The sequence below is a fragment of the Poromitra crassiceps genome (assembly GCF_964638095.1).
Source record: "Poromitra crassiceps genome assembly, chromosome: 6".
Classification (NCBI taxonomy): domain Eukaryota; kingdom Metazoa; phylum Chordata; class Actinopteri; order Beryciformes; family Melamphaidae; genus Poromitra; species Poromitra crassiceps.
In genome coordinates this window covers 49704503-49776591 of record NC_139627.1, presented here as the reverse complement: position 1 = coordinate 49776591, position 72089 = coordinate 49704503, and the positions used below count along the sequence as shown (strand labels likewise).

General features: G+C 44.7%; 2 protein-coding genes and 1 pseudogene across 3 annotated transcripts in view; 2 read left to right on the top strand and 1 right to left on the bottom strand.

The window, feature by feature from the left end:
* Positions 1 to 19435, top strand: part of clasp1a (cytoplasmic linker associated protein 1a) — a gene marked incomplete at both ends in the record, with an annotated part of 181901 nt that extends 162466 nt beyond the window's left edge. The window contains 10 exons of the mRNA XM_083639560.1: positions 3 to 152; positions 878 to 984; positions 2121 to 2246; positions 5391 to 5535; positions 7760 to 7991; positions 11504 to 11697; positions 13089 to 13217; positions 15184 to 15390; positions 17520 to 17636; positions 19349 to 19435. Of these exons, the coding sequence (XP_083495686.1) occupies positions 3 to 152; positions 878 to 984; positions 2121 to 2246; positions 5391 to 5535; positions 7760 to 7991; positions 11504 to 11697; positions 13089 to 13217; positions 15184 to 15390; positions 17520 to 17636; positions 19349 to 19435 (1494 nt within the window). The remainder of the gene's footprint in view (positions 1 to 2; positions 153 to 877; positions 985 to 2120; positions 2247 to 5390; positions 5536 to 7759; positions 7992 to 11503; positions 11698 to 13088; positions 13218 to 15183; positions 15391 to 17519; positions 17637 to 19348) is intronic.
* A 5437-nt stretch (positions 19436 to 24872) lies between these two features.
* tfcp2l1 (transcription factor CP2-like 1) lies at positions 24873 to 58428 on the top strand (the record flags this gene model as incomplete). Its single annotated transcript, XM_083639559.1, has 15 exons — positions 24873 to 24934; positions 27295 to 27443; positions 29476 to 29549; positions 39251 to 39356; positions 40817 to 40923; positions 42087 to 42239; positions 43581 to 43691; positions 45586 to 45686; positions 46630 to 46684; positions 46784 to 46877; positions 48526 to 48616; positions 52689 to 52771; positions 53611 to 53753; positions 58132 to 58183; positions 58391 to 58428. 15 exons carry the CDS (start codon positions 24873 to 24875, stop codon positions 58426 to 58428), a joined length of 1419 nt encoding a protein of 472 aa, XP_083495685.1.
* A 4386-nt stretch (positions 58429 to 62814) lies between these two features.
* On the bottom strand, positions 62815 to 64960 carry LOC310777957 (ceramide-1-phosphate transfer protein pseudogene; annotated as a pseudogene). Its single transcript has 2 exons — positions 64824 to 64960; positions 62815 to 63418 (listed from the first exon to the last, which is right to left on the bottom strand). The product of its transcript is annotated as a ceramide-1-phosphate transfer protein pseudogene (transcript).
* Between the last annotated feature and the right edge of the window lie 7129 nt (positions 64961 to 72089).

Here is a 72089-nt window from a genome sequence, read left to right as displayed (position 1 = left end):
AGGCCGCCCAGGTGGTGCTGATCTCCCTGTTTGAGCTCAACACCCCAGAGTTCACCATGCTGCTGGGAGCGCTGCCCAAGACTTTCCAGGACGGAGCCACCAAGCTGCTGCACAACCACCTCAAGAACTCCAGCAACACCAGCAGCAGTGTGGTGCGTAGTAGAGGGGAAACCCCCGTCGCCTTTCCAATGTTGCTTTTAATCAAATCACATTGACTGAGGAACCGATGACAACTGATGGAGCAGAGATGTGTTGTAGTTGCCCTGTCTTGCAATTTCCTCCACGTGTCCGTCCGCACAGACACAGTTTTTATCCCTATTTTTGAAAAATATAAAAAATAAAAACGAAAAAAAAAAAGAAGCCCAGGGGGTCAAAATAAATCTATAGCTGGCAAGCAAGTTTACATGTTGAAGAACACACTCAATATAACAAACAACAGTTTTAGGATCACTAAATACTTTTTCTAATACTAATTCTGCAAAATAAGCTTGTTCAGGGCAAGCACCAACTTTCGGTGGCATTTTTTTTCTGGATGTTGCTTTTAGGAGAACAAACTAAGCGTAACTTCTTCAACTATTTTCAGATTTCAATGTACAGTGTGACACATCAGTTGAAATTTTACAATCTGCACTTTCATAATCTGTGAAAACTGACAAACGATCGAGGCCTACTTGTTACGCAAAACACTAGTAGTCCCTGTCACATTTTGCCAACAGCGATGTGCAGGTTGTTTAGCATACAAGCTGATTGATTGATTGATTGATTGATTGATTGATTGATTTATTGATTTATTGCCTTGCTGAGAAGGTTAAAGGTCACCATTGAGTCATAGCTTGGAGCTTGGTAGCAAAAGCTAATAAATCTCCTTGCCTACCAGGGTTCTCCGAGCAACACCATTGGTCGGACGCCGCCCCGCCACACCCCCAGCAGGACCAGCCCCCTCACCTCTCCTACCAACTGCTCCCATGGAGGGCTGTCTCCGAGGTAACCATGCGTCTGTAGTGGCTGTCCTAATGCATGGCCGTGGTGGTCTAACCTTATAGTCACTGCTGCTGTCATGAGCGTCGATGAGTAGTCTAACTAACACGAGACCTGAACTATCTGTAAGTGACAGACTGGTTGGCTGGAGTACCGTTAGTGAGTGAGCTGCTCAGACCTCAGGGGGGAACTTGGCTGTCTGATGCTTCCTTTATCTAAGCCATTTTTCATAGGAAATCAACAGGTAAATGTAGTGTGCAAAACACACTTCACACGGTTAAAAATCTACTGGCTTGGACACGCAGAAAAAATCCTTTAGTGGCGTTAAACCATTGTTGTTTCTGCAGGCTCAAACTGCCGTTCAAAGTTGAAACATAAGGCTATTAATTCTAAGCCAATACAGGGAAAGACCACTCGAGGAGGAGGGTTTTTTCCTCTGCACTTCAGGTGCCTCTCTGATTGGGCCAGTTGATTGACTGAATTTGATGGTCCTGCGCGGGTTTTGACCTTTTGATGCACTGTTCTGTTATCACTGTTCCCTGAGTGAGCAGCTCATTCAGCCGACGCGCGGTGCAGTCCTCTTGTCTTCAAGCAGAAACCCTGAAACACAGATAATAAAGATATTGATATTATGTCGTGGTAATTGCTGTAGTTGAACCTGAAGTACATTTTGTATTGAAATCTCTCCCCACATTCATACAGGGGAGAAATCCATCTTAAGTCAAGCTAACTTATCAGATTCAGAGAAAGCTTTATTGGGCTGAATCAAGTAGCATTGTTGCCAAAATAATAGTACAGGGCAAAATAAGGTGCAATACAATACAGCAGAATATATATATACGTATATATACAATATATACCGGTATATAATACAAAAGTATATTTTTGACTCCATGGGATTCTGCTACATTCTGATGCTTTCCTCTAAGTTAACACTTTCCCCTAACCTCAGCGCTCAGACTACTTTCTTTTTCTCTTCTCTCCTTCTGCACACGTTTCTTTTTCTCTCTCTCCTCCTGTCTGTCTGTCTTGTCTGTTTGTGATCTCCTCGTGTTGTGGCTATCCCCCCTACGTCGCCCCGTCCTCTCACTGCTGTCTGTCTGTCGTTGCCACCCGCCCGCCCGGCCGCGCTGTGCCAACAGTCGGTTATGGGGTTGGGGTGTCGACGGGCTGTCAAAGCACCCCCCTGCCCCTCCTCCACCTCCTCCGCCTCACTCCACCCCTGCTGCCCCCACCCTAAGGGTCCTGCGCAGAGCGTACTCACCCAGGTAATGAAGGGGGGCTGGGACACACAGGAGATGATGCCCTCAAGGAAGCCACACCTTGACCCTTGACCCTTGACCCTTATCCCAATTGTCTTTTCCCAAAACGGCCGAGATCGCCTTGAAGTTTTGTAGTGCGTCGATCTCTCTGGATGCAGACAGTATGCGTGGATCTCTCTGGATGCAGACAGACAGTATGCGTGGATCTCTCTGGATGCAGACAGTATGCGTCGATCTCTCTGGATGCAGACAGTATGCGTCGATCTCTCTGGATGCAGACAGTATTCGTGGATCTCTCTGGATGCAGACAGACAGTATGCGTGGATCTCTCTGGATGCAGACAGACAGTTTGCGTGGATCTCTCTGGATGCAGACAGACAGTATGCGGGGATCTCTCTGGATGCAGACAGACAGTATGCGTGGATCTCTCTGGATGCAGACAGACAGTATGCGTGGATCTCTCTGGATGCAGACAGACAGTATGCGTGGATCTCTCTGGATGCAGACAGACAGTATGCGTGGATCTCTCTGGATGCAAACAGACAGTATGCGTCGATCTCTCTGGATGCAGACAGTATGCGTCGATCTCTCTGGATGCAGACAGACAGTATGCGTGGATCTCTCTGGATGCAGACAGACAGTATGCGTGGATCTCTCTGGATGCAGACAGACAGTATGCGTGGATCTCTCTGGATGCAGACAGTATGCGTCGATCTCTCTGGATGCAGACAGACAGTATGCGTGGATCTCTCTGGATGCAGACAGACAGTATGCGTCGATCTCTCTGGATGCAGACAGACAGTATGCGTCGATCTCTCTGGATGCAGACAGACAGTATGCGTCGATCTCTCTGGATGCAGACAGACAGTATGCGTGGATCTCTCTGGATGCAGACAGACACTATGCGTCGATCTCTCTGGATGCAGACAGACAGTATGCGTCGATCTCTCTGGATGCAGACAGTATGCGTCGATCTCTCTGGGTGCAGACAGTATGCGTTGATCTCTCTGGATGCAGACAGACAGTATGCGTGGATCTCTCTGGATGCAGACAGACAGTATGCGTGGATCTCTCTGGATGCAGACAGACAGTATGCGTGGATCTCTGGATGCAGACAGACAGTATGCGTGGATCTCTCTGGATGCAGACAGACAGTATGCGTGGATCTCTCTGGATGCAGACAGACAGTATGCGTGGATCTCTCTGGATGCAGACAGTATGCGTGGATCTCTCTGGATGCAGACAGACAGTATGCGTGGATCTCTCTGGATGCAGACAGACAGTATGCGTGGATCTCTGGATGCAGACAGACACTATGCGTCGATCTCTCTGGATGCAGACAGTATGCGTCGATCTCTCTGGATGCAGACAGTATGCATCGATCTCTCTGGATGCAGACAGACAGTATGCGTCGATCTCTCTGGATGCAGACAGACAGTATGCGTCGATCTCTCTGGATGCAGACAGTATGCGTCGATCTCTCTGGGTGCAGACAGTATGCGTTGATCTCGCTGGATGCAGACAGTATTGCTCCTTCATCTCTGAACAATTTAAAACGTAGATTAGAGACGTGTCCAATGTGAGTAGTGCTGTGCTGTGTAGTGCTGTCTAGTGCTGTGCTGTGCATCACATCCATTAAGCAATAGCAGGGTTCCCACAGATTGTTGAAATCCTTGAAAGTTTGTGAGTTTGGGGGGATCAATGCCACAAGTCATTGAAAGTGCTTGAATTAAATTTTGTGCAAGAATAGGAACTGAAATTATTTTCATATATATATATATATATATATATATATATATATATATATATATATATATATATATATATACCGGTGTGTATGTATATATATATTTTTTTTTACGACACATTCAAGGCTCTCTCTTTAATTGTTGTCTGTGAGCTTCTGTAAAGCCTGCTAGTTTTTTTTGTTTTTTATCCCATTTTTATTCCCCATTAGTGCTAATTGTAATGTATTTATCCTGGTTGCTGCTCCACCCTCTGCCAATCTGGGGAGAGCCGAAACTCCATGCTTCCTCCGAGACATGGGCAGTTAGCCAGCCGCTTCTTTTCACCTGACAGGGGAAGCTTCACCGGTAGGACATACATGTAGCACGTGGGAGGATCACGCTATTCCAACGAGTTCCCCTCCCTCCGAACAGGCGCCCCTAACGACCAGAGGAGGCACCACTTCAGCAACCAGGATATTGCATGTTTTGGTGAAGGGGGTTCCTATATGAAGGAAACCCCCGGGAGGCACGGGGAGAACATGCAAACTGCACACAGAAAGGCCCTTTTGACGACCCCACCCGGGCGGTGGGCACTCGAGGACATGCGGACGGGCACGCATTCCTTCAGCGTTCACATCGTCCCAGGTGGGAATCGAACCCAGGACCTTCGAGCTGTGAGGTGACAGCGCTTACCACTGCACCACCGTACCCCCCTGCTGGTTCTTATTAAAAAAAAATATCAGTGTTGTAACAGTAATTAACCTTGATCTATCTCTCAAACGATGCCTGAATTGGGCCTGGAAAGTCCTTGAATGTGATGTTTATGAAGATGTGAGAACACTGCAATAGGAGTTGGCTTAAACTTCACCTCATCCTAAAACCCCTTTGCTTTCTAAAAGCTGATCAGAAGCAATAGAGAGCCAAAGTGAACATCACTTCGTGCTTCAGCACTGTACCAGATATTTTCATCCGCCATTTATTTTCCCATAGACATTTCGTAAAATGCTTATAAAAATAGTTTTACTTCGTCAAACCAAACGGTTCAGATATATTTAGAAAGATGAGAGACCACATAACATTTCACTTGGACCAAACCTTTAAAAAAACAAAAACACTGAAACTTTTCTTTTTTCTTTTACATTTTTGTCCGAGTGAAATCTTATGTGGTCTCTCCTGTGTGCTGTTTCTAAATATATCTGAACCGTTTGGTTTGACCAAGTAAAACAATTTTTCTAAGCATTTTGCGAAATGCCTATGGAAAAATAAATGGCGGATGAAAATCTCTGGTTCAGTGCTGAAGCAGGAAGTGACGTTCACTTTGGCTCTCTAATACATGCTTGTGCATTTTCTCTCTTCTTCGGATGTGCATTTTTCAACGCTGTGTGTTGTTGTGTTTGTGTGCATCTGTGTGTCTGTCTGGCAGCATGATGGAGTACGACACGGAGAACATGAACTCAGAAGAGATCTACAGCTCGCTGCGCGGTGTCACCGAGGCCATCCAGAGCTTCAGCTACCGCAGCCAGGAGGACCTCAACGAGCCAATCAGACAGGGCAAGAGGGACGATGCGGTGAGTCATGGTCTTAACGCTGAGTTCACACAGACAACCTACGCCTTGCCTTGCCTCAACCCACGCCTACGCCGAGCTGGGCATGAACCTGTTACACGCTTTTGCGATCACACCGCACGCCTTTTGCACGCCGAACCTGGAGCCGAGTCACAAGCGCCTCTCCTCTCTCCCGACTGTATTTTTTCATGTGTTGTCCAGAATTGTCATGGGTAGCCTCTAGGTAAAAGAAATCGGATATATTTAATGTTCTATTGATGCTGGATATGTATAACCAGGTCTGACTATAGTCGGACATTTTAGAGAGGTGATCTTGCAAGAATATGTGCTGGCACAACAACATTGTCCATCTTGCTTCGGTCGCTATTCTCTCTCATGAAGATTTGTTTGCAGACAGGGAGAAAGCCCCACGTGATAGCCACCCGTCAATCTCTCTCTCTCTCTCTCTGTTCAACACGGTTGTAGTAACTCCATTTTATTTTGAAATTCAGTTGACTTTGCCATTTCCCACGGATATTGTCGCCTTTTTCTTTCATGGCTTGACAGAAGAAGCCTGCCGGCACGCGCCTTGTCGGCTTCAAAATAGAACTCACGCCTAAACGATAAAATCTGCAAGGCACAGGCAAGGCGTGGGTACACGCAGGGTTCACGCTCAGGCGCCCTGTGTACACAGCCTCGTTGACTAAAACGGACGCCTATTAAAAAGCGTGGGTAAAGGCAAGGCATAGGCAAGGCTTGGGTCGTCGGTGTGAACCCAGCCTTAGGTCCGCCAGTGTTCTCTAGCGTAACACGATAACGACCGTTCTGTAGTCAAGCCACAGTGATACCGCTTTCAGACAGACACGGTTCTGGTTCTGGCTCTGGCTCCGTTCTGGAGTCTCAGAACCTTGGTGCTTTCTGGTGAACCAGCCCCGTGTTCACACCAGTTTAAGCGGAACCAAAGTGAGAGGGCATTATTCGGTAGTCCTTCTCCAGTTTTTTAAGTTTATCAATTATTTGGTCTGGCGTTCGATTGAACCCAGCCTTGGCCATCTCTTCCGCAAGTTCGGCAGACGACTTGCTCTTTCTTTCACTGCTTTCTAGCTTTTCTTGAGATTCGGTAGATGCCCACATCGCCACTAAACATTTGGTTTCCTCAGGAGACCACTGCAAATTATTTTTCTCTATGTTGTCACTGCCTTCTTCTCCTTCCTGCTCGTTTTCACAGCCTAGACTGAGACACGCCCACTGATGATGCCACGGTTCCCAAGGAAAACCAACTATTTTTCGGTTCCACTGAGAACCAACTTTTCAGGTTCCGAACCAATTATTTTTTCGGTCTGAACGCGCCGGCCAGTTCAGATTTGGGTTCGGGGACCGGAACCGGCACGGAGCCCTGCCGGTGTGAAAGCCCTATGAGAGGCGTCTAGGGTTGGGAACCGAAACTTGAGAACCGAGTCCAAAATGGCGAGTGCCAGGTACCCGTTGAAAAAAAAGTGACAGGGATTTTTTCTTTCAATTGAGGTTCTGCTTATACAGTAGGTTCCTGCATCCACTGCAGCCGTACACACACACCTCAGTGTGTGAAAACAAAGCCACCCTGCTCTGGCTTCTTGATCTCTAAACACTTCTATTGTCTCAGTGGCTGTGTCCACTGGGAACGTGTTTTTCACATCACAATGCTTTTGGAAATAATGTCCAGAGCGCTTCCAACGTGCACACACACCACAGCGCACGGAGTGTTTTTTCTTTTGTTTTGGTTTGTCTTGTTTTTTCCCCTGCAGTCGCGTGCAGTACAGTTCAGGACACAGCGGTCATACTACGTACGGGTAGCCAGCTGGTTTTGTCTGTTTGATGTTGTTGATTGTTCGCACTGTAAACATGAAAGCCAGATTATTGGCAATTCTGGTAGCAGCGGAGGTTGAAGATCCCCCTGCTAGGAGGAGGAGTGTCATTGACGAGCGGCACGCTTTTCCACCGCCAAGAGCGCTTAAACGCCAGGTGTGCTCCTTGAAAGAGCAGCGCTCCTAGCGCCTCCTTACCATAGAGAATGAATTGCAGAAAGGCGCTTGCTTCTTAAATACACGTGTCCTGTCCACACTAAGACATGCATTACTGAAATCGAATAGAAGAGCAGATCTACTGTAGGTTGAGTTGGACTAGAAGGACGCATACTAACTTAGAAAATATAAGTAGGCTGTCCTGTCTCACACACCCCCCATCCCTCCCCTACCTTGTTCTCCCCCAGGCTGGGAGAGAAGGAGTAGCCTCGTCCCCTGGCTCCGTGGACACGGTGGAAGGGGGTCGCACCGCCCTGGATAACAAGACCTCGCTGCTCAACACCCCGTCGCCGCGCTCCTTCTCTGGGCCGCGGGGGCGCGAGTTCGCCCCCTACGGCTACGGAGAGACCATCAGCACCTACGACAAGAGCGCGCTGAAGGAGGCCGTGTTTGACGACGACGTGGAGCAGTTCCGAGACTGTGAGTCCAGGAGAAAACAAACTGGTGAACATATGGATGGTGTTGTATGGTGCCCACTGTTTTGTGATGATCAGCACATTACTTTGTGAGCCGTATGTAAGTCACACTTTACTTTGGCGTACACACATTTGACCCCTCCCATTCATATATGGGATGCGTATATATTCAAATGTAATGAAACACTTACACTGAAACCATTACAGCTACACTACTGAAAGCCCTCATGTACAATATTGAGACATTCTCCTAAACGCCACTTCAAAAGGGCAGGGTAAACACAGGTGCAAGCAAAACCTTAATGAGGGTTTCCAACTTCCATGATTGGAAGCTGGAAAAACTCATTAAAGTTTTGCTTGCACCTGTGTTTACCCTGCCTTCTCGACACAAAATGGCAGCTGTGAAAAAGGCCTAGTGCAGTCACGCTCACATTCACACCTATGGAGTCTATCCACCTTATTTCTAGCTGCCATGATGCCTGATGGGTGCTTCTTCCGCTTCCGGTGTAATTTTTACACTGTTTTAACTTGACAAAAAAAAACATCTATGAGGATTTTACAGCAGAGCCATTCTGCTCTACAGCCGTGTCGTTCGGGTGCTGGGATAACGTAATGCATTGTGGGTAGTCGGCTACTGTGGCTAATGCTAGCGGCTAGCCTAATAGTTACTTTACATGGCAGTAAAACGCCACTGAATGACCAAATTGATTTAACTTTTAACCATTTCGAGTAACGCTGTTTCCATACGGACCCCCAGCGTTGGTTAGTTGTTTATAACGTGACTATATTTATAACTTTTCTAACGGACTCCAGTTTCCGGTTTATAATTCGGGTCTGCAGCCGAGTATAACAAAGGAAATGGCAAGCTGCAACAACAATAAGTCACGTTAAACCGGACCTTGTACCCACGATTATTTTTTACAGTGGGGCATTCAAAAATAAGGTGGATAGAATCTCCCGTCTTCCTGACTTGCGAACACGTAACCACCAAGGCGCCCCACTCATAAACAACAAAGTCTATCGTGAAGTTTGAATGACATCATGGCACCTCATATCTCCAGTGTTGCAAACTGGATTTCCATCAGGATTCAGGAGTGTAAATGCTATGTGAGACAAGTCACGTGGAAAGAAGTGGCGATGTGTCCGCTTACTCTACAGATCTGAAAGAGAATGGGCAACAAGGGCATGGCTCTGTACAGTCATCTTGACCTTTCCCTTATCATTCGGCCAACCCATCTGTTGACCACCATTGCCCCATTGTGTAGTGTCCTCATGTCACGTCGTTTTGACAACACATGAGAATAGACCCGGCAAGGAACAGTTGGCTTTTACAACTGTTATGGTTTAAATGGGTAAGAAACAAAGACGTTGCCTCAACCAAATTATGGCAACGATTCGTCCAACGGGCTTATTTGAGATGTCATTTGTTGAGTCACAGAGAAAGTCGAAACAAATGGATGTGCGGAGACACACGATTTAGGAATCTGAGCTAAGATGAAACATTATTACTTATAATTACAATTATACTTTTGAGTGTTTGATTCCACAGCTCTGTTGTTGTAAGGCACAAGCCAAGCCTGCGTGTGTCAGTTGTTGTCGTCCTCACATCCTTTGCTATGCACCCTCTACCCCCCCTGAACTCCCCTCTCTGTGTCCCTTCTCCATCCCCTCAACCCCCCTCTCCATCCCCTCAACCCCCCTCTCCATCCCCTCAACCCCCCTCTCCAGGCCGACGTCAGGAAAGTGGCGAAAACAAGATGGCGCCCCCCAAGGTCTTTGGTCCTGGTAAAGACGCCTCCCCTATCTGATTGATTGAGAGATTTAGCGACTGACTGTTCCCTCCAGTCACCCTTTGTCTGTTTGCATAATCTCACTCAACACTCTCCCAAATTCCATCTCAATTTTCCATTGTCTTCTACTGAACTCCACCTGAACCTGTCTTCTATTTAACTCCACCTGAACCTGTCTTCTACTAAACTCCACCTGAACCTGTCTTCTACTAAACTCCACCTGAACCTGTCTTCTCAGCCTGCTCATGTCCTGCTCCTACTGGAGTGCTAGCTAGCTGAATTGGTGCTTTTGCTAAGGGCTTTGGCATCTTCTTCTGTGAACTGAGTGTTTTTGGAGATTGTGTCAGTACATCTATTAGGTCTTCAGACGTCTAGTGTTTTATGGTATAATGTATAATTTGCTATTCTTGACCATTGAAAACCTAGATCACTGTAGCTCCAGAATACTATACACTGGCATTTACTTACTCACACTAACACAGGGGTGTCCAAACCTTTTTAAATGGGGGCCAGATTAGATAATGTGAAAATGCCGGGGGGCCATTTGCTTCTCGCATCGGTTAAAACAAAAATCGCATACAATTGTACTCTAATTTTGTTTACCATCTGAAAACATTAGTTCCACCGGTGCTGTTCCTACTTGGTGCTTGTAAACTGTGTGGTATGTCATCATTAGGGGAATGGAAAAAATGCAAATTGAACTTGCTTGATTAACCAATACTGTGTGGAGGGCCACATACAGTGTATTTTGAAGAGACACGCCGAGGGCCACTTGGAATTGGCCCCCGGGCCGGACTTTGGACATGTCTGCACTAACACATGTAGTGTACAGTAACTTGGCTCACAAGGGCTCAGCATTGAAGGGCACACACACACATTCTAGTAATGACTCCAGCACTGTGATTGTTATAGACCATAAATCTCATCAAGAGCATCATTTTAAATAGAATACTTAAAGGGACACTCCGCCCATTTTCAACCATCTTTGTATCATTAGAACATCAGTAGTATATCAGAAAACTGTAAACTGTTTTGAAGTCTGTCATTTAATTTGACAGTTATTGAGTGTTAAAGTGTGGACCAGTGACATCACTGGTCCACATTAACTCAAATTAATAACGCATTAACTCAAATCAACTCTCAATAACTGTCAAACTAGATGAATGATGAATAGTTTGACAGTTATTGAGAGTTGATTTGAGTTAATGAGTTATTAATTTGAGTTAGTGTGGACCAGTGATGTCACTGGTCCACACTTTAACACTCAATAACTGTCAAATTAAATGACAGACTTCAAAACCGTTTACAGTTTTCTGATATACTACTGATGTTCTAATGATACAAAGCTGGTTGAAAATGGGCGGAGTGTTCCTTTAAGTCCCAAAATGTCGTCCTGACTTGAAGCGCTTACTACATGTTTGGCTGGTTACTGTGCAGTTAATGCAGTATTTCTCATACTAACTCAATGTTTAACTTGACATAATGAACAAACGCACGGCAGTGTCCATCTTAACAAGTCATGTAGTCTCATATTCAGTCTTAAAATGTTATTGTTTTTCATGCCCCCACCCCCCAATGCTGTATAATGACTTCAGAAACTAGCTCAAAAATGTCTTTCTTTGAAAGTTGATTTGCATTGCTAACATTATGTTATGTTATGTTATGTTGATTGGAATATCCCATTAACCACACGGCCCTTTCTCCTCCTCCCCTGCGCCCCTGGTAGCGGTGGGTCAGGACCACTCGGACATGGTAGCCGACCTGCTGAAGGAACTGTCCAATCACAACGAGCGTGCCGAGGAGCGCAAGGGCGCGCTGGTGGAGCTGCTGAAGATCACGCGGGAAGACAGCGTGGCTGTGTGGGACGAACACTTCAAAACCGTCCTCCTCCTCCTCCTGGAGACCCTGGGCGATAAGGATGTACGCTGTCTTAGGGCTGCTGTGTGTGTGTGTTTCCGTGGGTGGGAGGGTGGCTGGTGATGAGCTACTGAGCTACACAGGCAATGGAACCCCGACATACGGAATGCACATTCAAACTAAATCTAGGTGCTGGACAGGACAGTCGCTAGACCCTTTTCACGGGGGCCATTTTGTGTCGAAAAGGCAGAATAAACACAGGTGCCAGCAAAACACTAATGAGAGGTTTCCAAATTCCAATCATGGAAGTTTGAAACCCTCATTAGTGTTTTGCTTGCACCGGTGTTTACCCTGCGTTTTCGACACAAAATGGCCCCCAGGAGAAGGGCCCATTATTTATTACAAGATAGAGTCACACTAGAGATTGCTCCACAGGGGCAATCTGGGAACCCAGAGTCTATTTCAGCTCGTAAATAGACTCTGGGACAGCCGTACCTTTTTCTTTAGGCTTCCTGTACTTCCGCCCGGGACGTCCACTTCCGCGCACCGGTGCCTTTTAAAAACATACATTGCGTCACTTTTATTTTGAATGCTAAAGATAAAAATTTGTATACTGTATATTCACTAGTGTTCGGGACAGGAACTCTTATATTCGGAGCGGCACTGCGCGGAGGCGGAAGTCCCGGGAAGAAGATTATAACACTGTACAGTTAAGCCTAAAAAAAAGGTACGACTGTCCCACAGTCTTATTTACGTGCCGAAATAGACTCTGGGTTCCCAGATTGCGTAAAGCTCTTCTTCAAGTTTTGTTTCAGTTCTTGTCTTCATGCCTCATGTTTTGATTGCACTTATATAGCACTTTTCCAGGCATCCAAAACACTTCACATATCGAGAGGGGGAGGGGCAACTCATCCAGCATTGAGTAACTAGACATAGAACTTTTCCAAGGGTGCACATTTTGTGATTTTCTGTCTTTTTCTCTCTCTCTCATTTTGATTTGTTTGTATTTTATGTGGACCACAGGAAGAGTCGCTGTTGCAATTTATAAACTTGGAATATAAGTTAATGTTATGTCAACTCTGGTAGTGGTAGTACCAGTAGCTCTAGCTACTCAGAAAATGGGTCAGGTTCAGCGAAGCACAGTGACGTTTGTGCAACGCGAGGCGGAGATTTCTCTGTGAATCATCACAGAGCATTCGATAACAGCAACCAAACGTCCAGGAGCTTGTCAATACTCGTGGGATCCGACCAATCAGGAACCAGTACCAAATAATACCGGTGCTCGTTACGCATCCCTAGCTATTAATAATATTATGCTGGGAGACTACGGGTGTGTATGGATATTTTGGATGGCTGCAAATATTCGAATAGCAGTGTTTGTACTGGGATGTATGCTCTTGAGTGTTGTATATTGTCTCCGTTGTAAATGGCTGCCTGTGCCTCTGTTTCCGCAGCATACGATCCGCGCGCTGGCTCTGCGCGTGCTGAAGGAGATCCTGAGGAATCAGCCTAGCCGCTTCAAAAACTACGCTGAGCTCACCATCATGAAAACCCTGGAGGCTCACAAAGACGCCCACAAGGAGGTACGCAGCTGCCACAGCAGTCAGCTCAGATCATAAACGGGAAAAGATGCTATTTATACACTGTGTGTTTTTAAAGAGTGGGGAATATAGATTCTTCAGATTGTAGATTCCAGTGTCTAGTTGTCAAGTGTATAGCTATTCTTCAATGTTAGAGTATCAAAGGGCTTCACTACAGCCACAGAAGAAGAAATGAAAACAACTCCCTCCTAACCTTAGACCCTCCTAACCTTAGACCGTCAACTGATGACATGGAGAAGCCTCGTTGGGAAAACAAGTGAAAGAAACCTTGAGTAGGGCTTCACAGAAAGGGAGGGTAGGGAGGAAGGTTCCTCCCACCAGCATGATCAGGCTCCTCCCACCAGGATGATCAGGCATGCAGTGGGTGCAGATAGTGGGCAAACACAGATTAAATGTCGATAACAAAAGGGAACATAAACAAAATAAACAGAATACACAGTGAGAACGCTTTGCTGAAATGTCCAGATCAACAATAATCAGAATGGAATTCAATCAGAATACCGTACATAGTAGTGAGAACGCTTTGCTGAAACCTCCAGATCAACAATAATCTGAATGGAATTCAATCAGAATACATAGTAGTGAGAATGCTTTGCTGAAACATCCAGATCAACAATAATCAGAATGGAATTCAATCAGAATACATAGTAGTGAGAACGCTTTGCTGAAACCTCCAGATCAACAATAATCTGAATGGAATTCAATCAGAATACATAGTAGTGAGAATACTTTGCTGAAACATCCAGATCAACAATAATCTGAATGGAATTCAATCAGAATACATAGTAGTGAGAACGCTTTGCTGAAACCTCCAGATCAACAATAATCTGAATGGAATTCAATCAGAATACATAGTAGTGAGAATGCTTTGCTGAAACATCCAGATCAACAATAATCTGAATGGAATTCAATCAGAATACATAGTAGTGAGAACGCTTTGCTGAAACGTCCAGATCAACAATAATCTGAATGGAATTCAATCAGAATACATAGTAGTGAGAATGCTTTGCTGAAACATCCAGATCAACAATAATCTGAATGGAATTCAATCAGAATACATAGTAGTGAGAACGCTTTGCTGAAACGTCCAGATCAACAATAATCTGAATGGAATTCAATCAGAATACATAGTAGTGAGAATGCTTTGCTGAAACGTCCAGATCAACAATAATCTGAATGGAATTCAATCAGAATACATAGTAGTGAGAATGCTTTGCTGAAACATCCAGATCAACAATAATCTGAATGGAATTCAATCAGAATACATAGTAGTGAGAACGCTTTGCTGAAACGTCCAGATCAACAATCATCTGAATGGAATTAAATCAGAATACATAGTAGTGAGAATGCTTTGCTGAAACATCCAGATCAACAATAATCTGAATGGAATTCAATCAGAATACATAGTAGTGAGAACGCTTTGCTGAAACGTCCAGATCAACAATCATCTGAATGGAATTCAAAAGGTAGAATGACTGCTCTTGCCTACACTCATCCAAACAAAGTAACATCAAGAAGTATAAGTCAGGCGCCCGGGTGGTGCAGCGGTACTGTAGATTCCCCTTCTACCAACACGTCACACGTTTGAGCCCCTGTGTTACGTCCGGCGCGGTCAGACTTCCATACAGGCACAATTGGCCGTGTCTGCGGGTGAGAAGCCGGATTAAGCGTATTTGTAGCGACCAGGACAGCGGCCATAGTTTGTTCCTCCCACGTGCTACAGTACGTCCTCCCAGTAAAAACCCCTCTCTGTCAGGTGAAACGAAACGGCATGCGACTTCACATGTATCGGAGGAAGCATTTGAGAGTTGAGGGGGGGGGGAGCAAGTCAGGCTGAAAAAGCCAAGAAGGATATCGGCCCAAAGCCAACAAAGAAGCTATTCCCCCTTCTTGTCTTATTACAGCACTGCACATTAGTCTCTTACTCTGACGTCGATGACTCCCTCAGGTGGTGCGTGCGGCCGAGGAGGCGGCCTCCACCCTGGCCGGCTCCATCCACCCGGAGCAGTGCATCAAGGTGCTCTGCCCCATCGTGCAGACGGCCGACTACCCCATCAACCTGGCTGCCATCAAGATGCAGACCAAAGTCATCGAGCGCATCGCCAAGGAGCCGCTGCTGCAGCTGCTGCCGGACATCATCCCAGGACTGCTGCAGGTTCGACACCGGGGCTTTCGCTTCAGTACATTCAGATTCATAGATGTATACGGTGTGTTTTGCCTGTGTTGGATTAAGGACATTGGATTGCACAGGGAAATCAGGACCACGAGAAGAGCAATAAATGAGTGGGGGGGTTATATATGCCAAATAACCGGAAATGTTGAAGAATCACATCTCTAGCAAATATTTGAACCACCATCCTTCAGTGGTGCTTGATTATTTATTTTATTTTATTTATTTATTTATTTATTTATTTATTTATTTATTTATTTATTTATTCATTCATTCATTCATTCATTCATTGGCTAGACATTTAACAGCGTCAACATTGGACAAATCTATTGAAACTAGCCAGATGATCAGCCAGTGTCGTGAGATAATAATTTGAATAAAAATAACAAAATAAGCTTTGATAGGTCTGGAAACGGAGCAAAATCACGTGACCGCTTTCCATTTTTGCAGTGTGGGTTTGTTTATTTCTGAATAATGTTCACAATGTACTGTACAATACTTGATTTCCACGAGGGGCATGAACGCCACTACAGTTCCCTCTGCTCCTCCTAATCCATACTGTGACTGATAGGACCTTGACAGAGCACGGGAGTCTGTGCAGAAACACCCTTGTCCGTATCAAAAAGGCATATTTGGACAGCATGTTCATATTTGGACAGGGGGGAACCCTTTGCCTTATTTGTACGTGGAAATGTTTGCATGCACTCTGCACCCTCTGCTCTCACCTCTGCCACTCTTTTAACTTAACATCATAATTCATTCTATTGATTTGGACCCCAAGATACTTGTTATGAGTATGAGTTCACCCTAGAAGACAGCATGTTTCTCACTGGAAATTATTCAGTGCTATCATAACAACTATGTTCTCTCTGGCCCTGTGTGTGTGTGTGTGTGTGTGTGTGTGTGTGTGTGTGTGTGTGTGTGCGTGTGCGTGTGCGTATGCGTGTGTGTGCGCGTGGGTGCGCGTGTGTGTCTGTGTGTGTGCGTGCGTGCGTGCGTGCATGTGCGTGCCTGCGTGCGTGCATGTAAGTGTGTGTGTGTAGAGGGGGGGAGGAATACACTTCATCCCTGCTGTTAAATCCCTTCAACGTCTTCACTACATTCCTGGTCGCTGCACACTAGCGCCTCCTCTGGTCGGTCGGGGCACCTGTTCGGGGCGGATGGGAACTGGTGGGAATAGCGTGATCCTCCCACGTGCTATGTCCAGCCGGTGAAGCTCCCCGCTGTCGGGTGAAAAGAAGCGGCTGGCAACTGCACATGTATCGGAGGAAGCATGTGTGTACGCCTTTCCCCAGATCAGCAGAGGGGGTGGCGCAGCAGGGAGAATTGGCCAAGTACAATTGGGGAGAAAATGGGGGGTGGGGAAAAAAATCTTCACTACATATATTTTATGAGACAGACATGGACTGCAACCTGACTTTTTGGTGGAGGCAGACAATCACAAGGTTTCGTCTGTTTGTTTGTTTGTTTGTGTGTTTGTTTTCCTTCTCTTGCTAGACACTTAACAGCCTCAACATTGGACACACAAATCCTTCACAAAATAGAATAAATGAGCCCCACACTGCAACAACCGACAAACTAAACTTGCTAAGTTAGTGCATCTTGTGTGCACACTTACAAAGCTTATTTTCGCATTCAGTTTTTGTGAACTAATCTTCTTGCTCTGGCAGGTCATTTTACCTGCACTGCATGAACGAGACCACAGCGCCCGCTGCTCCTCCTCCCAATCCATGACCGATACGACCTTGACAGAGCACGGGAGTCTGTGCAGAAACATCTGTCCGTATCAAAAAGGCATATTTGGACAGCATGTGCATATTTGGACAGCATGTGCATATTTGGACAGGGGGGAACACTTTGCCTTATTTGTACCTGGAAATGTTTCTGTGTACTCTGCCCCCTCTGCTCTCACCTCTGCCACACGTCCCACGTTCTTATTGACCCCCGGTGTGTGTGTGTGTGCGCGCGCGCGCGTGTGTGCGCGTGCGTGCGTGTGTGTGCGCGTGTGTGTGTGCGTGTGTGTGTGCGCGCGCGTGCGTGTGTGTGTGTGCACGCGCGCGCGTACACGTGCACCAGCTTCCTACACTGTGTGACTCTGCCTTGTCTCTCTGCAGGGGTACGACAACACGGAGAGCAGCGTGCGTAAGGCCAGCGTGTTCTGTCTGGTGGCCATGTACTCGGTGATTGGCGAGGACCTCAAACCCCACCTGGCACAGCTCACGGGCAGCAAGGTACCCGCCGCCCACCGCCATGTGCTCGCCGTCTGCCCGCACGTGCACAATGTGCACACGCGTCCCATTTGAACACCGGGGTGCGAGTGCTCGGAACTCGCTTTGGTGTCGGATGTCGGTGTCGGATGCTTTGGCGGGATTGGAGTTTTTGTTTTTTTTCAATGCCAAAAATGGGCTTAGCTGGTGGAATTTGTCTTCTTCACCAGCCACGTTGGCATGTAGCCAGAGATCAGTTGGAGGTTTCATCCTACTTGAGAAAGTGTTTTCCAGAGAGAAAACAGCTGAAGATTCCCTGTGCACAGCAGTGCTTCTCTCCTAGGTGCCAGCTGGTGCAGGGTGAATCACAGTGAATAAAAAAATAATAATAATAATAATAATAATAATAATAAATCAATATTCCAGCATACCTGGAAAACAAACAAGACATTACGTTAAAAGCTTATTCTTTTTAATGTAATCTATTAATAAAAAAAGTGTCTATCCCGGTGTGCACTGGAATATTTATTTATGTATTCCTTTATTCATATATTTATTTATTGATTCACTGGTTTGTAGAGAATGTTCTGCCTTCCATGTTCTGCCAGGAGTCTGTTACATCTCTATTCAGCGTGGCTGAATAAGCAGCCACGTTCTGCCAGGAGTCTGTTACATCTCTATTCAGCGTGGCTGAATAAGCAGCCATGTTCTGCCAGGAGTCTGTTACATCTCTATTCAGCGTGGCTGAATAAGCAGCCATGTTCTGCCAGGAGTCTGTGTACATCTCTATTCAGCGTGGCTGAATAAGCAGCCATGTTCTGCCAGGAGTCTGTGTACATCTCTATTCAGCGTGGCTGAATAAGCAGCCATGGAGAGTTTAGGACGTCCGCAATCAATATCAGTCAGTAATTCCTTTCAAGTTCTCTGTAGTGACATACTCTGACACCTCAATTGTTGCAGCTAATCTGTTTTCAGTTCTCCACAAAATAAATAATAATACAATTCCTTCTTTCCTTCTTGGCGCTCATGTGTCCAGTATTTTCCTAGCACTTGGCTCACAGTACATGGCAAGCCGAGCGTCACAGCAGGAATACTGCCACATATAGGGAGCCAAAGTGAACGTCACTTCCTGCTTCAGCACTGTACCAGAGATTTTCATCCGCCATTTATTTTCCCATAAACATTTCGTAAAATCCTTATAAAATAGTTGTACTTCGTCGAACCAAACGGTTCAGCTAACGCTATAATCGGGAGAGACCATAGAACATTTCACTTGGACCAAAACTAAAAAAAAAACATTGAAAAAATATTTTCTTTAAACCCGCATTTTTTTTAACGTTTTGGTCCCAGTGAAATGTTATGCGAGCTCTCCTGTTTCTAAATATATCTGTACCGTTTGGTTTGAACCACTAAAACTATATTTATACGCATTTTACGAAATGTGTATCGGAAAATAAATGGCGGATGAAAATCTCTGGTACAGTGCTGAAGCAGGAAGTAGGCGGTCACTTTGCCTCTCTATTGTCCCTTGACTCCTCACTTAATCTAGAAATTGAGGCTACTACTGTAATTGCATTCATTCTAAGCTGCTTAGGCTAACAGGCTCAGCTCAATGCATTTAAGTCTAGGTTAATTTTGAAACATTGGGGTTCGTTCGTCCATGTCTGAAAGTGATTCCAGAAGGCCTACTGTACTGAAAAAAACCAACAGTGTCTCATGTCTTTGCTCGTTTGCAGATGAAGTTGCTGAACCTCTACATCAAAAGGGCCCAGACGACCAACAGCAACAGCAGCAGTTCCTCAGACGTCTCCTCTCACAGTTAATGGAGGGAGGATGATGGCTGTCTGTCTGTCTGTCTGACTGACTGACTGACGGTCGCTTCCGTCCGGGACGTCGCCGTGCCTCTTCCAGACTCCGTCACTAAGCTCCACCCCGTCCCGTCACTGAGCTCCACCCCGTCCCCTCCTGAGCTCCACCCCATCCTGTCCCTGAGCTCCACCCCGTCCCGTCACTGAGCTCCACCCCGTCCCATCACAGAGCTCCACCCCATCTCGTCCTGAGCACCACCCTGTCCCGTCACTGAGCTCCACCCCGTCCTGAGCTCCACCCCGTCCTGAGCTCCACCCCGTCCTGAGCTCCACCCCGTCCCGTCACTAAGCTCCACCCCGTCCCGTCACTGAGCTCCACCCTGTCCTGAGCTCCACCCCGTCCCGTCCCTGAGCTCCACCCCGTCCCGTCCCTGAGCTCCACCCCGTCCCGTCACTGAGCTCCACCCCGTCCTGAGCTCCACCCCGTCCCGTCACTGAGCTCCACCCTGTCCCGTCACTGAGCTCCACCCCGTCCCGTCCTCTCATCACAAGCTCCACTGTGCTCTTCTCTTTCCAGGCGACCCGTCAACAGCCCGTTTGGTCATTTACTCCCTGCCCCCCTCCCCTCCTTAACGCCACAAAGTTTTGAATGTACCTGAGGTTTGGCTTAGGAGTTAACGCATTTGGACTTTGCTGTTGGCTTCATACAAAAAGACGCTTTTTTGCTTCCTCGATGGATCCCACAACCTCCACCCATACGAAACCCAAAAGGAGCGGTTCCCTGAGTCCACATCAAATGCAATGGTGCAAAGGGGGCATAGTAAAGGCATTTCTGTCCAATCCCTTACCATGAGGGATGAATGAAATATCATTTGGCTGGCCCAGTGAGGGGAAGAAGCCTGTGGGATGTGGGTCAAAGTCTGGTTTAGGGGGCATGAAAACCAAATATTGCAAGATTGAAAAGTAATTAAGAAAATCCTATGTGAGGGAACAATGTGACAAAAAAAAGTACTGTAGAGTTTGAGAGTTTTAGTTTACTTTTTAAGTTTGTCGATCGTTCTGAAGGGTCGTGGAAGCCATGTGCAGGCGAGCGTCGTCTTTTTTTTTATACTAATTCGTAATTTGCCTAAAATGTCTTAGCCCCCTTTTTCAAGATTGCTTACGCTCAAAAAGGTAACCCGTCCCCCCGAAGAATCTTATTTCAACAACCAAATTGACAATCTTTGGAATTGGTGTCGTAGATCCATATTTTGTGGAATTTGCCCAGTTTCCGCGATCGATGGTGAAATTCACACGTCACAATCGGCAGACGGGGTGGAAGTCGAGCCCGGTCCCGCCAAGATCATTGTGTCGCCTGTCATTTAAGACGGCGAAACGACCCCGCATTGAGCTTGAAACCAGAGACGGCAAGTCGTGTTGTCCGTCAAAACATTGTTCAATCACAAAGTATCCAGTTGTTTTAGCTCATCCTGCTTTGGTCAACAACCCCCCTCCCCCTCCCCCTCCCCCCCCCTTCTCCCCCTCCCCCCCCCCCCCCCCCCCCTCCCCCTCCTCCTCCCCCTCCCTCCTCCCTCTGGTTGCGTGGCCAATTTCTGGCATCTTAACCTGTAAATCTGCGATGCTGCTGCTCAGTGAAAGTGTACTGAGTTCCTTTGTCCGAAGAGGAAGTCCTTCCCTTTGTAAATACTGTTTCCCGGCTCGGTGTTGGGAGAGGGACCAGCGATCAGAGACAGCTGAAAGACATTACCAGGCCTTATTCACGTCTCTCTCTCTCACACACACACACACACACACACACACACACACAGTATTGTTTCTTGACCCGGGACTGCGGAGAGTGAATGGGATGTACAGCACTGTAGCTCTCGATAAATGTGAATTCCACACAGAGTAAAATGATGGACCCCGATGGTGGTGTCGACCCCCCTCGATGATTCGAATGCAGTATTATTAGTCGTTTCATGACGTCGCTCCACCGCTCACCTCCCTCTTAATCACAGCGCCTGCAGTAACCCAAAGTCAAATCCACAAAGAAGTATTTTGTACATAATCTTTTGGATCACCGCTTCGCCAAGTTTTACATGACGTCAAAAACAAAAAGACAAAGAGGTTGACTATCTCACTTGTTTGCACGTTAGCAAAATAAGCTTGCATGCAACCGGCGGCACGCGTTCAACTCTGTGCCGCTTTGATGGGCGGTTTGTTGGCTGTTAAAGTGCACTTGTAACATCTCGTTCTGATTACTCGTCATCTCTGATCTATTGTTTCGGCGGAGGAGGTGTGGCCACATGAACCATCATCATTATGTGAAAACGTTACAGTATGAAGTGCTGACAGTCGGGCAAAACATTAAAGGGACAGCTCACCCTAAAATCCAAATGACATATTTTTCTTCTTAACCTGTAGTGCTATTTATCCATCTATTGTTGTGTGTTCATTGCCTGAGTTTTGGAGATATCGGCCCTAGTGATGTCTGCCTTCTCTCCTATAGACCCTTTTCACGGGGGCCATTTTGTGTCGAAAAGGCAGACTAAACACAGGTGCAAGCAAAACACTAATGAGGGTTTCCACATTCCAATCATAGAAGTTTGAAACCCTCATTAGTGTTTTGCTTGCACCTGTGTTTACCCTGCCTTTTTGACACAAAATGGTCCCCGTGAGAAGGGTCTATGGAATGGAACTGGATGGCACTCGGCTTGTGGTGCTCAAAATGGCAAAAACATACATTTGAGAAACTCAACAGCAATGTCTCTTTCCAGAAATAATGGCCCGGTTACTCAAGATAATCCACAGACCTTGTTATGAGCAGCTTCATGTAGGAACTGTTTTCTTTCCACTGAACTACTCCCACAGCCGCTAGCTAGCTGCAGTTTCATGTAGCAATTAGCTAGCAGCTAGCGGGTGTAGTTCGGTCTAAACAAAATAGTTCCTACATGAAACTGCTCACAAGGTTTGTGGATTATCTTGAATAACCAGGTCATGATTTTTGGAAAGAGACATTGCTGTTGAGTTTTTCAAATGTATGTTTTTGTTGCTTTGACTACCACAAGCCGAGTGCCATCCAGTTCCATTGTATTGAAGGCAGACATCTCTACGGCCGATATCTCCAAAACTCAGGCAACTCACACAAAACGATGTGGATGGACAAATAGCACTACAGGTGAGAGGAAAAATATGTATTTTGGATTTTAGGGTGAGTTGTCCCTTTAACAAGGTTTCGACTTCGGCAGTGCTGAAAATCGTAGCTGGTAGAAGTGTTTCGGGCTGGGTGTTGGAACTAAAATAATTCTATGCTACATCTCAGCACTGTCAAGATCTTTAGTATCAAAGTGAATGTTTCCAAAAGCATTGAATGGTGAGGGAAAAGCGTTCCTGCGTTGGATTCCTGCGATGAGAACCTCCTTCAAGTTCATTGGTTCCCATGCTTTTCGCATCAGGGACTCCTAAAGAGACGTATTCCTGTTTAGAAGCATTTTGTCCCATCTGATGAGATGTTTATTGACAGATATAATTTGGTACATAACATTGGGGAGAGTGGACCTTGTAATCAAGTAATTTTTTTAATTTCTGTCCTCTCATTGTGCTGGCTTCTAGCAAATGAAAGTTAGAATACAGTAATCGTGAAATTGAAGTCGTCTAGATTTTGCTTGGGGACCCCCTGGAGCACTCTCAAGGACCCCTGTGCGTCCCCGGCTCCCACATTGGGAACCAGCGCTCCTGTTGAATGGTGTTTTTATTGATGAAATCCACAGAGTTGGCTATGGCTGGTTCTGTTTAGAAACGCACATGAATGCTAAATGTTACATCATTTGCTCCATCACATAATGCATTCTGCTTTCATTCAACGAGGAAATAAACAATAGGGAAAAATGTTTTGTTTTTAAACTGATATTGAATTTATCCAAGTATCGGGAACAACTATCGGTACTGAAAATAATTTCCAACAATACCCGGCCCTATACACACTCTAGCTGTCTCTCTCTGTGTTCTACCTGATGTTTTCTTTTCCCCCCCGTTACTTTAACAGTTTCAAATCACCGACGAGATTTGGGTTGTTCTCAAAAGAGGCTCCTTTCCAGGTACAGCCGATCTGTTGTTGGCGTAAGGGGGAACGTTTACCAATCACCAAGTCTTGATCCTGCAGAGCGTCTGTTGATACATTGTCGGTCACCGGGAAGAAAATAAGATGGTATTCCTTGCAAACTGTTCACTATGCATGTTAGAATTTGTCTTTCTTTTGTCTCGTTTGGTCATGTAATATTCATATCTGTATTTATATATTTTATTTTATTTTATTATGTTTCATGATAAACTGTACAGAAGGGTTTTGTTAACATCCACCTGTGATAGATTTGCAACAATTAAAAAAAAATGTTTGCTCTAGAAATAAACAGACATGAAAGTTGACCGGTTTACTGGTTATTCATCCCACAATGCAAATGTATCCCTGTTAACAAGTCGTTTAAACTCCAAACAACAAAATAACTAGATATAAGAAACTTAACTTTCCTTTCAACCTGACTCGATATTTCCAAAATATTCTTGAATTACCGTACAGTAAATGACATCTTGAAACCAGTGGAGTGAACTGATCAGCGTTTTTATTTCAAGATACCGTCACTTATTTCAAGAATTTACTTGGAACATAGGAACAAGTGAAGCTGCACTTAAAAACAAGTGAAATGACTTCAGCCCAACTGGAATTTAATTATTTTCAAAAATCTGATTTTAAGAGTGATTAAATGTCTAGTAAAGTGATTAGACTTTGTTTCATTTGACTATACTTTGACTCTCTGGGCTACTGTCGGCATCGGTATGTAGCTAGTGCTGCTGTTGCTCAGTCCTCCACTCATTGACAGCCAGCTCCACAGAGTGCTGAGGTGTGCTTAGCAGCGCTGGAGAAACATTAACCTGCTCAGACTTTGAGATGACCGGCTGCAGCTTATGCATGTTATTTCTGTTATTGTTGTCGTTACTGTGTTGCTGATATGAACACTAGAAAGTCAAGTCACTGTCAACCGACTGCTGTTTTGAATTTTAGAACTGAAATATCTCCGCATTCACTATGTATCTCCATGACCTTTCTCAGACCTGCACAGAGTTGATTTTCAAAATAACACAAGTATACCTTATAATCATATTCACCACCTTCAATTGATCTTAGACCCCCCCCCCCCCAAAAAATATCTTTGTTAACTTCCCCTCCAAACGCCTAAGTGAGTTTAAAGTCTAGCTTTACTGCCATTTTGTTGGCAGTGTCAACAACTGGTCAGCTGAAGCTGCTATTAGTGCATCAGCCCAGCTGGACATTAGCGGTGGGAGGTGTGCCTCTCAAAGGTCATCCGAGGTATGTGAGTCCTGATGACATCACCGGGGGAATATAAGAGACAGGCCGTGGTGTTTGGCCTCCACACTTTGCCCTGGGATACGAGACGACACCACGCTGGAAACCATGCTGTTCTGCCACTCACAGCCTGAAGCCTACCACCAGCACTCTGCTGCCACGTACATCAGGTATAATAATAATACTAATAATAATACATTTATTTTATATAGCGCTTTTCAAAGACTCAAAGTCGCTTTACAGAACACATGGCAGTGGTAGGGAGAGATAGGGGGAGAGAAAAAGCGACCGCCTTCCTTCAGAGTGCTGGTGGTATAGCCTACCACCAGCACTCTGCTGTCACTTACATCAGGTATAGTCTACCACCAGCACTCTACTGTCACTTACATCAGGTATAGTCTACCACCAGCACTCTACTGTCACTTAGATCAGGTATAGCCTACCACCAGCACTCTGCTGTCACTTACATCAGGTATAGCCTACCACCAGCACTCTACTGTCACATCAGGTATAGCCTACCACCAGCACTGTACTGTCACATCAGGTATAGCCTACCACCAGCACTCTACTGTCACTTAAATCAGGTATAGCCTACCACCAGCACTCTACTGTCACTTACATCAGGTATAGCCTACCACCAGCACTCTACTGTCACTTACATCAGGTATAGCCTACCACCAGCACTCTACTGTCACTTACATCAGGTATAGCCTACCACCAGCACTCTACTGTCACTTACATCAGGTATAGCCTACCACCAGCACTCTGACTTACATCAGGTATAGTCTACCACCAGCACTCTGCTGTCACTTACATCAGGTATAGACTACCACCAGCACTCTACTGTCACTTACATCAGGTATAGCCTACCACCAGCACTCTACTGTCACTTACATCAGGTATAGCCTACCACCAGCACTCTACTGTCACTTACATCAGGTATAGCCTACCACCAGCACTCTACTGTCACTTACATCAGGTATAGCCTACCACCAGCACTCTGCTGCCACATCAGGTATAGCCTACCACCAGCACTCTGACTTACATCAGGTATATCCTACCACCAGCACTCTACTGTCACTTACATCAGGTATAGTCTACCACCAGCACTCTACTGTCACATCAGGTATATCCTACCACCAGCACTCTACTGTCACTTACATCAGGTATAGCCTACCACCAGCACTCTGACTTACATCAGGTATATCCTACCACCAGCACTCTACTGTCACTTACATCAGGTATATCCTACCACCAGCACTCTACTGTCACTTACATCAGGTATAGTCTACCACCAGCACTCTGACACTTACATCAGGTATAGCCTACCACCAGCACTCTGACTTACATCAGGTATATCCTACCACCAGCACTCTACTGTCACTTACATCAGGTATATCCTACCACCAGCACTCTACTGTCACTTACATCAGGTATAGCCTACCACCAGCACTCTGACTTACATCAGGTATATCCTACCACCAGCACTCTACTGTCACTTACATCAGGTATAGCCTACCACCAGCACTCTACTGTCACTTACATCAGGTATATCCTACCACCAGCACTCTGACTTACATCAGGTATATCCTACCACCAGCACTCTACTGTCACTTACATCAGGTATATCCTACCACCAGCACTCTACTGTCACTTACATCAGGTATATCCTACCACCAGCACTCTGACTTACATCAGGTATATCCTACCACCAGCACTCTACTGTCACTTACATCAGGTATATCCTACCACCAGCACTCTACTGTCACTTACATCAGGTATAGCCTACCACCAGCACTCTGACTTACATCAGGTATATCCTACCACCAGCACTCTGCTGTCACTTACATCAGGTATAGCCTACCTACCACCAGCACTCTGCTGTCACTTACATCAGGTATAGCCTACCACCAGCACTCTACTGTCACTTACATCAGGTATAGTCTACCACCAGCACTCTACTGTCACTTACATCAGGTATAGTCTACCACCAGCACTCTGCTGTCACTTACATCAGGTATAGCCTACCACCAGCACTCTGTCACTTACATCAGGTATAGCCAGGCTCATATTGAGCTGTAGCACCTTCACAAACCTGTGCATTTCAGCCATTTGGGTCTGAGAATGTCATCGCAGACGCAGATTCAAACTAAATGTCACTATTTGTCCTGCAGGGTTACTAGGCTACTTAGACCTGACAGATGTTCTTTGGTTTTGTTACAAATTGTTGCCTCTAACAGCTCATTTATCCATTTTGTAATTCACTTGAATATAATTAAAATTCATATTGAATTGATTTTTTTTTATTCACTCCAATGGTTAATTAAAGGGACATTGCATTGAAAATAGGAGACCATGCATTTTCTCTTCTTGTATTACTAATGTACTGTAATCTTATAATTATTCGTGCTCCTGTGCTGAAATGATTTGCCTCGAGATAAAAGGTGAAGAAGCGGAGCAGAATCTCCTGTCTTCCCCGTTGAATCTTCTAATGATCAACTCTTCCTCTTCCTCTTCTTCCGTCTTTCAGAGAGGCGTTGGCGCCTTTCCTGAAAAACGAGGAAGTGCGGCACATGGTGGAAAGTGGCGCCAAAAAGATTCCGTTCCAGTACGTCCTGTGTGCAGCCACCTCGCCCGCTGTCAGGCAGCAGGAGGAGACTCTCACGTACCTCAACCAAGGTAGCTATCTGTCCTCCCACTTTGCTGTCTACCTTCTCTCTAACCCATTGAAACCTGATGCAGCATTTTGCGTGTATATCCCTCATTTGTGTGTGTATCCCTTTAAGAATGTCTTAAAGGGATACACACACAAATGCTGCATCAGGTACAGTATCAATGGGCTAATGCTGCATTCGTTTATGGTAGGAGCTGGCAAGTGGCAAGTGGCCAACGCGTCATATCCAACCTATTTGCGTTCGAGATTGCACTGGGAAGTAGCAAGTAACGTGACGCAAAATGACGCGTTTCAATCAGATCTGATAAAAGTTCGATGTTTCATTCTCACCATAAACAACATGCATGGCCATCTTGAAATGACGTCAAATGACGCGGTGGGAGCTACTGGGGGTTGAGAAATCATACCGAAGTTTGCGGGTAGGAACTCCGAGTTATAGTGGCGTTTTATTTGATTTTTGCTAGTGGCAACTGGCAACTTGCCACATCCCACTTATAATCGAACGCGGCATAAAGGGACCAGAGCTCATTTTGTGACCAGCACAATTTGACTGTCTTCATTCAAGCCTGCCGATAAGGCAAATCAAGCTCTCAATCACATACGTGTGCTTTCTGTGCAGAGCAATCATTGCATCATCATCACAACCCCAAGGCTTAGGCTATAAGTCTAATGGAAACTGTGTTCCCTTATTGAGAATCTAAGAATTCATATTTTCCTGTCGTTTGGGATCCTGCATATTGACATTTGTGAACAGTAACGACTCTCTCCCAAAGCCAGAGACCAGAGAGCCCAGACTCAAACGTACTGTATGAAGACATCAGCATGGACGATCCGCAGCTGTTCAGTAGATTTTCTCTGAATATTTGTATTGACCATATTCTCTAATAATGCTATCACTTCTGAACTCAAAGTTGAAACCCCACCTATAATACCACCTGCAGAAATTCCCCTCGCATCTGACGTTCTTACAGTTGTTTTCTATCAAGCAGCTCCAGATTTTCTAATTTGATGCCATCACAGGTTCAAGTCTTAGTTGTCTGGTTTCTGTCTTTGGTATAGAGTTGTTACTGATCACAGATGTGAATCGCACTGTCCTGGACCATAGGAATGTCTCTATAATATGAATTCTTCTGGTTTTCCCCTAAGCTTTTGCATCAACAGAGGGACACACCTTTCACTGACTTACTACAACTGCTGCACCCTATTTGATGTAAAAACGCATCAGGATTATGACACGAACAGATGTTGCATCACTAGTTTGTCAGAGCAACATGAGCTCTTCCATGGGTGTGAATTTGTCTGACTTCCATCTTCTCATTTCCCCCCTCTTTGTTTCGTTCTGCTTCTCTCTGATTTTCTCTCCTCTGTTTACATTATTTCTTAACCCTTCTGGATTTAACCCTTCTGGATTTAACCCTTCTGGATTTAACCCTTCTGGATTTAACCCTTCTGGTTGCTCTTGTTGTTTTCTCTCTGGTTAAACTGTGACATCATCCTTGTGCTTGTTACTCACCCTGCCAGTTTGCCCTGCTTGGTCTTGATCTGCTGTCGTTTTGTTTGGCTTGAGTTCTAGTCCAGCTAGAATGGAAAGTGATAGTGCAAGTAAATCTGCACTGCACTCCATCTGAAAATCAACAGGATGGAAAAAGCAACAATTACAGTACATTGCCATGGTAACAATGGCATTTGTGAATAGGACTTGTACTTTTAGTTCAAGTTGAGCTGTATTACTTTGCTGAGAAAGCATTGACAGCTCGTCTATTAGCTGTTGGTATGATATTGCCTTGTGCTAACTGTTACTGGTAGAATTTCATGCATTATTATCATTGATATTATGGATATAAAGGTGTTTTAGGGGCTGGCTTTCAAATTTGCGTTAAAAAAAAAGGTTTTAATTTGACTCAACTTCTACTTCCTCCCGATCCCCGCACCCCCCCCCCCCCCCCCCCCCCCCACTTGCCCCTCCCTCTCTTCTGATTGACTGATTTCCCGTTTTTTCAATTTTAATCGGGTTTGTTTTAATGTTTTAAAATGTAGGTCAGTCCTACGAAATCCGTATGCTTAACAGAAAACTAGTGGAGTATACAGATATAAGCAGCAAATATGTAAAGGTAGGTTCAAGGTATTTGTGTGTGTCTGTTTTTTTTTGTTTTTTTTTTACTTTCTTGTGACCTCTTCCTCTTTCTTCTCTTTCCTGTTTATATGTATATCCGTTTCCTGGTTTGTCACAGGTCCCTCAACGCTCCCTTCCACTTCAGGGGTGGGGTGGCGTCCCTGGAGACCTCGGTACTATCACCCAACTTAATTCTGCTCTGTCCAAGATATGACACACTCCTTAACACACACACACACACACACACACACACACACACACACACACACACACACACACACACACACACACACACAACTCAGCTCTCTCGCACACAACACACACACACACACACACACACACACACACACACACACACACACACACACAAACACACAAACACACACACACACACACACACACACACACACACACACAACTCAGCTCTCTCGCACACAAACACACAAACACACACACACACACACACACACACACACAGAGCTCAGTTCAGACACACGCGCGCTTGTGTGCGCACACACACACACACACACACACACACACAAACACACAAACACACACACACACACACACACAAACACACACACACACACACACACACACAACTCAGCTCTCTCGCACACAAACACACCAACACACACACACACACACACACACACACACAGCTCGGACACACACACACACACACACACACACACACACACACACACAGCTCGGACACATGCACACACACACAAACACACACACACACACACACACACAGCTCGGACACATGCACACACACACACACACACACACACACACACACACACTCTGTCACATCTCTTTAGTCTCGAGTCGACTTTGCCCCCTTTTCTCTTCAGCGTTTTTGTTTGTCTTAACATGCCTTTGTGTATTTGTCTGCGCTCCTGGGATTTATTCATAAAGACTTGGTCATCTGTATACTTGGCTGATATCATGTATTGCTTGTTTCTTTATTCAAATGTGAAAATGCACATTTCAGTAGCTACAGCGGACGGGAATAATGACGCCTACAATCACTGGTTTTAACTTTTCATTCACTTGCTTTTGATTCAAAATCCTGCTAACGTAAGAGCTACGTTTCATTATTTGAAATAAAAAACATGTGGTATATTGAAGATGCCATTGATTTATGAATAAAACCCATTGGTGGCGCATTGCTGTTATCATGCTGCTTTTATCATGCAGGTTGTTCTGTCATGTAGAGCTGGTATCTTCTTCAAGTTTTCAGATGCGAGTGAAAAGAGGACTAAAGGCCCAATTACGCTCCTTTTTTCATACGAAAAATAAATGCGTCCGTTTCAAACGGTGTAATCGTCACTGCCCACATACTTCCATGCGTCGTCCACGTTGGTATCATGTTAAGCAATACATCCACCGGTGGGCGGTAGAGAGTCAAATGTATGAGTGCGCGTGTGGTTCTGCTGCGTTTCATGCGTATCCGTAAGCTTTCAGAGGCCAGACAGAAATACACACGAAATGAACGCAGAGTACGGACAGAAGGCTCTGTCCGTCTCCGTCTTTAATGTATATATGTATAGTATAAATGGCCCTTTAGAGTAATAATACAATAGCACAAGAATGAGTCCTAAAACCCGTAAGTTACCATCGCCTGGTTCCCTCGTCTGCAAGTCAATGGATCTTTGTATGGGGATGTTGGTTAGATGCCTGATATAAGGTTTGTGCATGGTTAACAAACCATGCACAAATTCATATTGAATTGTTTATGATGATCTCAGTTTATGATACTGAGATCTATGTGTTCAGCAAATACATCAGTAGTATCATAAACCAAATATATCAGTATCATAAACTAAATCAGTGTAGGTGTAGGAAATAAAAAATATATTTTGAGGGCAACCTTTGCCCCCACTCTCTAAAAACTGGGGGCATTTACACAATGTTGGGGGGCACTTTAAAACATAGTAATTAGTGCATAAAGTTGCTAAAGCGTAGTGTGAACAACAGCGCTGTTTGTGTGAGTGTGTTCTTCATCCTCTTCTTCTGTCAACCCGCTTGCAGGTGCTGGGTGTGTGTTAGAGATGGAAATTAAATTAAGTGAATTCAAATAGAAATGATCAAAATATTGGGGGCAATTTTTGCCCTTGCCCCTGGCTAAATTCCTACCCTGAACTAAATATATCAATATCATAAACTAAATATATAAATATCATAAACCTGTGTTAACCACAGACCTTGTATCAGGCATCTACTGTAACCAAAAACTCATTTAAAAATGCCATGAACTTTGAGCCGAGGGAAAGAGGTTCAAAGAGCGTACAATTATCATTTGACGGATTTCACATCAATGGGCGAGACAGTTATGCTGGGAAACTAGAGTAAAAACCACCAACGCAGAATCAGGGGGGAGAGAGTAAATAATCCTATAGCTACGCACGTAGCACTGTTACAGTCATTTATCCATCACTTCCACCCTCCTTCAGACCCGTTTAAGTGACTCAGCACTGGTCCCCATGCCTTATCCAACACTTTCCTCCTTCCTGCAATCTTGAATAAGCCTCTCCAGATGGAGAATCTCGCCCAACTCTCTCATCTCAAATGAAAGTACAGCATCAGATTTCCAAAATCGGAAAAAAAAAATTTTTTTGCCCATCACGGTACCCAAATACACCGGCCATTGTCACTGCCAGAGATCAGAGCGGTGTCACTTGTAGAGCCCAGAATGGCCACAAGGGGGGTCTGTCAGCCATTGTTTGTCAAAATGCTTTTGAGTAAAAAATCTAATAAGCTATTTATGTCAAGACAACTCACTTAAAGGAACAGCTCTATATATATTCCCATATATATATATATATATATATATATATATATATATATATATATATATATCCATACACATATTCCCTCTCACCTGTAGTGCTATTTATCCATCTATATCGTTTTGTGTTAGTTGCCTGAGATATTTAGAGATATCGGCCGCAGTTTCTGCGTTCTCTCCAACACAATGGAACTGGATGGCACTCGGCTTGTGGTGCTCAAAGTGCCAAAGAAATAGATTTAGGAATGGATAGGAACTTTTTGACCGAACTACACCCGCTAGCTGCTAGCTAGTTCCTACATGAGACTGCAAAAGAAAATAGTTCCTCCATGAAACTGCTCACAACAAAGTCCGTGCATTATCTTGAGTAACCGGGTCATGATTTCTGTAAAGAGACACTGCTGTTGAGTTTTTCAAATGTATTTTTTTGGTGCTTCGAGCACTACAAGCCGAGTGCTCCATTGTATTCAAGAGAAGGCACAAATAAATGAAAAGATGGGGACCGCACTCAAGGAATATCGTTTTTAATTTTCTTTTTCTTTAGCAACAAAACGTTTTCGGCCGTCCGGCCTTCATCAGTGTGCAAGTGCAGAATGGTTGAAACAGACAGGTCTTAACTAGGCTGTGACTGACAACATGACAGGTGGGCACAATCAGCAATTAGCACAGTTAATAGGTAGACTATGTCACACATGATCATGAATGCGTAATGGCTATGGTGTTGATACGATTATATCCTGGATAAATACATTATGCGAACATATTGTAGCGTATCGGTGATACGCCAAGGAACGGAGAGTTATAGTTGGTACAGGTTCTTTATTCACAGGCTTCTTTAGCTCCTAGCAGCTAGCTTCACACCGCTAGCTCTAGACACAACAACCGGTCTGCTCGCCCGCATGGCACTGACTGGCTTCCGCCCCGGCCGCTGGTCACATATATCCCCTTCCCCCTAGGAACACACCCACACACATCAGTTCCTAGCTGCGATCCAGACACTTAGGTTGCACATCACATTACAGGTAATACTTGGATTACCTGAACACGTTACATACTCCTCACCCAACATTAGCTCAATGCCCACATTGACACCCACAACCCACACATATCCCCCTGTACCAAAACACACCAACACAACATTTTTCCCATCACCACATCAAATTATAATTCCCCAACAACCAGTCTTTTCTTTTCAGCACCCCCGTCATAATGTCCAGTTTTTCATTAGGTACTCCGTAATGTCTAGTTTTCCATTAGGTACCCCCATAATGTCTAGTTTCCCATTAGGCACTCCATAATGTCTAGTTTTCATTATTTCCTTCTTTTTCACACATTCATTTAAATTCAACACAATAGCCCATTCAACAATAACCCCCACATCTCAATTAAACACAAGCCCCCACATTTTCCTTAACTTTTCTTTTCCCAGCAACTTCTTAATTTTTCATTTAAACCCCATTTCCATCCCCCCTTTTACAGCTTCTGTCCCCCCTGAAACACGCTAGTCCCGCTCAACCCCCAGTGGGGTTAATCCTCTGCAGTGTAAGTCAGCACGGTCCCCCCTCTGTGCCCCACAGTCCTCACACGCATCGCAGTATCTTCGCACATCCTCCTTTTGTTTGCCCCAGTAGAAATGTCCACGGATGCGGGTGAGTGTCTCTTCGGGCCCAAAATGACTGGAACCAGGGCCCTTGTGTGCCCCCTTAAGCGCCAACTCTCGCAGGTAACCGGGTACAACCGCCTGCCTCCCTTTTACCCCGTGCTCTGTTCTCTCCAACAGCCCGTCTTCATCTAGCCGCAGGTCGGAAAACATGTTCCACAGTCCTTTCGTGGCACCGGAAAACATGTGAGTCTCCTTCACAGGGGGCCGGCGTCCGGCCGCCACCCACGCAAGCACCGGACCGATCTCCGCGTCCTCCGCCTGCCTGCGTTTCCACTCACTCACGTCGACATCCTTGATGGTCGCTCTGTCGTCCTCCAGATCCACATCTGGACAGTCCTCCTCGTCTTCCTCCACCTCCTGCACTCGGTCGTCCTCCCGCCCCCCTTCCCCAGGGGACGGCGTGTTCAGGACAGCAGGGGGAACACAACCGGCCTCGCTCTCCACCTCGGCTTTCCGCACAGCAACCGTGGGGGGCGCAGTGCAGTTTCTGGCTAAGTGCCCAGGCGAACGGCAAGTCCAGCAGAGTCTCACCTGTCCGCCGCCTGCACGTCTCTCTTCTCCCGCTGCCCTCCGGTCCCCGACAGCCTTTTGACACTCTCTAGCCAGGTGTCCAATCTCGCCGCATGCCCAGCAGGCTCCCTGCTGACCATGTCGTTGTCCCGCATACCCGGTCCGTCTCCCGGGACCGCTTCTGCACCACCTCGCCACGTGGCCCGGCTCTCCACATGTCCAACACAGTCTCTTTTGCGGCTCCGCGTGGGGCCCGTGCTCAACTGTGACGCGGTATACAGTGATGTTATTGACGTTTGGTTGCTCCCCTGGAGCGGTGGGAGGGTGACCCATCTGGACTACCGGCCCCCCTGCAAACGTCAGTGTGCTCTTCCCTAGGTCTACTGTGCATTGGTTTAGCGTCAAGTAGTCCTCCCCCAAGATACAGGGCCCCGCCATCTCTACTACCCATACCGGAAAGTTCACTGTCTGTCCCCCCACAGTTATCATCACGGACCCCCTTCCCCTCATCGGCATCAACTCACCGGATACTGTCCTCAGCAGCTGGTCCGCTGGCTGCTCCAGAAGCGCTCCCTCTGGCATCATGTTGTAGTTCACCAGCGTTGCCGTACACCCCGTGTCCACCAGGGCGACACAGGGCTTCCCTTGCAGGCGGACCTGAACATGGCAGCCGTTCATCGTGTGCGGCCCGTTCTGCATGTTGACAGCGCCGGCGATGTCGTCTGCTTCGGGGGAAGGCGACGCCCCACCTCCCCGTCTGTACCGCTGGGCCCCCTCCAACGGTGACGTGGCCATAGGGAATATGACGTAGGGGGCCCGTCTCGCCCCTCTTAGACGGGCCCCGCGCCGTTTCCCTGGTTCCACGCTCCTCCGCGGCACTCTCTGGCCCGATGCCCGGGGCGTCCACAGGTCCAGCAGCGCATGGCCCCGGGCCCCCTGGCCCCGGTATTGTCTCGTGGGGTGGGCTGCAGGGTCGCGCTTCGGAGCAGTTGTTCTGTTAACTGGCGCACCGACTCAGATAGCTCTTTCACCATGTTGCCTTGCTCTTTCACCATGTTGCCTTGCTCTGCCAAGGCCGTCTTCCACGCTGGCTCTTCTTGTAGCTGGCTCTCCGCTGCCATTCTCACCACTGGGGCGGCCTCCATTATGCCGCTGCTCTTATCCCAGCCTTCTACTGTCTCTATCTCCAGCGCCAACTCCAGCGCTGCTCCCAGTGTTTTTGGATGTCCCAGCGTTACCTTCTGGCTTAGACCCCGTGGCTCGATGGCCTGGACAAAGTAGCTTAGGGCTAACCCATCCAGCGCCTCCGTCGGTAGCTGGCTGTATGCGCGCCGGCTGAGAGTCTCAATGTCTGTTGCCAGTGCACGCAGCGACTCACCCTGCCGTCTGCGTCTGTTACACAGTTCCGCGGCTACGATGGCCTGCTCTTCACATCGTCCGAAGCGTCTCCGCAGGGCCCCCATCACCACATCCAAGTCCTTTGTATCCGCTATTGCCGACACGCACGCCGTAGCCTCGCCCTCGAGGGACATCACGAGATGGCTGGCTCTCTCCCTTCTCGTCCAGCCATTCCATTCTGCAGCCTCCTCAAACTGCTTGCAGTATGCCTCCCACTCGCCTTTACCGTTGTATTTCGGGACGAGCACGTCCTTCCTGGTTCTGCGGGCGCCATCCCCCGCCGTCGCGTGCCGTGCTTCAGCCTCGTCACTCCCCGCCTGTCTGCCAGCGGGGCCCGGCTCGGCTCCGCTCTCCTCCCGCCCGAGGTTCTCCCTCATCAGTCTGTATTCCTCCTTCATCCGTCTGTATTCCCCCCTATTCTCCGGATACACCGAGGCTTCAGACTCTTCCACCTCCCTTTTCATCTTTAGCCGCTCCATTCCGCACTTTCTCCGTCGTTCCTCCTCACCCTCTCCCCTCTCGGCCGAATCAGAGGCGTTACCGCTTTACTGTCTGGCACCAATGTAGCGTATCGGTGATACGCCAAGGAACGGTGAGGTATAGTTGGTACAGGTTCTTTATTCACAGGCTTCTTTAGCTCCTAGCAGCTAGCTTCACACCGCTAGCTCTAGACACAACAACCGGTCTGCTCGCCCGCATGGCACTGACTGGCTTCCGCCCCGGCCGCTGGTCACATATATCCCCTTCCCCCTAGGAACACACCCACACACATCAGTTCCTAGCTGCGATCCAGACACTTAGGTTGCACATCACATTACAGGTAATACTTGGATTACCTGAACACGTTACAATATTTACATATTTCAAAACATTTAAACATTTAAAAATCTGTATGGAAATCAACTGTAGCACATTGGGAGTATCAGGTTGTGTAGAACCGTTCATAAATCATTGTACTAGTCATTATTGATAGACGAGTGTTTACAGATATAGGCTATGTCTCCAGCTACAGGAATGGAGTCAAATTAAGCTCTTCGTTCATACCAGCAGGAAACATGGATTGGAGCCGATGAATCCATATACATTCACGCTGCAAAAGGATTTGTTCATGGTTACCACCCCTTCTATTAAGATACACCATCTCCAAACCTATACACTTGAGGTCACTGATTTTATGATCCATTTCGTTAAAGTGCCGTGCCACGGGAGAATTGATGTCGGCCCGCTTTATATTACTTCTGTGTTCGTTTAACCTAACTTTTAATTTGCGGGATGTCTGTCCAACATAATATTTTTTACACTGGCAGAATAATAAGTATACTATATGTGTAGAATTGCACGTTATTAAAGATCTGATCTTATAACTCTTTCCAGTATGGGAATCGTGGAATGCATTTGTTTTAATCATGTGGCTACAAGATACACAGGTTCTACATGGAAAGCTTCCATAAATAAAAGGCTCTGGCCTTGAATATGAGTCCGCTTTAACGAAGCGGTCTCTCAAACTTTTCGCTCTCTTATGCGTAAAGCGAGGAGGGTGTTGGAAGCGGTCATTTAGGGTTCTATCGGATGACAGAATGTGCCAGTGTTTCAAGACTGTGGACTTAATAATGGAACTAAATGGATCATAAGTCAGGACGTAGTTGATGGTGCCTGGTGTTCTGTCCCTTTCTTTCTTTTGGAACAGTTCTTTTCTTTCGACTTGATTTACAGTGACCATGGCTGAGTTAAGGCACTGTTTTGGGTAGCCCTTTTCTTTAAATCTTCCCAGCATGTTCTCACTTTCGGAGTGAAACTCCTCCTCAGAGCTGCAGATACGTTTGAGTCTATATAATTGACTTACAGGCAGGCTTTTCTTCAAGGGCATTGGATGGTGACTAGAAAATTGTAGGAGGTTGTTTTTATCTGTCGGTTTTCTATAGATGGTTGTGGCAATTACATTATCAATTTTAGTTAGTTTTACGTCTAGAAAATGGATGGATTCTCGGCTCTTTTCCATGCTAAAAGTGATTGATTCCAAACATTCAAGAGAAGGCAGACATCTCTGCGGCCGATATCTCCAAAACTCAAGCAACGAACGCAAAACGATATAGATGGATAAATAGCACTACAGGTGAGAGGGAATATATGTGTTTTGGATTTTAGGGTGAGCTGTCCCTTTAAGAGTAAAGGAGAATCATCTGGCTGAAGTCAGTCTTGTATGAGTGTGTCCATTTACGATTCCTTTGTCGTCACGCTGCTGTTGGTCAGGACCATTATGTTAGCTGTGGCAGCCTAGTGACACAAGAATGAGACAGGTGGCATCTCTGTCAACACAGGACGTCCCAAAGAGTCATGAAGCCCCCCCCTCTGTAAACAGTCCCCACGCTCCTATACCCGTTCTTACAGCTGCTTCATTTTGTGACTTATTTTATGCCCTGGCAGGATTTAAAAGAAGAAGTATGTCATTAACGTAATCATAATGCCTGAGTGGGGTTATTCTTATTTTTATCGTTTGTTTATGGAGAAGAGATAATGATGTACTAGTCTTCGCCTACCTGAAATAGAGACTCTTCAATCACTTGTTCCTCGACAGATGTCTCCTAGTGACAGACACAGGACAGGACAGGGGCTCTCGTCAAAGGCTGACTGAAAGTCTTTGCTCAGGGTTCCCATCACTTCCCACAGGCCTTGAAAATCATTCCCAGTCACTGGATTTGTGAAAAATCAAATAAGGCTTTTGGAAAATGTTCATCAGTATGCGTACGCTTTCTCTGTACTCACAACATTTCCCATCCAGAGGTAATGGAATTTGTGATGGAGGTTTGTCTTGGATTTCTTGACATGACAAGATGATGAGTAAAAAAAAAACAGATGCCTAATTTTGACCAATATATTTGGTCTTATACCCAAAATGTGCCAATTTTGAGTAGCAAGTACCTGCTTATTGAAGGTCATTGAAACCTGCTTATCGAAGGTCATTGAAAAGTCCTTAAATTTGATCTCCAAGTGAGTGTGGGAAGCCTGTTTGTTATTGGAAAAGTTACAGTACTTTTAACAGGCATCATCAGATGTCCATAAGTCGCTCATTGGTAGCTACTGTATCATCTTCCTCACGGGAATGTGTGGATGTTCTTTCAAAGTGTGACTTTGACGGGCAGAAACGGAGACGAAATTCATTGTGAATTTCCAACTCCTGAGCATTGCCTACTGAAACGGCCTCAGTGTGATTTAAGGAATGAGGGTAGCCTTTTCTCGCACTTTGCCCAACAGTCTGTGTGTTTGGCTTTGTGCGAGCTGCCCGGTCACGTCGCTGTGCCCCACCCTAACGCCCGGCCCCGCCTGTCCACAGAGCATCGTGCGCGTGGTGTTCCATGACCGGCGGCTGCAGTACATGGAGCACCAGCAGCTGGAGGGATGGAGGTGGAGCAGACCTGGAGACCGAATCCTGGATATAGGTGAGAGTGATTCCACCAAACCATCATGTAATATAAGGTGACCAGAGTTCTGAATGGACATTTCAATATCATATATATATCATATATATATATGGGTACCTGACGGAGCTGGATTTTTTAATTAGGTCAGACTAATGCTAATGCTAATGCTGAGGCTATAGTTCAGTGATGATGTCATCAGTGATGTCATCAGTCTGAGGCTATATAAGTGATGGGAGTATAAGTAGGTAGAATCGGGGAGGAATGTGATGTCATCAGTGATGCAAGCTGCAGGGCCAGCTCGGCGGGCTGCAGGGCAGGCGAGCCTAGGTAATCGAACGCCCGTAGCGCGCGAGATGCCTAGTATCATTAAAATATCAAATGTTATTATCTATGAAATAAAGAAGGGGGACAATTCTGGTTTGCTGATGTCACCTTTTATAGAGTACAACAGGTGGCGCCATCACCTGGTGTAACCTGTGTTGTGCACTTTTTTCACACCCTAACCCTAATCTTGACCAAAAAAAATTACTTGCCGCACGTTTTCAGGAAGAAGCAATTGCAGCGACCAATCAAATGAGTTCGGGGGCGGGGTTTGCGGTCGTCAAAAGGGCTTTTCTGTGTGGAGTTTGCATGTTCTCCCCGTGCCCCCTGGGGGTTTCCTTCATATAGGAACCCCCACACCAAAACATACAATATCCTGGTCGCTGATGTGGTGCCTCCTCTGGTCGTTAGGGTCGCCTGTTTGGAGGGAGGGGAACTCGTTGGAATGTGCTATGTCCCCTGTCAGGTGAAAAGAAGCGGCTGCCCATGTCTCGGAGGAAGCATGGAGCCAGTTTCGGCTCTCCCCAGATCGGCAGAGGGTGGAGCAGCAACCAGGATAAATAAATTAAAATTTGCACTAATGGGGGATAAAAATGGGATAAAAAATCGGGGGGGGGGGGAATATATATATTTATATAAAAAAAAAAAAAAAGTATGGTAATTTTCCCATTCACTTCCATGTAAATCGACTTATTTTTTCAGCCAGTGGAGTCGCCCCCTGCAGGCCATTCGAAAGAATGCAGATTTAAGTTGCTTCACAAATGGAGCTAAATATAGGCTCTTGGTTTTATCATTACATGTCAGGTTTTACACATATTTGGTTTTGCTGTCAAATTTTCAAAATCAATTTTTCACTAATGACTTGATTGATTGATTGATTTATTGATTGATTGATTGATTGATTGATTGATTGATTGATTGCTTGATGTTGGTGGGGAAAGTAAAGTAAGTAACATCCTCCCCTTCCTCAATAACTGGCGTCAACATGCCTGTGAGCAAGGCATGTACTGTAACTGCTGACCGCACCAGTGTGGAGCTGCTGGCTGCTCAGAAACCAAAAGTACAATACTGGGGGTAGTTAGTACTCAGCATGTTTTAGTCAGTTCTCCTGGTTTGGCTTTGAAAACGAGGTTGACTGACTGACTCATTACTTGCAGATATCCCACTGTCGGTAGGGATAGCTGAGCCTCGTGCACATCCTCTGCACCTCAACACCATTGAGTTCCTCTGGGATCCTGTCAAGAACGCTTCTGTTTTCATCCAGGTACATACATACATACATACATACATCATCATCATCAACAACATAAAAGGGAGTAAGTGGGCTCAGTTTGTTTGTTTAAGTTTTTGTCCCACATTGCGATGTCACTGATGATGTCACAATGTCTATGACATCATCAGTGATGTCTCTTGAGCAATTGTGATGTCATCAGTGAGTGATGTCATCAGTGATGCAAAGTTGTGCAAACGTGCGCTGCGCTGCGCATGCCAATCTTTATTTTCATTGTTTATTTGACAGGGACAATGCACAATAAATACATTGCGCCAGAAATAGCTACAGTATTAGTTAATTTGCATGTTGTCCCTGGGAGGGAGAAGACGGTGGTGGTGCAATAGACAAACAAAAACATACTTAAAAAAAACGCACTCCCAGCTACAGAAACCACATCAACACTATGGAGATACACCTAACAGAATAACAGTAGAATCACACATATCCGTATATCAGTACATTAGTCAAATTAATCAGAAACACACAAAATTTCCCTGCACTAAAACTAAAGCAAAGAAAATGTTCTCGATAGACGAGAGAAGAATTCTAATGGCTACAGGACTGTCCTTCTCAATAGGGCAGGTGAGGCCACGCAGCAGCCAAGCTGCGGGCAAGGCCGAAGTTGAGCAATTGTGCGCTGAGTGACATCACTCGAGCACTCCATGATGTGATCAGCAATTGTGATGTCATCAGTGATGCGAAGTTGCAAATTGTGCGCTGCGCATGCCAATAGAGCAGGCGAGGCCACGCAGCAGCCGAGCTGCAGGGCGGGAAAGGTGATTTCTAGTACAGTACATACCTGTACTGTACATACATACATACATACATACATACATACATACAATACATACATACATACAATACATACAATACATACAATACATAAAGTACATACAGTACGTACAGTACGTACATACTGCCACCAACTTCTGGCCTGGGACAAGTCTGCTTTGTTGCTTGATCTTCAGGGTTAGTGTGGAGTGTTTTAAATGCTCATACATGTATGTTGACGAACTTCAAGTTCTAAAGCCTCTCTCTTCTCTTCTCTCCTTCTCCTCTCCTCTCCTCTCCTCTCCTCTCCTCTCCTCTCCTCTCCTCTCCTCTCCTCTCCTCGCCTCGCCTCGCCTCCCCTCCCCTCCCCCTCCCCTCCTCAGGTCAACTGCATCAGCACTGAGTTCACCCCCAGAAAGCATGGCGGGGAGAAGGGGGTGCCATTTCGTATCCAGGTGGACACTTTCACCCAGAACGAGCATGGGGAATACATGGAACACGTCCATTCCTCCAGCTGCCAGGTCAAAGTCTTCAAGGTCAGGACCTGCATCCCTTTTCTTTATCCAAACCCATCTAGAATGGAGGGAGTTTAGGGTGACTTCAATTCCCAGCACTGAAATGTATTAGCATCTTGAAGTCGAGTTTATTTTTCTCAATTACCTTTATCATCTAAGTTGTCCGTCTCCTTTACGTTAGTCCCCGTGGTTTCTGCACAGAGATATCACCACTCGTTGTCGATCCTCTCTCTTCAGAAGAAGCCATTTACTGCCATTCATTATTTTTTTTATTTTTTTTTTATATATATTTGCCCCCCGATCTTTCTATCCCAATTTTATCCTCCATTAGTGCTAATTTTTTATTCATTTATCCTGGTTGCTGCTCCACCCACTGCCGATCTGGAGAGAGCCGAAACTGGCTCCATGCTTCCTCCGAGACATGGGCAGTAGCCAGCCGCTTCTTTTCACCTGACAGGGGAAGCTTCACCGGTAGGACATAGCACGTGGGAGGATCACGCTATTCCAACGAGTTCCCCTCCCTCCGACTAGAGGAGGAACCACATTAGCAACCAGGATATTGCATGTTTTGGTGTGGGGTTCCTATAGGAAGGAAAACCGCCAGGGGGCACGGGGAGAACATGCAAACACCACACAGAAAGGCCCTTTTGACGACCCCACTCGGGCGGTGGGCACTCGAGGACATGCGGACGGGCACTCATTCCTTCAGCGCTCACAGCGTCCCAGGTGGGAATCGAACCCAGGACCTTCTAGCTGTGAGGCGACAGCGCTTACCACCGTGCCCCCTGCCATTCATTCTTATACAGTATTAAAAACAACTTCCGCAGGCTTGACAATTTGCCAAATCCATCACATAAACCTTTCAATTTGGCTTTGTTACAGTCTGTTTATCTGTTATCACTATTACAGTACTCTCTGCTTATACTGTCAATCACATGACACCCACATGAAGAAATGTAAAGTCTCTGGCAGGAAATAATCTCTCAAAAATATGTTTCTTCACAAACGTTTCTCGCACTATCGTCACATCCATCTTTTTTTATTATTTGCTGCGTCTTTGTTAGTTTGGACGTTGGTTCATTTCGAGCTAGTAAAAATGTCTATTTTAAAAACAAGCTGAAAGGCAAGAACATTTTCCAAAATAGTTTCACATGGCATGCATATGCATTTGCAAAACAATTGGGGGAAATATGAACTAGATGCAAACATAAGTCAATTGTTTCTATCTCCTTATCTAATTAGTTTGTCACCGACACACCGCAGCAATATGGTCTGATGACATGTGAGTGATGTAGCTTTATATACAGTAGCTATGCTATGACATGTATTTACTTTTGATTTGCTCTCCTTTTGTTCTGAAAGCCAAAAGGAGCTGATCGCAAGCTGAAGACGGACAGGGAAAAGATTGATAAAAAGGTCCTTCAAGACAGAGAAAAGTACCAACCGTCCCACGAAACCACCATGCTAACAGAGGTGAGACGCTGCGTGGTTCCTCGGTGGTCAATTCTGGATATATCTGGTAGGGGTGGGACTCACAAGTTTGATCACCATGTGATATTATGTAGGTTCATTTGACAACGATGCGATATTTCCCGATATCACAAAATTGATTTGATTCAGGGGGCTGCGATCGATATTATACGATATGTCCCACGATAATGGCCACAATTACATTTATATCAACTCAAAAAAACAACTAAAATATCATTTGACAACAAACATTTTAAGCTCTTGCAGACATTTAAATGAAAAACAATCTATTATTTTGTCACCTGCAGTGCTAAATGCACGCTCAGAAGGCACACTAGTACCAGGAATGCACAGGTATGTTTTGGCAAGGTTTGCCAGTAGAGGAAGCTCAGTCTTCCGACTTTCATCTGGATATTGTATCATATCGTATATATATCTCATCTCATCACTTATACAATCATTATGCCAGTCGATGTATTCTATTCCATTTTGAGTTAATAGTACTTCACACTATGTTAATGTGTTGTGCTATGTGTGTGCTGTTCTACATGAGAGTGTGTGTGTAATAGTACTTCACACTATGTTAATGTGTTGTGCTATGTGTGTGCTGTTCTACATGAGAGTGTGTGTTTAATAGTACTTCACACTATGTTAATGTGTTTGTGCTATGTGTGTGCTGTTCTACATGAGAGTGTGTGTTTAATAGTACTTCACATTATGTTAATGTGTTGTGCTATGTGTGTGCTGTTCTACATGAGAGTGTGTGTTTAACCATGCTTTTGTGCTGGCCTCTGTCATGTTAATGTATTGTGCTATGTGTGTGCTGTTCTACATGAGAGTGTGTGTGTAATAGTACTTCACACTATGTTAATGTGTTGTGCTATGTGTGTGCTGTTCTACATGAGAGTGTGTGTACTTCACACTATGTTAATGTGTTGTGCTATGTGTGTGCTGTTCTACATGAGAGTGTGTGTTTAATAGTACTTCACACTATGTTAATGTGTTGTGCTATGTGTGTGCTGTTCTACATGAGAGTGTGTGTGTAATAGTACTTCACACTATGTTAAGGTGTTGTGCTATGTGTGTGCTGTTCTACATGAGAGTGTGTGTACTTCACACTATGTTAATGTGTTGTGCTATGTGTGTGCTGTTCTACATGAGTGTGTGTGTAATAGTACTTCACACTATGTTAATGTGTTGTGCTATGTGTGTGCTGTTCTACATGAGAGTGTGTGTACTTCACACTATGTTAATGTGTTGTGCTATGTGTGTGCTGTTCTACATGAGAGTGTGTGTGTAATAGTACTTCACACTATGTTAATGTGTTGTGCTAGGTGTGTGCTGTTCTACATGAGAGTGTGTGTGTAATAGTACTTCACACTATGTTAATGTGTTGTGCTATGTGTGTGCTGTTCTACACATGAGAGTGTGTGTTTAACCATGCTTTTGTGCTGGCCTCTGTCAATGATTGGGACTGTTGGTGCGCTGCGTCAATCAGAATCTGGTGTGTCATTCAACTAGAAGAGAAACAAACTGTATTAGGCTGTACAGTAACAGATATATGGAAAGGCTACCAATTGTTTATTGCTTGGTATTTAAAAAAAATGCAATTATGGGTTTAATTTAACTAACTGACATCGCCAATTATGATCCATAATGAGTTAGATTTTTTTTTAAATGAAGGATATGTTGCATAATGGAATGAACACTCCTCAAGTGTTTGTGCTAAAACATACAGTATGTACAGTACATGGGTCAACCTGCCAGGTTGAATAATGACAAAAGTGTGCAGAAGTAGAAAGTACATTAGATTGAACGTCTCTCTCTCTCTCTCTCTCTCTCTCTCTCTCTCTCTCTCTCTCACCCACTCTCTCTCCCCTCTCTCTCTCTCTCCCAGTGTTCCCCATGGCCTGACGCCCTGAACCTCAGCAGCAGCAGCAGTAGCACTCCCTCCCCGGTCTACCACAGCTCACCAACCTCCTGCAGCTTCACAGAGGGGTGAGTCCACATTCACACTGTATGTCTGCAGAGGGGTGAGTCCATATTAACACTGCATGACTGTAGCAGAGGGGTGAGTCCACATTCACACTGCATGTCTGCAGAGGAGTGAGTCCACATTCACACTGCATGTCTGTAGCAGAGGGGTGAGTCCACATTCACACTGCATGTCTGCATTTGATCAAACTCAAACATGATTTCTGTCAGTTTGAATGAGTTTTTTTAGGAGAGCTGTAGATTAGCGTCAGAGTGGAATGAAAGATGTGGCTGTTCCTTTCTCATTTACTGCAATATGTAATTCATTACTCAGGCTGGCTGGGTTTCAAGAGTTGTACCAACTGTGAACTAATTCTAGAACAGAAAAAGCAGCAAAATCTGTAAATTCTCAACTAGGACCACACATGGGTTTACATAAGTTCAGCTTATTTATCCACTGTGACGTCTGGGTAAGAGGTAAAAACAATCGCCTACCACCGCGGAGACCCAGGTTCCATTCCCCATAGTGGTACTTCCGGCTTGGTCAGCCATTCCTACTGTACAGCCGGTCGAATATGTGTCCTGGTCACTGCAATACTGCCTCCTGTGGTTGGTCGGGGTACCTGTTTTTGGGGGGGAGGGGAACTGGGCGGAATATCGTGAAACACACGCGTGCACGCACACGCACACACACACACACACACGCACGCACGCACGCACGCACGCACGCACGCACGCACGCACACACACACACACACACACACACACACACACACACACACACACACACATTTCAAAAGCACAAGATTTTTCAGAACATTGCTATATGAACAGAGTTAAAAACAATTACTTTTCATAGGTAGATATGTAAAATAATAGATGTGTCTCAGAGCAGTAAGAAGAAACGACTCCAACCAATCATCCCAATGTTGTTCTCATCCTCGTGTGCATGTTGTTGTTTTTTTAGCAACTGCTCTCCAGACCAGCAGGGGGAGCTGCTCTTGCCAGGCTGCTCTGATGACGTAAGTAACAGAGTCCTTAAAGTTTAGGCCATTATTTGGACACAGTGGATGCTCTGCTGCTACAGTATACTCATTTCTCTTCTTCTTTTTGACATGTAGCACCTTCTGCCCTCGTGCTCGCCGCAGGACACTCAGCAGTGGCTGCACCGTCACAGGTTCTCGCCTTTCTCCAGGCTCTTCTCCTGCTTCTCAGGTAACATGGGCAAAACCAAAACGCACAACTTTCTCACAACACATCTTCACAGAAAGTCATGTTGATTTGTGGAACACATCAAGGAGTGCACAAGTAAGAATGAGCAAAAAGTTCAGTTCAAGATGAGTCAGTCATAGAAAAAAACTAACATTATGAGGAATTGAATGGGTATTCAGAGGCGGAGTCAGATATTGTAAACATTCGGGGCTTAGCCCAAAACTATAGCGGGAGTCCCGGGAGATCAACAACACTTTCACTAATGTTAATTTGGACACCTAATTTACCTGTTGGGCCACAGACTAAAGAAAATGACAGCTTGAGTTTACCCAAAACTAGCGCTTGTCTGTCTGACCAGCGGTGGCATGTTGCTGTTGGGTAGATTTAGTTGATCAAAGATGCTAACACAGTAGCATACATAAAATAAGCATAACAGAAACGTCAGATAGGTCGGACCACCGTGTTTAACTATGGGATATATCTTCAAACGTTACAGTTACCGCCGAAAATGACAACAAAAATGAACAATAAATAAGTTTGTATCCCCACAATTCAAATCAATCGCCAGTTGTCTACCCAGAAGTGACTGTTGTTGTTAGTGTGACGTCACGGTTATTCTGTCTATTGTGCACTATTTTTCAAGCCATTTGAGATGATGGAATGTGTAAAAATCTATACATCATTTGGGAAAAATATGATGGATGCCCAGGAAGAAGAACAAACATCCTGTAGGCCCTAAATCCTATTTTGCATCTGATTGTTCTCCAACTCTCTTCATCATTCTGAAACCATAACATAATAAATGTGGAGGATGAATAATTGTCATTCCTGCCACACCTAAAAAGATGCAAAATTTGTCTGATGTAATTATTTTTAAGTTACATTACATAGGTAGGGTAGGAATTTGGCGTATATAAACAACATTGCTAATTTTGAAAAAGAAAAAGATTTTATACTATGCTGGAGGAGAATTCACAGAATAAATGTTTAGCTGACAAATCTGCTACATTTGCATGCCATAATAATCAGGGCTGCTATAATTGCAAATCAAGGATCCCCAACGATACCAAGTCAACTGACTACGTTTACATGCACACAATATTCCGGTTTTTGCCCATATTCGGAAAATGTCAATATTTTCCGACTAAATTAATAATCCACTAATATTCCCATTTACATGCAGCCGTAGCTCGCCCCCCCCATGCTGTTTACATGATCGTTCTCAAATTCAGAATATTGTCATTTTCCAAATAATAGTGGAATATTGTGTGCATGTAAACATAGTGAATGTGGTCTTAAATACTCTGAACCGAATGTGAGACCAACTTTTGCTCCATTGATTTGCCAGTCCAGTCAGAGAGACTGAGAGAAGTGACATAAAGTCGACGTTATTTGAGATACCTAAAAGATTCTGGGCTTCTGAAAACATTCGGGACTTAAGCCCCAGAAACAATTCTCTCCCCCATCATCAGAGCAGAGCAGCAGGTCCAACAGGACAGCAGACCATCATCAGAGCAGAGCAGCAGGTCCAACAGGGCAGCAGACCATCATCAGAGCAGAGCAGCAGGTCCAACAGGGCAGCAGACCATCATCAGAGCAGAGCAGCAGGTCCAACAGGGCAGCAGACAGATCAGTTATCTGAATGTTGCAGGTGCTGATCTGCTGAGGATGAGCAGAGAGGATCTGATCCAGGTCTGCGGCCCGGCAGACGGCATACGTCTCTTCAACACCATCAAGGGAAGGTGAGATACAGGACTTTAAATAGACTGCTGGAAAGCTGTGATAAACAGGTGAGATACAGTAGTTAAAATAGACTGATGTAGGCTTGCTAAAGCTGTGTTAAACAGGTGAGATACAGTAGTTAAAATAGACTGATGTAGGCTTCCTACAGCTGTGTTAAACAGGTGAGATACAGTAGTTAAAATAGACTGCTGTAGGCTTCCTAAAGCTGTGATAAACAGGTGAGATACAGTAGTTAAAATAGACTGATGTAGGCTTCCTAAAGCTGTGATAAACAGGTGAGATACAGTAGTTAAAATAGACTGATGTAGGCATCCTAAAGCTGTAATAAACAGGTGAGATACAGCAGTTAAAATAGACTGATGTAGGCTTCCTAAAGCTGTGTTAAACAGGTGAGATACAGTAGTTAAAATAGACTGCTGTAGGCATCCTAAAGCTGTAATAAACAGGTGAGATACAGTAGTTAAAATAGACTGATGTAGGCATCCTAAAGCTGTGTTAAACAGGTGAGACACAGTAGTTAAAATAGACTGATGTAGGCTTCCTAAAGCTGTGTTAAACAGGTGAGATACAGTAGTTAAAATAGACTGATGTAGGCATCCTAAAGCTGTGTTAAACAGGTGAGATACAGTAGTTAAAATAGACTGATGTAGGCATCCTAAAGCTGTGTTAAACAGGTGAGATACAGTAGTTAAAATAGACTGATGTAGGCTTGCTAAAGCTGTGTTAAACAGGTGAGATACAGTAGTTAAAATAGACTGATGTAGGCTTCCTAAAGCTGTAATAAACAGGTGAGATACAGTAGTTAAAATAGACTGCTGTAGGCTTCCTAAAGCTGTAATAAACAGGTGAGATACAGTAGTTAAAATAGACTGATGTAGGCTTCCTAAAGCTGTGATAAACAGGTGAGATACAGTAGTTAAAATAGACTGATGTAGGCTTCCTAAAGCTGTGTTAAACAGGTGAGATACAGTAGTTAAAATAGACTGATGTAGGCTTCCTAAAGCTGTGTTAAACAGGTGAGATACAGTAGTTAAAATAGACTGATGTAGGCTTCCTAAAGCTGTGTTAAACAGGTGAGATACAGTAGTTAAAATAGACTGATGTAGGCTTGCTAAAGCTGTGTTAAACAGGTGAGATACAGTAGTTAAAATAGACTGATGTAGGCTTCCTAAAGCTGTAATAAACAGGTGAGATACAGTAGTTAAAATAGACTGATGTAGGCTTCCTAAAGCTGTAATAAACAGGTGAGATACAGTAGTTAAAATAGACTGCTGTAGGCTTCCTAAAGCTGTAATAAACAGGTGAGATACAGTAGTTAAAATAGACTGCTGTAGGCATCCTAAAGCTGTGATAAACAGGTGAGATACAGTAGTTAAAATAGACTGATGTAGGCTTGCTAAAGCTGTGTTAAACAGGTGAGATACAGTAGTTAAAATAGACTGATGTAGGCATCCTAAAGCTGTAATAAACAGGTGAGATACAGTAGTTAAAATAGACTGCTGTAGGCATCCTAAAGCTGTGATAAACAGGTGAGATACAGTAGTTAAAATAGACTGATGTAGGCATCCTAAAGCTGTGATAAACAGGTGAGATACAGTAGTTAAAATAGACTGATGTAGGCATCCTAAAGCTGTAATAAACAGGTGAGATACAGTAGTTAAAATAGACTGCTGTAGGCATCCTAAAGCTGTAATAAACAGGTGAGATACAGTAGTTAAAATAGACTGATGTAGGCATCCTAAAGCTGTGTTAAACAGGTGAGATACAGTAGTTAAAATAGACTGATGTAGGCATCCTAAAGCTGTGTTAAACAGGTGAGATACAGTAGTTAAAATAGACTGATGTAGGCTTCCTAAAGCTGTGTTAAACAGGTGAGATACAGTAGTTAAAATAGACTGATGTAGGCATCCTAAAGCTGTGATAAACAGGTGAGATACAGTAGTTAAAATAGACTGCTGTAGGCATCCTAAAGCTGTAATAAACAGGTGAGATACAGTAGTTAAAATAGACTGCTGTAGGCATCCTAAAGCTGTGTTAAACAGGTGAGATACAGTAGTTAAAATAGACTGATGTAGGCATCCTAAAGCTGTGTTAAACAGGTGAGATACAGTAGTTAAAATAGACTGATGTAGGCTTCCTAAAGCTGTGTTAAACAGGTGAGATACAGTAGTTAAAATAGACTGATGTAGGCATCCTAAAGCTGTGATAAACAGGTGAGATACAGTAGTTAAAATAGACTGCTGTAGGCATCCTAAAGCTGTAATAAACAGGTGAGATACAGTAGTTAAAATAGACTGCTGTAGGCATCCTAAAGCTGTGTTAAACAGGTGAGATACAGTAGTTAAAATAGACTGATGTAGGCTTCCTAAAGCTGTGTTAAACAGGTGAGATACAGTAGTTAAAATAGACTGATGTAGGCTTCCTAAAGCTGTGATAAACAGGTGAGATACAGTAGTTAAAATAGACTGATGTAGGCTTCCTAAAGCTGTGTTAAACAGGTGAGATACAGTAGTTAAAATAGACTGATGTAGGCTTGCTAAAGCTGTGTTAAACAGGTGATATACAGTAGTTAAAATAGACTGATGTAGGCATCCTAAAGCTGTGATAAACAGGTGAGATACAGTAGTTAAAATAGACTGATGTAGGCATCCTAAAGCTGTGATAAACAGGTGAGATACAGTAGTTAAAATAGACTGATGTAGGCTTCCTAAAGCTGTGATAAACAGGTGAGATACAGTAGTTAAAATAGACTGATGTAGGCATCCTAAAGCTGTGATAAACAGGTGAGATACAGTAGTTAAAATAGACTGATGTAGGCATCCTAAAGCTGTGATAAACAGGTGAGATACAGTAGTTAAAATAGACTGATGTAGGCTTGCTAAAGCTGTGTTAAACAGGTGAGATACAGTAGTTAAAATAGACTGATGTAGGCTTGCTAAAGCTGTGTTAAACAGGTGAGATACAGTAGTTAAAATAGACTGATGTAGGCTTCCTAAAGCTGTGATAAACAGGTGAGATACAGTAGTTAAAATAGACTGATGTAGGCTTCCTAAAGCTGTGATAAACAGGTGAGATACAGTAGTTAAAATAGACTGATGTAGGCTTCCTAAAGCTGTGTTAAACAGGTGAGATACAGTAGTTAAAATAGACTGATGTAGGCTTCCTAAAGCTGTGTTAAACAGGTGAGATACAGTAGTTAAAATAGACTGATGTAGGCTTCCTAAAGCTGTGTTAAACAGGTGAGATACAGTAGTTAAAATAGACTGATGTAGGCTTCCTAAAGCTGTGTTAAACAGGTGAGATACAGTAGTTAAAATAAACTGATGTAGGCTTGCTAAAGCTGTGATAAACAGGTGAGATACAGTAGTTAAAATAGACTGATGTAGGCATCCTAAAGCTGTGGTAAAGAACAAACCCTGGCAGTAAGAAGTTCCTAGGGCTGCACTAACCACCATTTTCATTGTTGACTATTTGCTTGATTAATCAATTAGTTTGGTCTATAAAATGTCAGAAAATGGGGAAAAATGTCGATCAGTGTTTCCCAAAGCCCAAGATGACGTCCTCACTCCTCAAATGTCTTGTCTTGTCCACAACCCAAAGATATTCTGTTTACTGTCATAGAGGAGCAAAGAAACCAGAAAATATTCACATTTAAGAAGCTGGAATCAGAGGATTTTCCCCCCCTAAAAAATGACTCAAACAGAGTACCAAAATAGCTGGCGATTAATTTAATCGTTGACCACTAATCAATGAATCGTTGCAGCTCTATTTGGTAGCTAAGCAATAATTCTGAAGCAATGATGAACTTGGGTAACGTTGGCCATCAGCCTTCCCTAAACACTGGTTTCAGTTCCCAGTATAGACTGTCCCTTTTTCAGGAACCTGTGGGATTTGATGCAGTGTTAATTGAAGTGAGTTGAGTTAGCATAAACACACTGTAAGGGGGATACCTCTCTCTCTCTCTCTCTCTCTCTCTCTCTCTCTATATATATATATATATATATATATATATATATACTATATAAGTTAAGTACCGGTACTAGTATTACATTATCTTTGCTCATTTTCCAGGTGTGTTCAGCCACGTCTCACCATCTATGTGTGTCAGCAGCAGAGCAAAAATCAGCCTCCCATCAAGCCGGGGGGTGGAGATGGTAGGTGCAGACATAATACGACAACAAGGATTAACTAATGCAAAGATTTGTTTAATTCTCACCATAATCGTCAGGCCCCCACTTATGTTGGATTTATCTCAAATATTCTATGTCGAGCGTCCGGGTAGTGCAGCGATAGATTGCCTGCCTACTAACACAACGGTCGCAGGTTCGAGCCCCCGTGTTACCTCAGGCTTGGTCGGGCGTCCATACAGGCACAGTTGGCCGTCTCTGCGGGTGGTTAGACAGATTAAGGGTATGTGTCCTGGTCGCTGCACTAGCGCCTCCTCTGGTCAGTCTGTTTGGTGGGAAAGGGAACTGGCAGGAATAACGGGATCCTCCCACGCGCTACAGTATGTCCTGCTGGTGCTGCTGTCAGATGAAAAAGCGACTGGATCGGAGGAAGCATGTGCTAGTCTACGGCTCTCCCCTGATCGGCAGAGCGGGTGGAACCACGCCTGGGACAACAGGGGGAATTGGCCAAGTACAATTGGGGAGAAAACAGGGAGAACAAATAAATCAGTATGTCCCATCCCTCTCATTCCCAATTCCAATTCCCACATTTGAGTCATGGAATATCAGGGAATCCCCCCCCCCCCCCCCCCCCCCACACACACACACATTTACTGTAGACAAGACAAGCCTGCCTTTAGAACTTCTCTGATCTGAAAAACAACATTAAAAAACCAGGATGTTATTACATTTTGTCTGACTTAGCCATGGAGAGGTTTACATCAGTCTTACAGGGAGATCCATGCATATACGCCCTCTGATTTTCAGCCCCGGTTGAGAACATGCAGGGTTTCTCTCCTAAGCCTCTCTCCCTGTCTTCCATGCAGTCTACCACGCTCTGTACCTGGACGAGCTGACGCTGCTGGACCTGTCTGAGAAGGTCGCCATGCTGTACAGCGTCACTCCACAGCAGATCACCCACATCTACAGACAAGGACCCACGGGCATCCACGTCCTGGTCTCCGATGAGGTATATCCATGTCGAGTCCGACTCGACTCTCCGAATCACGGACTCATTTTCAGGACTTGTGACTCAGCTTGGACTTGAGCACTGATGACTCAGACTTGGACTCAAACATAGAGACACTGCAAAACGCGTCATCATTCAAAAGCCACGCCCAAGACGGGGGAAAATACAAGGAAGCACTGCCTGACGACTGCAGCTAGCAAAACAAACCGCGGCTAACCGGGGCGAACGGAGGAACTCTCGTCAGATAGAAATAGTTTTGTGGGGTTTTACAGGGATTTGGACAGTTTTCTTTTTAGATAATTCCAAACAATTATTTCAGTACACTTCCTCCAATGAAGAGGGAAAGGTACATCGAGAAAATGAACTCAGTTGGCCTGGAGCAGTGTCCCTTTTAATTGCCCAAACAACGCTGGATAAACGATCCCACACAGTGGCCTGAAGTGAAATACTATGACATGAGCTTTTAGGCATGTTTAAATTAATGAAAATAACGTTAAAAATTACATTTGTTGTCTGCGGAGCCCCACCACACAACAACTTTTAGCTATGTTTAATTCAAGGAAAATGACGCTGGTGAATGGGAGTGAACGGAGCGATTTCCCCCGTGATGGGCGTGGCCTATTTCATGCAGTGTCTCTATGCATTCGGACTGGGAAGTTGGAGACGAGGACTCACACTTCTTTGTAATAGGCCCTAATAATTTGGCATAAGATATTGATAGCTATATTAGTACAGTGACATTATTCAAAGGCAGGCATGTGTGTTCCACCTAAATGCGGATTTACATTCAGTAACTCCGGACTTGGACTCGGACTCAGGTAATGGGGACTCGACACAGACTTGACTTGGACTCGAGACATAGTGACTTGACTACAACACTGCTTCAAACATCCAGCTTCAAATCCTAGAAACACAGGGGGGCACAGTGGTAAGCGCTGTCGCCTCACAGCTAGAAGGTCCTGGGTTCGATTCCCACCTGGGACACTGTGAGCGCTGAAGGAGTGCGTGCCCGTCTGCATGTCCTCAAGTGCCCACCGCCCGGGTGGGGTCGTCAAGCCTTTCAGCTTGTTTTTAAAATAGACATTTTTACTAGCTCGAAATGAACCATCGTCCAAACTAACAAAGATGCAGCAAATAATAAAAAAAGATGGATGTGACGATAGTGCGAGAAACGTTTGTGAAGAAACATATTTTTGAGAGATTATTTCCTGCCAGAGACTTTACATTTCTTCATGTGGGTGTCATGTGATTGACAGTATAAGCAGAGAGTACTGTAATAGTGATAACAGATAAGCAGACTGTAACGAAGCCAAATTGAAAGGTTTATGTGATGGATTTGGCAAATTGTCAAGCCTGCGGAAGTTGTTTTTAATACTGTATAAGAATGAATGGCAGGGGGCACGGTGGTAAGCGCTGTCGCCTCACAGCTAGAAGGTCCTGGGTTCGATTCCCACCTGGGATGCTGTGAGCGCTGAAGGAATGAGTGCTCGTCTGCATGTCCTCAAGTGCCCACCGCCCGGGTGGGGTCGTCAAAAGGGCCTTTCTGTGTGGAGTTTGCATGTTCTCCCCGTGCCCCCTGGGGGTTTCCTTCATATAGGAAGCCCTCATCAAAACATGCAATAATATAATACCTCCCACGTGCCATGTCCTACCGGTGAAGCTTCCCCTGAAAAGAAGCGGATGGCTACTGCACATGTCTCGGAGGAAGCATGGAGCCAGTTTCGGCTCTCCCCAGATCGGCAGAGGGTGAAATGAGCACTAATGGGGGATAAAAAAAATCAGGGGGGGGGGATATTTAAAAAGGAAAATCCTAGAAACATGTAAATGAGTGATATTTTGCGTCCGATAACAGAAACACTGTGATTCTCTTGAGTAGAGGTGAAGTGCAACATAAAGCTCAAAATGGACGTCAAGCGACAGTGGGTCTCCATGGCAGCAGGCAGGGCGAACAGGGTCGTGGAGTTGACTGGCTGTCTCTGACAGAAACGCAAAGAGCAGGTTGTAGTTGTTCCTCTGTCTCGGCCAGACTAGCCATATCTGTCTGGCTACGTTACGTATACTAATGACCCGCCATAAAAAGCAACAGCATAGAAAATCGCTCATTAACCAGCCAGACTTTAAAGGAACAGAGGAATGTGCAAACTACACAGAGAAAGCAGTTCTCTATATGGTTTCTGTGCGGGTTCAGATTATGTTACGTTACGTTTGTGTGAATCAATCACAAACACCTCTAACAAACTGGACCAGACTTGGGTGCAAATACGTGTGATCCTTTCTGATACTATAAAGCAGGGGTGTCAGACTCATATTAGGTAGAGGGCCGGATTTGTTCAACTGAGACCTCATGGGGGCCGGATTTTTTTTTTTACTAAAATCAATTCGACTCATTTACCCATTTACTTCACAAAAGAAATACTGCTCTTTCCATTTCTCTTGAAACTGCCTGCATTCCGTGTCAACCTTTCTCTTTTTCGACAGCATCTTGTTCAGGGGCGGACTGGGATCATAATTCAGGCCGGGCATTAGATACCAAGCAGGCCAGGCCGATACGGGCCGACGCGCGTGCCGGCGTCTGAAAAATTTGGGCCATTTAAAGCTCAATTTGGGCCGTTTGAAGCCAGATTTGGGCCGTTTGAAGCCCAATTTGGGTCGTTTAAAGCCAGATTTGGGCCGTTTGAAGCCCGATTTGGGCCGTTTGAAGCCCAATTTGGGCCGTTTGAAGCCCAATTTGGGCCAAGTCCAATTTTACAATGAGATGCACCCACTTTAAGCCGGATCCGCCCCGCGGGCCGTATCTCTGACATCCCTGCTATAAAGTGATGACTAAGCTTGCCCGGCACCAGGTGACCTCTCTAGTTGTCCAAACAAATAAAATCCTCTCAACGCCACAAATCAGGTTCACAGCTGAGGCTTCTCATCCATTTTGCCCTGCAGTCAGTGACCGTTAAGCTTGTTGAGTCCACCCTCACCTCCTCCATCACCGTCTGGTATGCTGCTGCCACTCTCAAGGACATTAACGGACTGCAGCGCATCATCCGCTGTGCTGAGAAGGTGATCGGCTGCAACCTGCCATCCCTCCAGGACCCGCATGCAGCCAGAACACTGAAGTGATCTCGTAAGATCATGGCCGACCCCTCCCGCCCTGGCAACGAGCTCTTCAAAACACTCCCCCTCGGCAAGAGACTGAGGTCTGTCAAGACCACAACATCTCGCCCCATCCACCAAGGTCCCTACTAACACCCCCCACAAACCCCACCCCCACTACCTGCTCCCGCACCCCGCCCCCCCCACACCAAACATCACTTTGCAGCTGGGCTTCACTCGTCACTTAAAGTATTATAGCTGCTTCTTCTACCAGAACGTTACACCATTACATTACATTACATTACATTACATTACATTACATTACATTACATTACATTACGTCATTTAGCAGATGCTTTTGTCCAAAGCCACTTACAATAACACATTTTGTCAACAGTACAGAAAACCACTATGTAACACAATCAATGACAGCTAAGATATTTTGATAGACTAGAGTAGCACCATGTAGGAAATAGTAATAATAATAATAATACATCGGATTTATATAGCGCTTTTCCAAATGCTCAAAGACGCTTCACAATACAAAACAATATAATACCATAACTTAAGAAAAGAGAAGAAAATAAATAAAGAAAATAAATAAAAGGTGAGAAGGAATAAGTAACATAAGTAGCATTAGTAGGTTTGAGAAGGATTTTTTTTATTTTTTATTAAAAGATAGAGGCTGATGCCATTAGATTACTCTTGCTAACTACACCGAGCATCGCTTAGACTGTAACTCATATTTAATTTAATGCCTATTTAACTCGGACTGTAAATTCAATGTAGATTCATATTTTATGCCTCCTCCACTTGTGTATTTATATTGTGTATATTGGACTGCACTAATGTTGTGATTGTCTTTTTGTTGTTTTCCTATTTCTTTATCTGAATATTGACATGAACGCGAAGACAAATTCCTGAAATGTAATCTTGCATACTGTGGCAATAAAAGTGATTCTGATGATCATCGTCACTCCAACTAAAGTTGATGAAGAGAAGGGGTAGATTTTTCTTCCAAAATGAGATATCTGCCATTTGGACAAAACAGTGACACCTGCTCCTACAAAATTATATAGCATAATATAAAAATATATATATACATTTTAAACTAAAGGGTAGTGGTGTCGAGAGGTGTGGTACGTACTGTAGTCAAAGATCAACTCCAATTAAAGGTTTTTATTAGCATTTTAGAAATAGTAATCAACGCTGTTCATTCACATTTTAGAAATAGTAATCAACTCTGTTCATTCATTCATTTCAGATGGTAATCCACTCTGTTCATTCATTTCAGATGGTGCAAAACTTCAGGGAAGAAACAAGCTTCATTATCAGCACTATGAGGGGTAAGGCTTTTTATAATCAGCTTCACATCTCAGTGTTTCACGTCCATATGGCATCCATCATCTATCCATGCATCCATGCATTCATCCATCTATCCATGCATTCATCCCGTCTATACTTGATTGTTGGTCATTTGGAACGATCTTTTATGCCGGTATTTTTTTCTGCCTTTTAGGGTGTAATTGTTTTCTGTCTTTTATATTCCCCAGACAAAAACACTGATGGCTACCATGTTGTCTTGAAATGACCAGCAGGTGGAGCTAAGAGTTTCGACATCTGGCGGATTCAAGCTCTATTAGTCTCCCTACTCTGCAATAGGTGTCATTTCCCAAGACTACAGTTAAACATCTTGAGCTTTTAGTTTACTGATACGTTTTGGTTTGTTTATTTCCATTTCATTTGTATTTGTGTTAAGTTATTGATTCATTTCTGATATGCTTTGTAATTAGTTGTAAACAGTGCTTCTAATGTACTGCATTGCTCCACACACACACACACACACACACACACACACACACACACACACACACACACACACACACACACACACACACACACACACACACACACACACACACACACACACACATTTCTGGCTCAGAGATCTATCGATGCAAATTATGGGTAACAGAGATCTATTGAGGCGAATGATGGATTACCAGTAATGATGAAAAAATGTATATACTGTAGTTATAGTATACCTACAGTAGGAGTGATTTATATACTGTAGTTATAGTATACCTACAGTAGGAGTGATTTATATACTGTAGTTATAGTATACCTACAGTAGGAGTGATTTATATACTGTAGTTATAGTATACCTACAGTAGGAGTGATTTATATACTGTAGTTATAGTATACCTACAGTAGGAGTGATTTATATACTGTAGTTATAGTATACCTACAGTAGGAGTGATTTATATACTGTAGTTATAGTATACCTACAGTAGGAGTGATTTATATACTGTAGTTATAGTATACCTACAGTAGGAGTGATTTATATACTGTAGTTATAGTATACCTACAGTAGGAGTGATTTATATACTGTAGTTATAGTAGACCTACAGTAGGAGTGATTTATATACTGTAGTTATAGTATACCTACAGTAGGAGTGATGTATATACTGTAGTTATAGTATACCTACAGTAGGAGTGATTTATATACTGTAGTTATAGTATACCTACAGTAGGAGTGATTTATATACTGTAGTTATAGTAGACCTACAGTAGGAGTGATTTATATACTGTAGTTATAGTATACCTACATTAGGATGATTTATATACTGTAGTTATAGTATACCTACAGTAGGAGTTATTGATATACTGTAGTTATAGTATACCTACAGTAGGAGTGATTTATATACTGTAGTTATAGTATACCTACAGTAGGAGTGATTTATATACTGTAGTTATAGTATACCTACAGTAGGAGTTATTGATATACTGTAGTTATAGTAGACCTACAGTAGGAGTGATTTATATACTGTAGTTATAGTATACCTACAGTAGGAGTGATTTATATACTGTAGTTATAGTATACCTACAGTAGGAGTGATTTATATACTGTAGTTATAGTAGACCTACAGTAAGAATGATTTATATACTGCAGTTATAATATACCTACAGTAGGAGTGATTTATATACTGTAGTTATAGGCCCCTATCGTCCCACTGGCCTTAAATTAGCGCTTAGCGCCAGGCGCAGCCTATATTAGTGGGCATGGACCGGCGCAGTCATATTTTCGTGTCGGCGCTACACGCGGCCTTAAGCATTATAACCACGCCTTTTAAGCGTAGAATTATTCACACCGTGCCCATTGGAGAAGTGCAGTAAACTAATCACAATGTCCCTTTCATGTTCCATTCCACGGAGCGATTCAATCCGCTCAGAAAAGCCCGACCAAAGCGCTCTGAGCTCCCCCCCTCCCTCTTTCATCCCCGTCTGTCTCCATATATATTATTCCATATTATTATGCTTCTCAAACCAATCTCACTGCAGTTTAAATACAGCAAATGTAAATACGCTACACTATAGCAAGATCAAAGTGAAAAGAATGTTCTAAACGCATCGGCTAGAAAAATATAGCCTATCCCTGGATGTCATGATGAGATTAGATTGGTGAAAGTTTGGGCAGAATGATATCGTTTTCTCTCGCTACCTTTTCTTCTCCCCCACTGCACAGGTAGGATGATGCAACAGCCTCTGAATGACAGGGGCTCAAAACTACGGTATAACAACTTTTCTTTCATCGGTCATTGTGCCTGTCTGACGCGCGAGAGAGAGAGGGAGTGAGAGAGAGAGAGGGGGAGAGAGAGTGAGATGGCAGAGGAGAGCTGCGCATAATTACGCACAAATCCCCCCCTGCGCACTGAATAAGGCCTGGTTTTGAAAAGCGCTAAATGCTAAATTAACGCCAGGGGGGAAGATAGCGTTAGGCTGGTATTTAAGGCCGAAACGCCCATTCTGGCCTATTCTGGCACTGTGCCACGCCGAAATGACTAAAAACATGATGCTATCTTCCCGAGGCAGGCGCAAAGCGCGTTTTTTTGCATTTAACGCCAGTTTAGCGCCTAAGGCCAGTGGGAAGATAGAGCCCATAGTATACCTACAGTAGGAGTGATTTTCTGATTATAGTCATCAGGCCAACTTGCAAGTTAAAAGTAAATTGTCAAATCATCGTACAGACAAAGAGAAGACAAATGAACAAATCCTGTATTAGTTGGTTTCATGTCAAATCGGTCTGTCCAAGTTCACATTTGTCCCACATATCAATTGCTGTGATACTCTAGAAGAGACCTTAAAGAAATCTGTCCATAGTCACAAATATAGATTGAACAACCCAAGACCAATGGAATTAATAAATATGTGAATCCTGTTTTAGGCTGGATTTGATTTTCTCTCTTCTGTACTTGACAAGATTACAGCAGAAGTGCACTTCCGTTTTCTGCCCTTCCTCCTCTCTCTCTCTCTCTCTCTCTCTCTCTCTCTGCTCTTTGTGCCCTCGCTCTGTCCTGATCTTTCTGCTTTCTTGGCTGTCTCCTTGGAAAGACGACCAGTGGAGAAGGGAGAGCCAGGATTACATGGCATTAGAGGTATTTGTGGGTTTAAAATAGTCTGATCGAGAGCAGCGCAAGTGACTGATAACTGCACACGCAAGTCTCTCCGTGTTACACGCGTGCACGCCACAGAGACACACACACACACACACACACACACACATACACTTTCACTCTGGACACACATCCTAGCTTTTACTCTAGACTCTAGACTTTTACTCTACGCATGTCTCTTAGGCAATCTTAATTAGGCTGGTTTATGTGTGTTTAAATTGAATTCATATTTTTTAAAATATATAAATTAAAAAATTTACAATCAGCTCATTATATTCATTGGATCTGGAATTAGCCTATTTGTTTCCCCCTAATGTGTAAGCTCTAACATATAATGTTTCCAGTTGGGTTCATTCAAAAACCTGTTCCTACTGGCAATGGGACATTTCCACAATGTGTGTCCTGGTAAATGGCGAGTGTCACAAAGAGCTGATTATATCCAAAACATTATGTAAGCCAAGATTAGTCAGCGGCAGAGCACTGGGACCTCTGCTGGATAGTGAGTGACATTACACAACACCACAATGACACTCAAATGCCAAAGATAACACAATACTAGAATTATGGCATGTTGGTAGAATTTAGTCACTGTGATTTTCTCACAAAAAAAAAAAAAAAAGGCAGAATATAAAAATGCATACATCCCATTCACACTCACTCACTCAGAGAAGAATTATGCCACTATAAAAGACTGCACTGTTCTCTCTACCAGGCCTGTAGCCAGGGTTTGAGAAATACCGAGGTCATTTTAGTGCGGTGTGGGGGGCCCAGGGGGGGGCTGTGGTCCCCCGGATAGAAAATGTTGTCCATTTTAAAGTAAAATGCTTCAATCTGGTGCACTTTGAGAGCACAATTAAGAAGAACTACAGACATCATGTTAGATTTATATCCTCTTTACTGTGCTGTTGCTTTAAAATTATACAAAAAAATAAATGTATCCCCATATAATATAATATTCTATAATAATATCTTTATAATATATATTTTTTTGAAAATACCGAGGTCATGACCTCGGTGTCCTCAATGGTAGCTACGGGCCTGCTCTCTACAAGTTAATATTGAGTGTCCAGCACAAACTGATTACTTATGTAGTAGGATAATAACTGCATAATCATGATGGGTATGAGGTATCTAGAACTAGCCTGTCGCATGTATATGGAAAATTAACCATTTACATAAATAAATTACAATCGCAGCTTTAAAACATATCTCTACGTCAAGACATTATCTCACAAAATCAAGTTTATTGGTGAGGAATGTCTTCAGACTGAAAGCAAACTAACTTTCAGTAGATGATTGTTCCCACTGCCCTTTGGTTGGAAGGAAAACATGGCACTTATAACTGATCAAATCAAGCCCATTCACATTTTCTCAAGAAGTGTATCCTCCCTTTGAGGCTAGAAGTCTTTGTGTGATTGGTACAGTATGATGCTGATAGCATGACGACACAGTACACAGTAAGTCCTGGCACCAGAGGCTGTGCTGCTACTGCTGTATCTATCCAGTTCTGCTGTTCTCCTTTCCTACGGCAGTTCCAGCATGCCATGTTCCTCCAGCATTTCCTGAGTCCTGTCGTAAACCTCTCCGATGGCCTGGACCACTCTGTGCAACATGGCACCGAACTCCTCCTGGCTCTGCACGCACACCAGCCTGTAGAAGAAGCCCCGCTCGGGCATGGCGATGAAGGCCAGCTCGGCCGCCCGGCGCACAAACCAGGTGTGGTGCTGGGCCAGTGTGCTCTGGTAGGCCTCGCGGCACAGCTCCGAGGGACTCCGGAGACGCCCGCCGGCTGCCGGTGTCTCTGCCAGCTTCTCCAGGAAGAGCTTGAGCCACAGCAGGGCGCGGTGCAGCCGCAGCAGCGTGCGGCAGCCCGAGTCTGTCTGCCGGTGGAAGTCCACCTGGCCAAGGCTCAGCTCGGCCCGGATCATGGAGCGCACAGAGCGGTAAGCGCCCGTGTATGATTTGGCCTCCGATTCTGTGCTCACAGAGTCTACTGCGTGTGGGTCTGTGCCCAGCTCCGCCTTGGGGCTCTTGTCTGCCTGCTTGGCCAGTTGGCGGATTATATTGGTCTTGGTCTCTATCTCGTTCGATATGAGTCCAACCATCGGGCCCAGAGCCTCCATGAACCTGGTAGGGGGAACACAGAACAGGGCAAATGAGCTTAGGTGGCCCACAAAGGCCTTCATTCATGTTAGAGGTTATAAATGAATGCATTTATGTAAATCTGGGATAATATTATCTATTAATTTGGGGAAATATGGGGTCCATTCTTCCAATTTGTTCAGAGGATAAATTTCTCATTCATTCCTGATTGAAACAACTTTTGTGGTTTGGAGGCGTATCAATATTGTGTTTGTTGTGGTGTGGGTGAATATGCTGCTGTACTGACTATTAGTGTCTATTACTGACACTACTTGCTGACTGTTTCGTTTTTTCTTTTTTATTGGGGGGGGGGGGGTATTATTCAGTGTTGGGCAGTAGCTTGCTACAAGTAGTGAAGCTACATAGCTTAACTACATTTCTCAGTAGCTTGGTGGTAGCTTCACTACTTTTGAACCAAGTAGCTTTTTCAGTAGCTAAGCTATTTATAGACCCAAGTAGCTTGTAGCTTCCCGCAAAAGCTACAAGCTACTCGCCAGAGAAAATCCATGAGCAAAGCACGCAGTGGAGATTTCTGCTGTGGTTTGGATTAAACAGAAGGAGACATTGCATATGTCAAGTGTGCCTGTGTAGCCAATAAAGCACTTCCAGTTCCATTATGACAGACAACAAGTGTTGTTGTCTCATCCTTGCTTTTTAGCATCCTTGCCTCTCTTGCAGCAAGACCCGGCACTACTCTGCCTCTGATTGGGTTGGGTTTAGGCAATGAAGACTGGGTAGGGCAAAATATGTCATGTGCTGGCGAAGTCACATCAGCAATGAACTTTGAAAGATGGCAGAGCCAGAGGGAGGCACTGGCAGTGATGAAGAAGACGTTCAGGTTTTATTGTCTGTTTTTGAATATTGTGCCAGTGAGAGTTTCAGTGTGTTTTATAATATAATAAACAATCAAAATGAGATTTGTTTTGCCTGCCTATTTGTTTGGTGGAAAGTTGTTCTTTGACATGAAGTTGATTCAATGTGAGAAAAAAAGTAGCTTTGATGTAGCAAGCTGCTTTTGCCATATTGCTCGTAGCTTAGCTTGCTACATTTCTCTGGGGATAGCTTCAATGTAGTTTAGCTATATTTAATCTAGTGTAACTGATAGCTTAGCTTACTACATTTTCCAAGTAGCTTGCCCATCACTGGTATTATTTTCTTTCTTTGTAAGCTGTTATGTTGTTTAGCAATATGTCAATTGTCACTTTTATCACGTCTTTTTTATAGAGGGAATATCATTTTTTTGTATTATAAATGATCTGATGACACAAATTGCATGTTAAAAACCCAATAAACAAAGTATATAAATATAAATATATAATAAAAATATAAATAATCAAATAAACAAACAAATAAATCAATAAATACTCCTGCTTCCTCCTAACGAGCTCACCTGACGAGCTCGTCCCAGCTGGAGAGGTAGGGTTGCAGCAACACATCACAGGCGGAGGCTGGTGCCGTCAGCAGGTGGGACATCAGCAGGGACACCTGGAAGGTCTGACCGGGACACTCCTCTACCACCCCCTGCATGTGCGTGTGCGTGTGTGTGTGTGTGTGTGAATGGGTTTTACTTCGTTTCGAACTCAAGCTCTCACTAGTGCCTACAACGCTGCATAGCAGCACTATGGAAGACTGTCATTTTGCTCCAAAATTACTTTTCATTAAAACCGACCACCCACCCGTAGGTGGCGTGGTGCCCCCCTGGGGCTGACATGGCCACCCACCTCACCCACGTGACTACGTCACGTCCTGTCAGCCCCAGGGTCCGCCACTCTACGTTTCTTCCAGCCACTGAGAAGACGTGTTTTCAAACGCTCCGCGGTTAACTCTGAGTTAGCTCTCTTACATACTAGGCTCGTTCCGTCTTATTGCCCACCTTAAAGCAGCTACGAGCAACTTTTTCGATTGTTATTAAACAGTATAAATTTAATATCAATGCATCACATCTTACCTCTAATAGTAGATGAGACCAACGCAGAGTAGTCTCGCTTGAAGCCCGATGGGACCTGGTTACGGTTAGGGGTGTGCCGAAAAATTGTTTCTTAGATGCATCGCGATGACGTAACGATTCAAATCGATGCAAAATGTTCGATTATCGATTACTTTTCCTGACCACAGAAACAGAGCCGTAGCGCCCGGAATGAAAAAAGCCGGCCGGACAGTTTTAAGGGACGGACTCATAAGACCGACTGTATACAGAGAAAATGGCGGCGGCAGCTAACGCACTAGCTGCTCTGACTGAGCGTCAGATTCACCCATCTGGGTTAAAATCCACCGTGTGGAGGCAATTCGGGTTTTATGAACATGAAGGCAGAACGACGATTGACAGAAGCTACTCCGTGTGTAAGACGTGTAAAACACGAATCAAGTACAGTGGCAACACCACGAACATGAGGCAGCACCTCACGCAAAACGTTTGCTTGTTGTGGGATGCTATGCTGCTCACTGGTCATTTGTAAAGGATTTTGTTTGGAAGTCTTTATTTATTATTTATTATTTATGAATAAGCTATTTGTTTTGTATTAAACAAACATGCTAGTACCGAAATCTGTGAAAAAAGCAGAGGATTTTAGTTAAAAGTTTTATTTTCTATTACTGAATAGAATAAACAGAATAAGCTATTTTTGTATTCATCCTGCCAGTACAGAAATCTGTGAAAACAGCAGAGAATTTTGGTTAAAAGAAAAGAAGTCTTATTTCTAAAGGCACTTTATTTAAAATAATCTCACCTGTAATTTGTTGTGAATAAGAGCAGCTTTTTGTTGTGGGAAATGTTTTGGATGTATTGTTTGGTCTGATTGATCTAAATAAAAGATAATGGAGGTAAATTTGTTTGTTTACTTTAATTAATGGATACTGACAAAGAAATCCTGTATGGGGAAAAAGATACTGACAAAGAAATCCTGTATGGGGAAAAAGATGCATCGAAAATCGTGATTAATCGTAATAATCATAATAATCGATTAATCATCGAATCGTAGCACCCTGAATCGTAATCGAACCGAATCGTGAGGTGCCTAAGGTGGCACACCCCTAGTTACGGTGCTGGACGGGCTAACGGGTCATCCGTTTGAGCCCTTGGACTCCACCGATTGAAAGGTTCTGTCCTTAAAGACCGCGCTGCTGCTGGCCTTATCGTCAGGAAAGAGAGTCGGTGACCTGATTGCCCTCTCGGTGCAGCAGGCCTGTATGGTTTTTGGGGATGATGGGCGCAGGGTTACGTTGCGACCTAACCCGGCTTACCAACCCAAGAATATTTATGCCAGCTATAGGTCTATGGTCATAGACTTATCAGCATTCTGTCCCCCGCCGTTCAGTTCGGGTGAGGAGAGACGCTTGCATACGCTGTGCCCCGTAAGGGCGCTCTCGGCCTATGTGGCCAGGATGCGTTCATTACGTGTTACAGACCAGTTGTTGGTCTGCTTTGGGCAAAAGGCCCAGGGCGGGCCCCTTTCCAAGGATCGCTTATCACACTGGATAGTGGAGGCGATCGCGTTGGCATACTCTGCCGTGGGCAAGGTTCCCCCGGAGGGTATCAAGGCGCATTCTACGCGAGGTGTTGCGGCATCCTCTGCGTTGTTGCGTGGTGTTTCGGTGGAGGACATGTGTGCCGCGGCCTCATGGTCCTCTCATCACACTTTTGTCAGGTACTACAGTCTCAACGTGTCCGGTTCGCAATTCGCGCATGCGGTGCTGTCGGTGGCAAGAAAGTAGTATCGTTGCCACTCTAATATGTCAGACGGTCAGGCATGAACGTTGCCATACGGCCGTGGTTCACCGGTGCCTTTCGGGTCGCCCTGTGGGGTGCTCCCGGCAGCAAGGTCGGTTGAATTAAGGCACTAGTGAGAGCTTGAGTTCGAAACGAAGTAAAACGTTAGGGTTGTGCTACAACCCAGGTTTTACGAGTGAGAACGAGAGCTCTCACTACCCAGCCTCGCTGCGTCGATGCGTCACGGGGTGCGTCGGGTCTCAGCTGGCTGGAAGAAATGAGTGGCGGACCCTGGGGCTGACAGGAGGTGACGTAGTCACGTGGGTGAGGTGGGTGGCCATGTCAGCCCCAGGGGGGCACCACGCCACCTACGGGTGGGTGGTCGGTTTTAATGAAAAGTAATTTTGGAGCAAAATGACAGTCTTCCATAGTGCTGCTATGCAGCGTTGTAGGCACTAGTGAGAGCTCTCGTTCTCACTCGTAAAACCTGGGTTGTAGCACAACCCTAACGTTTGTTGGTATCAGGAGGGGGGGTGAGGTTTTTCCTTTGTCATTTGAAACAGCGTTTTGGAGTTTGACTCGCGCCACTTTGGAAATGGCAAAACTACCAAATCAGTCATTTCATGACTAGGCTCTTATATAGGCTCCTACTGCCATCCAAAGCTGAAGAAAGAATGCCAGCGGTTATGCACGGGGAGCATTGTCACCTGCATGGAGCGAATGCTGTGCCAAACTCCATTCCAAAATATGTCAGTTTAATGTCGCCTTCATTGTTGCCAATGATACATGCCTGATAGAACAATAAATGGCTATTTGCCAATTGTTAGGAGAGACTGTTTAATTGGGCATACTACAACATAATAAGCCACACCTATTTCCAGAAAGTATCCACCTTTAGCCTGCTGGACCACCTGTCAATCTTTCCCTGCCTGTTGAGCGAGGTCTGGCTGTCTATCCATGGTCTGGACTTCCCCCTGCCTGCGTTGTGTCAGATATTAATGAAGGGACTAGTTTGTGTCTCTGTGTCTGTGTGTTTGTTGCATACAGTGAGACAATATGATGTTTGTGCAGCTCACTCTCCTTAAAAAAAGACAAGTAATTTCTTTATCTTCAGCTCTCTCCTCCTCTCATACAGTAGGCTATCCTCTCTCTCTCTCTCTCTCTCTCTCTCTCTCTCTCTCTTTCTCCCTCATCCTCATCTCTGAAAATAGCTTACCTAAAAGTGTTGGAATGTTTCCCATTTGACTTTTTATAACATCGTCGGCCATATTTCAATAAAAAATGTGCTCTCCTCCTCTCTCCATGTGCTACCGCGGCTCATTTTTCATTCTTCCTCTGACAATAGCTTCATGAAACTTCCTGTATTTGGTCCAAACTATCCCAAAAATGCTTTCACACTGCAAACATACCAAACCATGTTGCAGTTTGATCCGGACCGAGAGCACCTCTTTTCCTCGGACCAAGGTTCAGCTGTTTAGTCCGGACCAGGGGTCCGAGGGAGGATTCACACCTGTCGTCTTTGTTCGGATCAAACTGGAAAGTCCAAAAGTCCAGACCAAACGAGGGAGGTGTGAAAGCGCCCTCAGTGTGAAGGGCTGTGTGAAGTGTCTGTGTGACCTTTATTGTGAAGGGCTGTGTGTGAAGTGTCTGTGTGACCTTTATTGTGAAGGGCTGTGTGTGAAGTGTCTGTTGGACTTTTGAGAACCACTGCTCCAGGGCAACACCACTTCCGGGAACCCGCATCCTGTGTAAGTAGGGTTGCCAGAGTAAAACCTGACCATTTCCACCACTGCTTATGGATGAGCATCATCTGCTGCATGCCATCGAGAACCGTTGGTCGGATCGACTTCAAACTTTGGGAGTGTGCCCTATTGTGCAGTGCAGTGCCCTGTTTTTGTGCAATTCGGCATAGCGCCACCTACTGGCAACATAGAAAATGTGGTTTATCTCAAGAACCATTCGTCAGATCGACTTCAACTTTGGGGAGTGTGCTGAGAGGAACTCGACACAGTGCAGTGCCGAATTTCGTGTAATTCGGCACAGCGCCACCTATTGGCCACACAAAAAGTGGTTTATCTTGAGAATCGTTTGTCCGATCGACTTCAAACTCGAGGAGTGCGCTTAGGGGGACTCAAGGAGGTGCAAGGAGCTAAATTATGTCAATTTGGCATAGCACCACCTACTGGCAAGACAAAAAGCGCGTCCCATCGACTTCAAACTCGAGGAGCGCGCTTAGGGGGACTCAAGGAGGTGCAGGGAGCTGAATTATGTGCAATTTGACATTGCGCCACCTACTGGCAAGACAAAAAGCGCTTTATCTCCATAGCCATTCATCTGATCGACTTCAAACTTCAAACTCGGGGAGTGCGCTTAGGGGGACTCAACGGAGTGCAGGGAGCTGAATTATGTGTAATTTGGCATAGCGCCACCTACTGACAACACAAAAAGCGGTTCATCTCCATAGCCATTCATCTGATCGACTTCAAACTAAGTTGATCGGTAAGTGTGCTGCTGGGAACCTGACATAGAGCAGTGCCGAATTTTGTGCAATTTGGCACAGCGCCACCTACTGGCAACACAAAAGGTGGTTTATCTTGAGAACCGTTCATCCGAATGACTTCAAACTTGGGGAGTGTGCTCCTGGGAACTCGAAGTAGTGCAGCGCTGAATTTATTGCAATTTGACATAGAGCCACCTGCTGGCAACACAAAAAGCAGTTTATCTCGAGAAACATTTGTCCGATTGTGACTTCAAACTCGGGGAGTGCGCTGCTCGGACCCCGATGGAGTGCGGTGCCGCATTTCATGCAATTTGGACTTATTCCAGGACTGTCTGTATGTCTGTCCTTCGTGTATCTCGAGAACCGTTTGTCGGATCGACTTCAAACTTGGCTTAGCCTTAGGGGGACCTGACAGAGTGCAGTGTGTGTGCGCGGGGGAAGCGCCCACGGGGTGGTGCATGGGGGAATGGGCACTGCACTAGTTCAGAATAATACAATGATTACAATGGCGCAAAACCGTGTTCTGATTTGATGAATTGCACGAAATTCAGCACTGCACTATGTCGAGTCCCCAGCAGCACTGGGGCGGTATATTCCAGCAGTATATTTTATGCTAGGCCAGACTATACCCGAGTATAGTTTGGCAGGGGGTTAATTGGCCTGCTACACCTGTATTATGCGCTAACAGAACTAAAGTGAAATACACTAAACTTCACCTAACTTTACTGATCTGAATTAAACAAAACAAAATGAAACTGAACTCAATTGAAACTGCCTGGCCAATATGAGATCTGCTCAGTGAAATGGAAAAGTGTCAATCAGACCTTGTTCTGCAGCGCGTCCAGTTCGCTCTGCAGGCTCTTTGTCTCCTGACCGGCGGCAGAAAGTGAGGACTCCAGCATGAAAACTGGGACAGAGACAAACAAGTTGCAATAGTTCAGTTTCAGTTAAATTGTATAAACTGGTATAAATATGAATTTTAACAGTATATCGCTACAACAAATATGAATGTATTAATTTGAGTCCTGTTTCCATACTCTGAATGATTGGAACCAAATAATGATGCCTCTTCAATCATGCTATCAGTGATTCAACAACAGATGTATGAAAACATTTCAGTAATACCTTTATAGAGAAGGAGAATAATCACTCCGGCCAGCAAGATGAGGAAAGCAATATTCACGTATAAGCACCACTGCCTTTTTGGCTGCTTCGACTTCCCATCTGAAACACAAATAAAAAACTACAATAGAAAACAGTAGATTATGAGCCATGTCCTGCAGGAGAATGGCCTCTAGAGGCAGCATCTCAATAGAAAACAGTAGAATATGAGCCGTGTCCTGCAGGAGAATGGCCTCTAGAGGCAGCATCTCAATAGAAAACAGTAGAACATGAGCCGTGTCCTGCAGGAGAATGGCCTCTAGAGGCAGCATCTCAATAGAAAACAGTAGAATATGAGCCGTGTCCTGCAGGAGAATGGCCTCTAGATTTAGTTTTACAATAAAAACAAATTTATGCAATGACTTTACATAATGTGGGCTATATTTATGTGCATCATCCTTCCTGCAGCAGGCGAGAGAAAATGATATCTTTCTGGACAAACTTTCACCAATCTAATAGGCTATATTTTTCTAGCTGATGCGTTTAGAACATTATTTTCACTTTGATCTTGCTATAGTGTAGCGTTTTTACATGCTTGCAGTATTTAAACTGCAGTTATATTGGTTTGAGAAGCATCATAATATGGAATAATAGCCGATATATGGAGACAGACGGGATGAAGGGAGGTGGGGGGGGGGGATCAGAGGCTTGGGTTTCGTCTGGTTTTGCTGGACCACTGGAATGGAGCTTAAAAGGCAAGCATGCGATTCGTTTATTGCACTTATCCAATGAACTGACGGTGCATAATTTTACGCTTAAAAGGCGTGGTTGTAATGGTTGAGGCTGCGTCTAGCGCCAAGACCAAGATATCAAGTGCGCTGGTCCACGCCCACTGATTTGCGCTGCGCCAGGCGCTCGGCCTAGAAACAGCACCGATGCAACGATAGGGGCCAGCATCTCAATAGAAAACAGTAGAATATAAGCCGTGTCCTGCAGGAGAATGGCCTCTAGAGGCAACATCTCAATAGAAAACAGTAGAATATGAGCCGTGTCCTGCAGGAGAATGGCCTCTAGAGGCAGCATCTCAATAGAAAACAGTAGAATATAAGCCGTGTCCTGCAGGAGAATGGCCTCTAGAGGCAACATCTCAATAGAAAACAGTAGAACATGAGCCGTGTCCTGCAGGAGTCAGAGTCAGAGTCAGAGTCAGTTTATTTACCATTTGCAGTCGAAAACTACATTGGAATTGGGGTGCAAGAGCTTAAAACATAGACACATATATGACAAGTCATGACAACATAAAAGAGCATATAAAAAGACAAACAATAAAAAAGTTTAAAAAGTAAGTA